At 35.4% G+C, this 68006-nt stretch overlaps 7 protein-coding genes and 3 long non-coding RNA genes across 17 annotated transcripts; 2 read left to right on the forward strand and 8 right to left on the reverse strand.

Moving 5' to 3' along the window:
• Positions 1 to 19895: 19895 nt before the first annotated feature.
• Positions 19896 to 21931, reverse strand: LOC113316414 (ankyrin repeat-containing protein At5g02620-like). Its single transcript, XM_026564599.1, has 3 exons — positions 21295 to 21931; positions 20585 to 21210; positions 19896 to 20498 (listed from the first exon to the last, which is right to left on the reverse strand). Exons 1-3 carry the CDS (start codon positions 21929 to 21931, stop codon positions 19896 to 19898), a joined length of 1866 nt encoding a protein of 621 aa, XP_026420384.1.
• A 2048-nt stretch (positions 21932 to 23979) lies between these two features.
• LOC113316415 lies at positions 23980 to 24984 on the reverse strand. The gene has a single exon (XM_026564600.1). The coding sequence runs from the start codon at positions 24982 to 24984 to the stop codon at positions 23980 to 23982; it is 1005 nt and encodes a 334-aa protein (XP_026420385.1).
• Positions 24985 to 31939: 6955 nt separating this feature from the next.
• Positions 31940 to 36778, forward strand: LOC113318389. Of its 3 annotated transcripts, none has more exons than XR_003344492.1 (8): positions 31940 to 32097; positions 32444 to 32537; positions 32798 to 33090; positions 33282 to 33353; positions 33458 to 33521; positions 35072 to 35237; positions 35853 to 35982; positions 36464 to 36778. It is a non-coding gene; the product is annotated as an uncharacterized LOC113318389 (long non-coding RNA). The 3 variants fall into 3 exon arrangements; XR_003344493.1 differs by having other exon boundaries at positions 33285 to 33353; XR_003344494.1 differs by lacking the exon at positions 32444 to 32537 and having other exon boundaries at positions 31954 to 32097.
• Positions 36779 to 37058: 280 nt separating this feature from the next.
• On the reverse strand, positions 37059 to 40706 carry LOC113319735. Its single transcript, XM_026567983.1, has 4 exons — positions 40645 to 40706; positions 38674 to 39751; positions 38118 to 38486; positions 37059 to 38028 (listed from the first exon to the last, which is right to left on the reverse strand). Exons 2-3 carry the CDS (start codon positions 39114 to 39116, stop codon positions 38186 to 38188), a joined length of 744 nt encoding a protein of 247 aa, XP_026423768.1. The 5' UTR covers positions 39117 to 39751; positions 40645 to 40706; the 3' UTR covers positions 37059 to 38028; positions 38118 to 38185.
• Positions 40707 to 41928: 1222 nt separating this feature from the next.
• LOC113319736 lies at positions 41929 to 43653 on the reverse strand. The gene is made up of 2 exons (XR_003345776.1): positions 43454 to 43653; positions 41929 to 42641 (listed from the first exon to the last, which is right to left on the reverse strand). It is a non-coding gene; the product is annotated as an uncharacterized LOC113319736 (long non-coding RNA).
• Positions 43654 to 43816: 163 nt separating this feature from the next.
• Positions 43817 to 49436, forward strand: LOC113318043. 6 transcript variants are annotated; one of them, XR_003344253.1, is made up of 11 exons: positions 43817 to 44069; positions 44441 to 44506; positions 44731 to 44847; positions 44933 to 45740; positions 45906 to 46025; positions 46242 to 46747; positions 46877 to 47093; positions 47777 to 48359; positions 48586 to 48657; positions 48734 to 48910; positions 49033 to 49436. XR_003344253.1 is itself a non-coding variant. In XM_026566164.1 (8 exons), exons 4-8 carry the CDS (start codon positions 45675 to 45677, stop codon positions 48119 to 48121), a joined length of 1254 nt encoding a protein of 417 aa, XP_026421949.1. In that variant the 5' UTR covers positions 43817 to 44069; positions 44441 to 44506; positions 44731 to 44847; positions 44933 to 45674; the 3' UTR covers positions 48122 to 48732. The 6 variants fall into 6 exon arrangements, 2 of the variants coding, with proteins under 2 accessions (XP_026421949.1, XP_026421950.1); XR_003344250.1 differs by lacking the exons at positions 48734 to 48910; positions 49033 to 49436 and having other exon boundaries at positions 47777 to 48397; positions 48480 to 48732; XR_003344251.1 differs by lacking the exons at positions 48734 to 48910; positions 49033 to 49436 and having other exon boundaries at positions 48480 to 48732.
• Positions 49437 to 49466: 30 nt separating this feature from the next.
• On the reverse strand, positions 49467 to 51519 carry LOC113316416. Its single transcript, XM_026564601.1, has 7 exons — positions 51452 to 51519; positions 51176 to 51257; positions 50988 to 51071; positions 50558 to 50880; positions 50248 to 50337; positions 50093 to 50149; positions 49467 to 49923 (listed from the first exon to the last, which is right to left on the reverse strand). The coding sequence occupies exons 1-7, from the start codon at positions 51517 to 51519 to the stop codon at positions 49851 to 49853; spliced, it is 777 nt and encodes a 258-aa protein (XP_026420386.1). The 3' UTR covers positions 49467 to 49850.
• On the reverse strand, positions 51304 to 52840 carry LOC113318044. The gene is made up of 3 exons (XM_026566166.1): positions 52436 to 52840; positions 52102 to 52326; positions 51304 to 51945 (listed from the first exon to the last, which is right to left on the reverse strand). The coding sequence occupies exons 1-3, from the start codon at positions 52541 to 52543 to the stop codon at positions 51556 to 51558; spliced, it is 723 nt and encodes a 240-aa protein (XP_026421951.1). The 5' UTR covers positions 52544 to 52840; the 3' UTR covers positions 51304 to 51555.
• Positions 52841 to 52982: 142 nt separating this feature from the next.
• Positions 52983 to 55230, reverse strand: LOC113315255. Its single transcript, XR_003342879.1, has 3 exons — positions 55135 to 55230; positions 54994 to 55043; positions 52983 to 53997 (listed from the first exon to the last, which is right to left on the reverse strand). It is a non-coding gene; the product is annotated as an uncharacterized LOC113315255 (long non-coding RNA).
• A 469-nt stretch (positions 55231 to 55699) lies between these two features.
• On the reverse strand, positions 55700 to 56375 carry LOC113317869. The gene is made up of 2 exons (XM_026565993.1): positions 56047 to 56375; positions 55700 to 55940 (listed from the first exon to the last, which is right to left on the reverse strand). Exons 1-2 carry the CDS (start codon positions 56224 to 56226, stop codon positions 55749 to 55751), a joined length of 372 nt encoding a protein of 123 aa, XP_026421778.1. The 5' UTR covers positions 56227 to 56375; the 3' UTR covers positions 55700 to 55748.
• Positions 56376 to 68006: the final 11631 nt, after the last annotated feature.

Raw genomic sequence — 68006 nt, forward strand, 5'->3', positions numbered from 1 at the left:
ATTAATTATTTGTTATTTTGTTAGATGTCGCATGCTTAGTTCTAAATGCTTTAGATGCGTCATGCTTTTAACTTACAAATAATATTTTACGAAATCTATTTTTGGCAAAGAACTAGAGTCACAACTTCTTTTGTTTGAGCTATATTGTCTAGAGTTAATGACTGAACCATAACAATATGAAAAGTAGTGGAATCCCGCGTCTCTTCATCTTGTGACAAATTGTGTGTATATATTTTTCCTTATTTTCTTTATTAAGTCTTAAAACAAATTCTCAACAAATCTGAGTGAACGAATCATCTTACTACAACATCATTGAAAAATACCATCAATTTTTGGCGCCGCCGACGCGGATTTGTTTATAATTTGTTTTTAGGTTTTCTTTTATTATTTTTGTTCTTTTTTACGTTTTGGTATTTCTTATTTTTTTCAGATTTGGAGCAAGCTAAAGAAAAAGAAAAAGTGTTGAAAAAAAAGCTAAGCAAAGAAGGAAAAAAAGAGGGATTCAAAGAAGTGAAGAAGAAGATTTTGTATATAGTTAATTTTTTTATTTTATTTTTAGAAACTGTATATAGGATTTTTTTTGTAATTTTATTTTATTTTGGACTTTAATTTGGACATTTTTATTTTTGGACATTGGACATTATTTTTTTAAAACCCTACGGAAGGGTTTAAATAAACTGCACAGAGAAGGACGGTGATTACGATATCGCCTCGGCCCCTCGGGTTCGTACAACATGGAGTGTGGCCCGAGTCGACTTCAACGGTTCATCCCCCGTCTGGAACGGGAGGTAAGAATTCTAAACACCCGCGAATCTCCTGTCAGCGGGTTTACTGGATGATTTTGTATGCATATATGTTGAGGAATCGAATACGGCTGTTTTAATTTCCTAGTAAAGGGCAAGGCCTGGCCATACAAGATAAGGGTTCGGATTTCATCACCGTTCTCTTCTTGCCCGCCTTAGGAAAACGAAACCAAACGCGAACCTAAGCCTAAAATTTGACTAGAACGAGACCTATAGGGTAACGAGCTTATAGGAAAGTCATTCGAGAAATATTGGTTACTCTTTTAAGCATACTTCGAAGTTCATGATGGTTTCTGTGAGTTGAATGCGTGACTGCGCCGCCTTGTAATGCGGTGAGGCCTTGGGTATCAAAGCTCCACGCAGCTTCCCTCGCCTCTATTCACTTTTGACTCGGATTGATTCCAGAGGGGTTTGCTCAATTGTAACGAATTCCTTTCGAAGGATAGAAGCTGGTCTAGAAACAATCTAAGTGGAACCATCATGCTTTTTGTTTGCTAGATAAAATAGGCTTGTTGTGGTCGAGTCAGCCTTCTTTGTGTTTGTTTAGAATTCCCTTGCAGTTAGGATGTCGAACTGGTATTATAATAGCCAATACAATGAGTATCCGACTGGGAAGCTTGGACATTATCCTTTTTATGACCATAGTGTAAATAGTGATTGGGAACGCGAAACTTTTGAAGGTTATGGGTTATACCATGGTGAGCCCAATTACTATCCACATGCGCACCGGTCATACGAGCAAGAAGACTATAGCACTAGTTCCTCGTCTTTGGAGGATGCAATGAAACTATTGAAAAGTAGTCCTTTTTATGATCCTTATGATAATTCCTCTTTACTAGAGTCAACACGTAAATTAGCTGAGTCAACACGTAAGTTAGTAGAAATGAATAACTTAGTTTTTGACGAAAGAGAACTTTCTATAGAGGAATCCCTCAAGTTGATGGCTGAGACGAACGAAAGACTTGCTCGAAATAATCTTACTTTCCAATATAGTATTTCCAATAATACCCTTAAAAATGAGGATAGTTATTTGCATAATCAAGATGACGAGGTTAGAATTGGTAACACTACTTGTTTTGATGAGGTTCGATCATTTTCATGTTATTATAATGATGATTATGATGAGGATAGTATCGATGAAGAACATGAAATATGTAGGCATAGTGATCAGGAGTTTGTTACACCGATTGAGCTTTATAATGATAGTACTGTTTCTAGTACAAATCCAAATAATTTTACTAATTATTCACCTATTCAAAAGGACGAGGATTTGACTAGAGATACCCCCGTTTTAGATGATGTAGTATTTCCTGTCTACGAAGCCGATGATAGTTTTGAGGAACGAGTTTATTCTGAGAATATTGTTTTAGAGTCTAGAAATTTAGAAACGTTAGACTTAGAAAAAGAAAATGAACTCGTAGAAATGAGTGAGGATGAACCCGACTTAAAAGAATCAATTGACCATTTTCGGGAATCCGATGACCTAGAAATTAGGGAAGTTATGACTAGTCTTTCTAGAGACACATAAAACTCTAAGTTTGGGGGTGATTATCATTCTCCGTGTGCTTTAACTCTTAAAAAGTTCCCTCATGTAGGACTTGACATTTGTGCCTCAACCATCTTACAAGATTATCTTCGTATATTTTTTCCTGAACCTAATGATGTCCAAAGAGAAGCTCAGTTGTTAGAAACCCATCCTCTGGTTGATGTGGTTGACCCAGGCTATGATACCAAGATTGACTTTGTTTTCCCACCAAATAATTTTCTTCCAATTGTGGGAACATTTGATTTTAAGATGTGTCAGTTATTAAGTTTTGAGACTAAACCTAATTACTTTAGGAGAATAGGGTCAACACATTTGCTTAAGGAAGACCAACTCTTTCATTGTGGTCAGTTTTGTGAGTCAAGTCTAATTGACTTTAAGGATCCGCAGTTGTTCAGGTTATTGTTATGTGCTTCTAAGTTCCTACTTGAGTATTTCCAGACTCTACAACCTGATCTTAAGAATCCTTCTTTTGAGGAAGTCCTGCCTATGAAAACATTTTATTTAGACCCTTTTATAGAGCCTGAACCTGAGCCACAACTAGAGATAGTTGTCTTAAAAAAAAGTCAAATAAGGGTATGTTCGGTATCTTCTTGGTCTGTTGCAGTTTCCTCTTCTTGTGGTTAACACTTTTTGATCCAGATGACCCTCAATTATTCCGGCTACTTCCATATGATTCTATGAGGTGACTAATTCCTTCCGATGTCTGGCTGAAGACTTTAAACTTAGCACTTCTTGGGAGGTAACCCATGCTCATGCAACATGGTAATATCTTTCCTTAATTCTTTTTATTCAAGTGGTAACAGTTTCTCCTTGTTCATGCTTTTAATTTTATCTTTAGAACATCGAGGACAATGTTAGATTTAAGTTTGGGGGTGGGGAAGAACTTTTTAGTTGCACTTTTGAAACTTCTAGCGTCACATGGTATCCGGTTATCTAAGTTTACATACTGTTTCTCACCGAAAAGATAGAAATTGGAATGTTAGGGATAACAACCTTTTGAGACATTAGAGAAAAAGACATTGAGATCCTTGAAATTCAGGAGAGAACTTGTTCCTTTTAGAGGGTAACCGTGATGGACCTAACCATACATGATGGAAAGGCAGGTAGGTCAGGAAATGCCAGAAAGACAAAGCAACCTCACAATGTAATCATAGTTACTGGATTACGACTCTCTCTCAGTAGAAACTTATCATCATCAACAGACAGAGCGACATCAAAATCTATGAAGAAAGTTGAAGACGTTTAAGGTTTAGAAGCAACAATAGAAAAGAATAATTCAAAAATCAAAGTTGAAGACTTAGTTACAAGAAGTTGTAAGAGCAAATGATATAAGTTGTTGGAATTCATGATACCAAGACATCTTAAGTTGCGAAGATCCAAGTTTTTAAAGTCCTTCTCTCATGGCCTTGTAAATTTTTGTCTTGTAATTTTTTGTACTCAAAAAAAAATGATAAATGAAAAAAAAATGATAACTGAAAAATGAAAAATGAAACATCATTACGTTCTTTTTGTTCAATAAAGAAATAGGGAAGAAAAAATTTATAAGTCAAGCAAGAAATCGAAGAGAAGAGTTAATTGTCAAGGTTCTATGAGGTTCGAGAGTTTCTCATCAATAGTTGAAGACCGAAGAAGGCGTTGTTTCTACTGAGCACTGTGAGAGAGTAGAAGAAAGATGCATTTTGGTTGCTTTGTTAGTCTGCTTTCAATCTGGCACAAGATCTTTCTAGCACTGGTTTAACTCATCACACGTAATTAGTCCAGCTGTGTAGCAGATGTCCCTCTCATTTTTATCTCTCTCCTAATCTTATCCAGCTGTAAAGCAGCGGACGCATGTTACAATGTTTATCTAGATGTGTAGCGGATATCTCTTTATCTAGCAGTGGTGTGGATGTGTCTCCCCTTTTCTTCAGTCAGCTTTAGAGCTGACACCTTTAATTTCTCTGGCATTCTAGTTACTTGGAGATAGGTTAAGAATATGTATGTCCTCATAGCTCTTTAGATACTTGTTACCAATTAGAAGTCATGGTTTTTGTGGGTACACCTCTGTTAAACCCACCCGAGACTAACTCGGTTTTATTTTTATTTTTTTTGTTTTACTCGAGGACTAGCAAATAATAAGTTTGGGGGTATTAGTATTTGATAAACACATTTTTGTGTCTAAGTTGTCCTCAATTATCTCCATGTTAGTACTCGATTTTGTACTTATTATGGTGTTTTTGTGTATGTGTAGGTGTTTTCGGAGAAATAAACATGTGTGGAAATTCGGCTCGAAAAGTTGCCCGGGGCACCCCGAAAGATACGTGTTATCCGCACCCTATCACTGGATAAGGGGCAATCATCACCATCTTCTTCACTGTTTAAAGAATACATTTTGGCGGGAAAATAGTTTCAGATTGCGTAACTTCCTGTGTTGATTTCTGGGCTGATTTGTTGGGATCTTTTCGCTGGAATTGATTGGGAATATCCTGTTTCATTAAAACAGGAATGGTATGCAAGAAGATTTCACGTGATAAATACTTGATATTCTGGAATTGATTATGGGAGATACCTGAACTGTGAGAGAAGATTTTACTCTCTGGAATATATTCTATTGATTGAAAGAGATTTCTTTGCCAACTCAGAAACGTGTGGAAGTGTAGAACATAGAAGAAGGAGTTCTTGTTGGTTTTGGAAGTTTAAAAGGTAAGAAGATATTCCCGATAATATTTTCCTTAATGCCGAGTAATGAAAAATATTTGTAGTTATGGAAGAGATTTCTTGTGCATGAGAGGCTATATAAGGTGCTGAGGAGTTTTAGACGAGGGGATGGAGAGTTAGGGGAAGAAACAGAGCGTATAATAGAAAGGTGCAGAGAGTTTTTCTGTTTTATAATATTTTCACCTCTTGTAAGCACTTTTGAGCAATGAAAAATTATTCTGAGTGTGTTTTTACCATGTGGAGCTAAACTCCATCACTGGGACGACGGAAGAAGCAACTTTTCATGATTGTGGTAAATGAATGAATTCTTTTATTGACTATTTGCATTGATTTAATTGCTTTATGATTTCTATTAAATATTTGTTATTTTGTTAGATGCCGCATGCTTAGTTCTAAATGCTTTAGATGCGTCATGCTTTTAACTTACAAATAATATTTTACGAAATCTATTTTTGGCAAAGAACTAGAGTCACAACTTCTTTTGTTTGAGCTATATTGTCTAGAGTTAATGACTGAACCATAACAATATGAAAAGTAGTGGAATCCCGCGTCTCAGCGTCTCTTCATCTTGTGACAAATTGTGTATATATTTTTCCTTATTTTCTTTATTAAGTCTTAAAACAAATTCTCAACAAATCTGAGTGAACGAATCATCTTACTACAACATCATTGAAAAATACCACCAATGCCCAAGATTGTGTAAGTAGTTCTTCAATGGAGCGTCGTCCCCAAAATAAAACAACCGAGATCAATCTCTTACACAATCACTCTTTCACGGTGAGAGGATGTGAAACTTCTACACTTCATTCTGCTCAGAAACTCTTTAGAAAAACCAAGGATGATCACACACTTGTTTTTCTTTCTTACAAAAATTCTTTTTTTTTTTTTGAAAACCCAAGAGACATAAAAGAGAAGCTCTCTCACTTCTTCATCTTAAAATTCTGATTTTTATTTTTCATAGCCAAGAATGGAATTAAATGAAAATACATTATTAATATGTTAATTAATATCATTAACTCATTCAAGAAAAAAACGGTTTTTGTAATTAACTCAAAATTAATTTATTCTTTAAGAAAGAGAATAATTTTCAATATTAAAACCATTAAAATAAGACATTAATTTATTTAAAATTAATAATATTATTAAACATATACTCCCAATAATCCCACACTTATTTTTCCAAAACATTGAGCAAGAACATACAGAGTTGTGCATAAGCAAAGGTGTCTCGCGACTTGAACCTTTACACAGTTTTAATAGGCTCTCTTGATATCTGACCATAGAGTGAACACGAGTCTTGAACTCTAGGAGATAAAAAGATTACTTAACACACACGACTATACTAGCGTAAAGTCTAAAGCCATCATATTACGACTATGTGATTGTATCCCAGTTTAATGAATGATTTAGAGAACTGCTCATATTCTCATAGAAAGCAGCCGCACTTTCACATTCACATAGGTGAGCTTATCAAGAGTACTCCTGAAAGTACTCCAACTCTAAATAGAGTTATAAACATCATTAAGAGTTTAAAAATTAAAAACTAAAAATGAAACTCAACCTTACTCGCTTCAGGATATCATGCCGCGGGATGAATTCTTCAAAAGCATGATTCTCGCATCTTCATATTATTCAAGACTTGGTGTCCCATTTGAACCTACATTTTGGGATCTGACTCCATAAGTAAGGGTTACCCTTTTGAACCTACTTTTGATCTTGAGTTATAGGTTGGTAACCACATCATAAATAACTCAATCTCAATGATGCTATCATCTATGACTTCGTCTAGTCTCTTTGAACCTATTTCTAGGTTGGGTATCCATCACAGATGACTCAATCTCAATGGGCATCAACCTCATCCCTAAGATGTATTCACATCTTCTTATCAATCCTTTCGTCAAAGGACTAATGAAAACTCTTTTCAGACACTATATAATCCATTCTCATAATATCAACTCTTATAGTTGTCGTTAAGTTTTCAATTCTTGCAATAGCTGCGGTACTATCACATTTAATATGTATGTTCCTCTATCTATTAGAGGATCGAATCGCTCCATCCCTTATAGGATTCAACCGAAAGGATGTCCAATCAGCTTCTCAGTATCCTTAAAGGATTGTGGTAACCATTTAGATAGTGTATTTCTAGGCGTAAGATGTGTTTGAAACACCTCATAACCTTCTCAATATTTTACCAATTTTCCATACTAGGATTGGTAAATATGAATATAAAACTCCCACTATAAAAAAATACTTATATATATATATATTCAATTACGTAGAAAAGAAGCATACTGAGCTACCATACACATGTCTAGTGCAATCACACACAATCTCAAAAGCATTGGCACTGAACCAAATGAGTGAAAACTAATTTATAGTCAGACTATATACATTTTTATCTCTTTTAAAATTCTATTTTCATTGAAATGAAATAGATTCAAAGAAAGAAAAAATTCATTTCAAAAATATACACCATCTTCACTCAAGTCTTTCATGTCAAATAACAAATTAAGCATGTTCTCAATTTCATTTTCATCCTATAAGTTAGAATAAAAATTCAACAAATTACTTATGCATACAAAACAAAGAGTATTGTGCATTTAACTTTCATCAATTCTGAAATCGTTCGAATGAATCAAGTAAACAATTCTTTTTTTTTTTAAGATTGTTTTAAAGTTGTTTTCAGAATATAAATGATAACTTATATCTAACTTATATGCTTTCTTTTATTGTAGAAACTACATAGTTTTCTATTCTTGGTTTACATAAACTCTCATCTTTAAGTTACATATTTCTACTATGATTATAACAAACCATACATCGTAGAAACAACATCAATAAAACAAGCATGTAAGTTATTTAGCGACATGAATGCAAGAGTCAACAATTTTCTGTTTGCTTGTCTAAAAACAATAGGCTCATAAAAACTTTTTCCAAAGATTTAATAGTTTGAAGAACAAAATTACTCTCTATAAGAAGTTATTTTCCAGCAACAAAATATTCATGACTAAAATTTAATCTCACTATATATGCTTTTATAGGTTCATTCTTAAGGAATTACTAGTCACCTTCATTTTTCAAGTTCCTCTAATTTAAATCAAAGTTAGTAAAACATAGGGTATGGAACCCCCACCAATTTTTAACTCAAAGAAGAATTTCAAAACAATATTAAAAGACTCCAAAAATTGGGAAAAAACTAATGAACTAATGAGTTAAACCCAAGACACTTTTTACAATATAGAGAATAAAAATTCAAACAATTTTCGTAAAGTCAATATCGCCTAATTCACGACTCGAATGATCATATTTGCTATCAAGACAAGCTACTAGAAGCATCAAGCAAGTATTTATAAAATTCTCCAACATTTTATTTCATTCAATATCATTGCAAGTTGCGTAAGATTACAACATGTTATTCAAAAAATTCACCAAGTTTAGAGGAAAACATAACATGCTCATACTCATCACTAACTTATCAACTTCATTAAATCATGATAAGGTATCATGTCCCAAGCATTCAAAGTTCATTTCATGTGTTGATAAAATTCCAATATTTATATTCAAACATTTTATCCATAACATATAATTTGTAGTAGTGCAATGATCAAATTCAACGAATTTCTTATCTCACTCTTGTTTATAACAAGATATGAATATCTTGTTATTAACAATATGAACATCTTGGAAACTAAATACATCTTTAACAAGATTGTTCTACCAAAGTAACTTTTAGGCCATACCAATACCGAAAGTCTTAGTGATGTAAGTATATCTCAATGCCACTTTCTTTCAAAACGATTTGGTTCAACTTTTGAACCATACCCTATCAAAACAAATATGGTGTAAAACACCAATATATATCAACCTCTCACCGTATCCATAGTTCACATTAACTAAGATTGAAAAGCGTTGTTAATAACATTTGATATCCTTGCAATGTCGTGCAAGAATAATAAATATTATGTTTATTTCTTGGTGAGAGTTGATATTCACATTTGTTTTGACTAGGTTTCTATTTATTTTGGTTTTGGGTTCGTATAAAATTCCATCTCATAAGTTCAAAACTTATTTGAGTCACATGTTTATTGTCATATACAATAATTCTCAATATCTTGTTTCCCTAAAATTTATTCTAAGATTGAACAATCAACTTATTCAATTTAGAATGCCATTATTTGATCACCGCAATAACTACAACAAATAGTTCATCAAACATACCTCAATTGTTTTTAAAGCTCAAGTGGTTATAAACCATGGTCCATTCTTTGCGCACCAACAAAGAAATCAGCAACTCTATTTCTCATCACATTGATCAATCTCCCGCATTTTTTATTTCATTGGAAAATAAAAACATGCTCAAGTAAGTGAATTTTCAGCTGTCACAATCACGTACGTGCGAGCATTTGAAACTAAAAAATAAGTAAGGTATGCACTTACATAATTACTTGAAAATAAACTAATATAGTACTCCAAGTTTCTCTTAATTGTCAAACAAAGATTCAAAGTTATATAGTTATAACATCATATATTTATAACTCTCTATCAAGCATTTTATCAAACAAATGTGGTGTACTAGTTTGATTGCTAGCAATAATCTTCCTTTTCATTACCAAAACAAGAGTACGAATTACTAGAATCAAAACATGATCGTTAAAGTAATTTCTTACATATTTAATCTCTAATCTCAAGTATCATGTCTCATATTTTGGACAAACATACACAACGATTCTGAAATTACCACAAAGATCATATAAACGAATTCAACAAGGACTAAATTTCTGCTCGTCAGAAATTATCAGATACATTGTACAATTTTTTAAAATACTTTAAAAATACTTTTCGGGTTCCAAAAATTCTGAAATTTTACAGGGATGATCCTCATGATGTCTAATATATTCAATTAAAATTTGAAGATCCGAATCATTTTCGTTCAATACATGCACATAAAACTCTATAACATGTCAAAAAACATTCGTGTATGTTCATCGATATTTTTCTTTGCTAAACATTCATGAATAGATATCAACCATTTTACAATCCTAGTCCATAACATAAAATTAACTTTAGGTATCAGGTTACCTAAAATCTCAATCGTCATTTACAATCGTCAAAGAAAAATTATACTGATTATAATTCTATAAAACGAAATAAAACAATGATACTTATCGCGTTTAAACAATTGTTTTTTTTTATATCCATGGTAGAATACAACGTCTTAAAATTGTTGGAACAATTTCCGAATTATGCTTGCACAAAAATAAAATCAAACACGAAATAAATTGTTATGGCTGAGTCGCGGACTAGGTCGCTTTTTTTAAGACGTTTCGCGGCTCTGCCCAAGATTATGCAAGCAGTTCTTCAATGGCGCGTCGTCCCCAGGATAAAACAGCCGAGATCAATCTCTTACACAATCACTCTTGCACGATGAGAGGATGTAAAACTCCTACACTTCATTCTTGCTCAGAAACTCTTTAGAAAAACCAAGGATGATCACACACTTGTTTTTCTTTCTCACAAAAATTCATTTCTTTTGAAAACCCAAGAGACATAAAAGAGAAGCTCTCTCACTTCTTCATCTAAAAATTTTGATTTTTATTTTTCATAGCCAAGATTGGAATTAAATGAAAATACATTATTAAGATGTTAATTAACATCATTAACTCGTTCAAGAAATAAATTGTTTTTGACATTAACTCAAAATCAATTTATTCTTTAAGAAAGAGAATAATTTTCAATATTAAAACCATCAAAATAAGACATTAATTTATTGGAAATTAATAATGTTTTTAAAGCATATATTCCCAACACTTCTCATTATGCTTTGTAACAAATTAATCATGTATGTCCAATAGGCTTTATACTTGGTTGGTTAGCACTACCACACCAAATACCTGTATATTTGTCAAAGAACCAAGTTCTACCTGTATTGTATAGGCAAAATATGCTCTTCGTTGACATTGAGCAACAAGGAGCTTGGTTCGATCTTATCTTGCTCTATTTTCTTAAGCAAGTGTATATGAAATTAATCATCAATATTCTCGCATGATTTTTCCATTGACTTGTAAGCATTCTCATAATCCACTTGGGATGTCATTGTTATCTGGAATCATTAAACTTTGGAGCGTCCTCCAGTTTGATTCATTGACATATTCAGAGACAATCTTATGAGATGATTTCTGATGATATAAATAAGTTGTGCCTTACTCACTTACTTCCTTTCTAGGTGAGGATTAATCGAACCAAGTGGTCTCTCCAACTTTCTTTATCGAGCCACTACCTCAACCACACTTCCACTAAGTGTAGTTGCAACACCTTAGTATATGGTCTATATCCCTTATTGGGGATTCGTAACTTTGCGCAGGTAGGTTTGCAGATGGTATGTGTGATCTCATCACTTTAGTGACATCAGTGTACATTCTGAAAATCAATTATTCTTTCCACATTTACATTTGTGGAGTACATGAATCAATATGAGACATAGTGGGAACACACCATGACAATTCCTGTCGTTCCCTTAGAAAATACTTTTTCTTATCTCCCCCTAATGACGGGAAGACTGTCTCATTAAAGTGATAACCCGCAAATCTAGCGGTAAGAGATCTCCTTCCAAAAGGTTTAAAATGCGGATAATTGTTGGGAACTCATTCCAACATAACTACTTAAAAGTTTTGAAGACCCATCATAGTACGATGTGGAGTAGTAATAGCACATATATAGTGCAACCAAAAATGCGAAAGAATACGAATGCCAGGCTTTAATCTAGTTACCAACTAGTACACAGAAAAGGTTGACTAATATTGGGTTCTAAAACGAATTAAGTAAAGATGCGTGTAATATTTCATATCCCCAAAGCAATAAAAAGTAGGTTGGTACGCATAACCTATCCCTTAGACACCATATGTAACCTTTGATGGTAGCCTCTGCAAGACCATTGCGTATAATATGCTTTATATTGATCCTATTAAGCATGCAATATTCATAAAGTCCTTTTGATGTAAATTCTCTAGCATTAACAAGGGTGGTGAGACTTTGCACTTTGCATTGTGTAATATGTGTTAGGAATTCTACAAAAATTAAACGCATCGTTTTTTGTGAGCAATAATTGATTCAATGCCTCGAGTCATCCACCAGAGCCATAAATCACTTGAATGGTCTGCATTCTGCATGGATATATGTTCACTAACAACAATTTATTTCTTTGAAGAATGAGTTATTCACCATTTGCATTTGAGTAAAACATGATGGTCTCAATCATGTTTTACTGAAGAAAGACTTTGTAAGATGAGTGACGTGCTTTCTTACTATAAAGGCAGCGCAAATCTAGTAACTTTATAAATCACTGATTGTGATATATATCTTAACTTCGCATTCTATTAGTTCATCGTATTGTACACTCAAATGAAATAATACTCGTGTTAGTACTTTCAAAACGGAACATCGTGTCACAACCAATGTGCCTTATGGTTATGTCGAAGTCTTTATGAATCAATCTCAATCAGTTCATTGTAGGGGTTAATATGGATTCACGCAGGAACACCCTTCCATAATTTATAGATGCAATTAACTCCATTCTCATTGTAAGTTTCCAAAAAGGTACGTAATAGTTCACGCAAGAATGCCCTTTGCACTTAACATGGTGTGATTAGCATTTAGTACATACAGAGCTTATGCGACTTTTAGTCTTTGTTCCATCTTGACAACAAAATTTTAAGAAGTGCTTTGCTCGATGATCCAATCATCGTAGTTACATTATAAGGAATTAGTTCGACAACTAGTGTATATTCCTTAAATTAGTGAAAGAAAAACAACTATCAGTTAGACATTTGGGTCCTGAGAGTTTTAATAAGTGGTGTGGCCTTATTACGTAACAAAAATGGGATTCAACTCAAGTACTATAGATTGAATATATATTACGTTTCACCCAATATATCTCAAGTTCTTTAGAGAATTTATGCCTTGTGTTTTCATTCCATAAGTACAGACATTGGATCTAGTTCAACTGAATAAGATAGTCAATTGGGTAGGCAAAGTTCTTGTTGCCATTAAATTTGATGTGAAAATTGGTTGCTAATATGATACACATATTACATTATATATATCAACACCTATGACCAGGTGTATTTCCAACTCTTTCATTTATGATGGAAACTAGAATTACATTTTAGCTGATCCCATGTTCGGTTGATTGATGTTATCACTATCAGAGACAAATTACATCTTTGTCTCATGATATATGTCCCTTTTCACATGCTTCAATTAGTCAGTACGCCTATTCCTCATTACTTCGGGGTTCTCTCAATTATATTTTATTTTCTCTACAATTAGCTTGATTTGAGAAACTTCAAGAGAATCTCACTTTGCATGTTAACCACTTACTTTAGGTTGAATAGCTTACTAAAGATAGTGGACTCTTGTTTGCATATTTTAACATATACTGGTTCGTTAATATATGAAGGAAGTAGAAAAATGGTAAAAAATAAATAAATCTATCTCATATCACTTTTTGTGAGTCCGTCCATAAAAGTTGAGATTCATGTCCTTCTAACTACAACATAACTTTGTTGAAGCTAAAAAGTCTAATTCAATAGTCTAACCAGCGGATTACATCCCACTGGACATCCATGCTCAAGAAAAAAATATCATGAATATTTGAATTTTCTTCAAAGCATTTCGTTTCTCTTCAGGCGAAAATTGAAGACAATATGTTTACTTAGAAACATATTAGTGTATGTCTTCACCTTTTAGACAGTACATCGTCAATGGTAGAAGATTTTATATGAGATATACTCATTTTCCACAAGGAAATGATTTCCACTCTAGATAGACAATAACAGTGCTCAAGTACTTCTGAGACAAAAATGTCATTTCTGAGTCGAGTTGGGTCTAACCATAAATGACCTTAATAAAAGACATTAATATATGACTAATTTCAATACCATCATTCAAGGACCAAATTTCTTTATGATCAAAATGATTTTTTATTTTTTCTTTTAGAAACCAAATTTCTGATGGTTGTAAAAATGAATCATTGATCAGAAACCCCATTAAAGATTGACGATACTTATTCAATCACCAACAATAACGTCATAAAATAATCATAATACGGACGTTACCAAAATTAAAAAGAACAGAATTTATGAGAAAATATAACAACACATAATAATTATAGTAATTAAATATCATAAAATCATAACGTATACAGGATTAAATGGGATAATATAACAACACAAATTAATTATAGTAAATAAATATCATAGAATCATAACGTATACATGATTAAATGAGAAATATAACAACACACATTCATTATAGTAAATAATATCACAAAAATCTAATCTAGGATTTTGACTTTACACAAAAACAGCTTCGAACAAATCAATTAAAATATTCCATGACATATAAGTACAAACGAATCATCCCTCATATTAACAGTACAAATATCAATCAAATTTGTAAATAAAGGATACGAAGATAACATGAATACGACATATACATGACTAGAAAATCTAACCTCACACATTGAAACACAGAAATACGATTTTCACATGCTAATAATTTTAAAAAAAAAATGTTGGAACAATGAATCTTTATTATTATTTTTATCAGATAAACCAAACAAATAGTCTACAACTCTAGGCTTTAAAATACAAAAGCATAATTGTTGGTTGCAAAGGAAAAAATAAATGATTTTATAATGTTTATATGATAATCCAAAAAAAAAGATCATTTTGCATTTGTGGCAAACAGCATAGGACAAAAATCATGTCACAATAATCTCGATAAACAGAAAGAACCATCTGACCATACATAATATCTTTCAAGAGCAATACATATTTCTATATTATTTTATCAAGCTAACAACTAATCACTTACAGCGAACAATCATATATCACTCCAAAGATCTAAATAATAGATATAGAATCAATATAATACATATATTTATGTAATATTTTATTTAGCAATCATGGATCAGAAAACCACCCAATCCATCATAACATGAAACAGACATGAATACTCATTTAGAGGAAAAAAAAAGCTTTATATTTGGGGATTTTGTGTTTTCCCCTCGAAAAAGATACCTATTTGGCATTACTCCCTTTTTAAATATTTAATTGGCAAAACCCCATTTCTGTTGTAACTGCCATGAGTGCTCAGTTATGTTGACGCATGTGAGATGCGCGAGTGCAATTTCCACTGGTCAAACCTATAGGACCCTTGGACACGTGCGTTTCAAAATAAAAAGAAAGAAAAGTAAAAACCATCTCTTCTTCTTCTTCTCTATCTAATACAACACTGCCATTAGAGAGCCACAATACGGGTACAAAATTCGAAGTTTATTGCTTTCAAAATTTCTTCAAATGGGTATGAAGAATAAAGATCGACGGATGCAAAACTGAACTTAGATTCAAAATCGGATTAAAATCTCTTGATGGAAGCCGATATCTGTCCAAGAACTGATCTGGAGATTTTTTTCGTTTTTCAGAAAGCACCATGATTGGGTTTAGGGTTTGAGCAGTGGCATCATGGTGATGGCAGGTTCATATTTGTTTCTATAGGTTGGTGTTGGTGTCGGAAAATGTTTGGATTTGGGTTTATATCAAAATCAATGGAAGTACCCATATTTAACACAATAATTAACTCATAATTTCCCCAAATCATAAAACTAATGGTGGGTTTGGATGGAGAATTTTAAAGATGAGATTTATGGGTTCATGGGATTTGGTGGAATTACGTTTCCCTCGCTACATTTGGTTGCCCAAATCCTCGGAATTGCGTTTCCAACGAGATTCACTTTTCCAACAAATCCTCCATATGGAGTCCGACCCCTCCCTCTTAAGATTTGCTGGGAAACTTATCAGGGGATTTATGGACCCACTTTTTTTTACTCCAAAACTCATATATATACGATTTGGGGAATTTTTTTTGTAGCCCAATTTGATTATTTTTTATATAAACCCACCAAAATTATATATATTGGTAACCCATAATTAGTTAAATATGACTTTGATTTACCTTAATAACCCTTTATCTATTTTTTTACTAATTACGATTGTTATTAATATAAATAATAATTCCAATAATCACTCTTTTTTTTCCCTTGTTTAATGCAACATTTAGGGTTGTTATAACTGTAACTAATGGGTCGAGATCGTCTGTGCCACTGCTTGTGTGTGCCCTATGTGTCATACCAATAGAAACACGCCACATCATTCCTCTCATTAACCATGACTAACTAAATAGATTTTCTATTTATACAACACTAATCGATTAGGAAAGATAATTAATTAGTTAAAGAAGATATTACAAATCCAAGAGAAAATACCGTGTTTCTATTGGTGTGGCACATAGGGCACACCCAAACAGTGGCATATAGGGCACACCCAAGAGAAATCCCTAAAAACGCTCTTTGTTAGCACATTTATTTGACTAATCACTAAAATCACTCATTTTTATTAGACTCATTTGACCGTGAAAATTCTGATTCCACCAGTTTATTACTGCAAGCTAGCTGTAGGAATTAGTTGGGTTTTGTGAAATGCACAATTATCACTAATCATTGAAAACTCTTGATAATCTTAGTTTTCACATTACAATGAAAATCACAATTTTCATTTTTGTTTGAATTAGTGAAAATTAAAGTTATTATCGGTTCGTTGGAAATTTCAATTTTTCACTAATTAGTGATAATTACAATTTTTCATTTGATAAAATTATGTTTTGCGGGAATCGCAATTATCACCTGTCATTGAAAATCCTAATTTTTACAATTTAGTGATAATTACAATTTTAACCTGTATGAATCGGTGAAAATCCATTTATTGTCATTGAAAAATTCAAGTTCTCATTATTAATTTAGTGATAGTTGCCGTTTTCATTTGTTGGAATCGGTTGTATTTTTGAAAGTTACACTTCTCACAAGAAGAAAAAGAAGAAAAAATATGAGTGTTATACCAAAAATAAAAAAATAAGTAGAGAAGTGTTTGAATAATACAAAAGAAAATCAAGGACAACCGCCTTAAGAAAACAAACAAAAAAAAAAAAAAAAATCAAGGAGAAGTGTTTGAAACCATACAACGAACATGGCCATTATTGAGCTCATGATTAACTGTAGTGTGGTGTAACCAGCGAGAGACCTCAAGCTAATATTCAATCACAAGCAAAGTTTACATTTGATATTTGTACGCATCTTTCAAATACATACGTAAAACACCTTCTTCTATATATCTTGTTGTAGCCAATCTCTTGTAGCAATATCTTGTGCACTTTTAGAAAATCATTCAAAATCGAAATTTCACAGAGCAGAAGATAAAGAGGAGCATATACTTTCATGAACCTGCAAATTATGTTGACATATATATGGAATATCCCTTTTTTTAACGCATTCAATTATAACCCCTGTTGACATATACATGGAATATTCCTTTTTTGACGCATCCAACTAAAACCCTAAAATGTAGCTATTAAATGCTAGTTTAAATGGGATAATTAACCATAATTGACCACAGATTCTCCCGCCCACAACGTCCATAACTAATATGTCGACATATTAGTTGCACTATTAATTTTTTTTAATAATCTTTAATTTGTAAAGGTTAGTTTAGTCTCGTATGAAATATTGAAATCTAAGTTCAATATAAAACTAATAATCTCAACCGTTCATTTTGTTTTTTGGGCTACAAATATATAGAATCTTAATGATGGGTTTCTAAAAGAGAGAGGAACTAAACATGGATTCCTCGGAAATTTCCACTATACAATTTTAAGATTTTTAGGGCAATGCCAAACAATACATGGACTTCGACACAAGAAAAATTTATGAATCTTAGGAATCTCAACTGAGTTACCAAACATACGAGGGATTTACATGCATCCCAAAATTTGTAATCCCGTGGGATCACAAATTCCTGGAAATTGTGAATTCTGCAACCAAACCCACCATAAGTCATCTGGAGTTCAAGCAATTGCAACCCCCAATCATGAAATTGCTTTAATTTCACGATTTATATTGATTCAAGTTATCTCAATCAACACTTGTTTGTTTATCATTAATACTTAGATTTAGCCAACTGCAAAATATTTTTTCTGTAACCGTAATGTTAATTAATGGATTAGTGCCCTGTCACGTAATTTGGAGTTAACAGTGAAGGTTTTAAAAGAAGACCCTGTTGAAGTTTTGAGAAGAACAGACTAGGGCCCGTGTTTAGTTCCTTAAAGATCGATATCTAACCGTTCATTTGCAAATTATTTATTTACTATTACACACATGTGCAGGGCACGTGCATATTTAACTCGATTATCACAGTGTTATAACAGAAAGAGGGTTTTGCCAATTAAGAATTTAAAAAAGGTATCTTTTTTGAGGGGAATACAAAATCGTTATATAAAGGAAAAAGAGATGGCAGGATATTATGCAAAGGCGATCATAGATTAAGTATTATGTATATCGATCAAACATGGCAGACAAAGGACACATAAAAAGAAAATGTATACCAATCGCAGATCTCTAGATTGCATGTGACAATAAAAAATGAAAGGGAAAAAAAATTCTTTCGATAGGGTTAGGGCTGCACATGGGCGGGTATGGGCAGGTATAAGCTAAAACCAACCTCGCACCCATAGACTGCGGGTTTTTATTTTTTATAACCAACCCCGCACCCACAAACAGCGGGCGGATGTTAATACCCGCCCACTACGGGTTGAGCGGGTATGGGTTTAAGTGGATTTAACCCGCTTTATATTCAATGATCATCTAGTTAACTAAATTTTCTCTCACCTTGCTGCCGATGGCTCTGTTATTGAAAGCCATGTCCAGTAACGTGTGTTGTCCCCCCATGCGATATTGAAACTCCTTGGAAACAACATGAAGCAGTTGCGGCCAGAACTATCAATCCAGCGTTTCTGTGTATAGATTTATAGGTTATACATACAAGATCATTCCAGTACCGAAATAAATAATAAAATTTAGTTTGGACTTGCCTCTTTGTTTTGATTTGAGAAGATCCCAGACCTCCTACGTGCAAGAAGCTCTAGGTACATGTACGGATTCCGTGATATGAGGCTCAGCGGTGAGGTAGAAGATCCATTAGCTGAAATCCCAATGTAAAATATGGAGGGAAATAGTTAGGCAAGTAATAATTTTCTGAAGTCAGTCATATAGAGAGAGAAACGAGAAAAACCTATTAGGAGGGGGGTCAGGCGTTGCATCTGTTTGTCAGAAGGATGATACTCCAGCCTGCTGCAATTTTGAATCTCCAAATTCTTAGGGTTTCATAATGGATCGGACGGCTAGGATTAATTTTATCTAAAGGTATATATTTTGCGGGTTTTTCGGGCGGGTATGGGCGGGTATGAGCTAAAACCAACCTCGCACCCACGGACAGCGGGTATTTTTTTTCATAACCAACCCCGCACCCACAACGGACGGGTATGAACTAAAAACCCACGGATTTAGCGGGTACGGGTGGGTATGGGTATCGTGGGCGGGTCTTGTGCAGCCCTAGATAGGGTAGAGCTCGTGATGATAAAGTTTTGTAATATAATAATAAGAAAAAGTAAAGAGGCAGAGAAGAGAAAGATTTCTATTGATTAGCCTGTTATATAGGTAAAATATCATTTATATAAATGTAAAGAGAAACCCTTAGATTTCTAGTGGGCCGCATTACCCATGGGCCGTAGGCCCTACAACATCCCACTTTTACTTATTTTTTTACAACTAAAAAATAAAAAATGTCCCACTAAGAAAGAAAAATTTCCCCATACGGATCTCTTGGTACAACCACCAAGTATCATCGGACCAACTCAACCATTAGACACTTGCATATTCATTTTTGTTTTTTACAATTACAAGTTCATTTAGTTTTTTTGAAAAATTTGACAAGGAAATACAAGACAATTACGGTGCCAGCAGAAGCTACAGGGATGATAAAAGTGAGCGAGTGGCCAAAGAAAAGGTAATTTCCGATTATGAAAGCCATCAACATTAGTACAATGGCACTGAACATTAGAACATGTGTTACTAGAGCCCGGAGTACCACTGATTTGGCATTTCTATGAGGAATGAGTTTGTTAAAGTAGTGGATGAGTAGAACAATAATAGAAAGGAGCAAGGCAGTGCTGTTGCAACCCACAAAAGCTTTAAAAGCTGGTATGCCATTTAAAGTGGCCAAGCCTAGGCCTGATGAGGGTCCGCCAGTACTTATGTAGCCTCCAGGTAGTGCTAAACCAGTTGTGTACGTAACTGCAGATACAAGTGTAGTCACTAACATCTGGCTTTCAGTTAGTTCTTTTGCACATTCTATAGCTATCTTGTACTTATTCCGTGTTATGGCTCCAAAACTTTCATCTTCTTTATCTATTCTGATTTGGCTTCTCCCATACCATAGCAATCCTCCGTCAAACAGGTACCTATACCCCGCTTGTATAAACTCCCGATGTGGCATATCTGCCTTGTCCTGAAATCAAATAACCCACCAGTAAACACTCCGTACTTAAAAATACAAAAATGTACTATTTCATAGAGAGAGATCGAGAGAGGTACCAGGTCACGAAGAAGAATATCCAAAGCTGTTAAATTATCACCGTTAACGGCCATCTTGTCCACTCTCTTGTCCCTGCTGAGAATTCGCAAACATTCAACACATTTAGACCTAAGAACCAGATGCAGAGGTGTATTTCCTTGGTTATCCTCGTCGTTTATAATATTCTCAGCCAAGTTTGATTTCCCTAAGATATACTTTATCACGTTCACGCTTCCGTTTTCAGCAGCAATGTGAAGAAAGTTTCGCCCATTGTTATCAAGTTCTTCCCAGCATTCTTGGCAGCATTTGGTCACCTCCTCAATTACTTGTATGTTTTCACATTTGAATTTCATGTAAGCAAAGGGCTGGAAACCAAGAGGGCCAACCTTCGTATAGTGCACAGGACCAAGAGTGTCAACCTTAATTAGGTAAGCAATATTTCTAGGCAAACGACTACTTGCTGCAATGTGAAGAGCTGTCTTGCCATCATGGTCCTTCGCCCATGCAATAGAAGGGTCAGCTTCTAGTAATTGAACAGCAACCTTTGGCTTGGAAAAATAGGCAGCATAGTGGAGTGCACTGTTTCCATTTTCGTCTCGTTGATATATAATACTTGGTATTTTCTCGAGTAATAATTTTGTTATTTCTGCATAAGACCTATGTCAAACACAATGATGATAAATGATTTATGGAAAAATTAAGAACTAATTTATCTGACTTGTATACATACCTGAGTACCCTTTAGCTACAGCTACGTGCAGTGCTGTCCTGCCGTTAGGACCGTTATGAGTTGATGAGGATGGACAAATTTTTAAGATTTTAACTACAAACTCATACAACCCTGCTTCGGCAGCAAGGTAAAGTGGGGTTTCACCGGCATTGTTCGGAAAATATTCAACCAATGGATCTGCTTCAATCAACAAACTTCCTAGTAAAAACTTATGGTTACGAAAAGCTTCATGCAACGCTGTATTCTTCTTTTTGTTCGTCATCCTCAATAGCTCATGCACCATAGTGCCTCGATGATTATTATTAGTAGTAGTAGAAGTATTATTACTATGAGCATTTATATGATGCATAAGAGCTTTGACTATATCCGATAATCCTAGCCTTGCAGCAATATGCAGCACAGTATCTCCATTTACGTTTTGCTGCATTATTAATAGCTCAGGCTGTGAACATCTCTTGCAAATTTCCGCTACAAACATCTTTCTCTTGAATTGTGCTGCAACATGTAGAACAGTATTCTTGCGAGTAGCTGTAGTTTGAGTTGTAATATACGCATTTACATCATTCCTTGTAGCTAATAATGTTTCCAGTTTATAAATGTTCCCTGAAGTTATAGCTTCATACAAGCGCGGATCCATGTTTCCCAAAGAAATTTAAGATGGGTATAGAAGATTAATCGAAGTATGTGTATGCTATGAGTGATGCAAATTGATTAGAGCAGATTTATACTATTATGAAGTGGCTTAAGTTATCAAGCCCCTGTTGAACTGCTAGAGACAGTGAACGCGTTTACTCGGAACCAAGAATAAAGCTGAAAATTATACAGTCAAGAAAGCAAGACCAAAAGCTGAAAGTTATGTAGTCAAGTCAAGAAAGATTATAGTTGATGCACAGAATATAGCAAAGAGACTAATTCTACATGGCCATCTCTCGTGCCCGTGGAACTTTAGTATCCACCCAAATTGATGTAAATGACTATTCTTCAGAACCCAAATCTTACGTGAGTGATGATGGGAAGAGGGAAAGATTCAAATAAAAGACTGACCACAAGTGTATGCCATCAAAAGGAAAAAGAAAAACAAAAGTACAAAAAAGAAAAAGAGAAAGTTTGGAGACTACTAGGTCAACCCCCCAACAACACTTGGCATCCTTGCATTGATTGCTCGTTCAACTTTTGAATGTCTCTGTCATAACGAGGCAAACTTTGAAATTTATAATCATTCACAGTATATAGCTTTAACTGGATAGTATTTCAAAGAAAGTCTTTTGGTTATAAGACATTGGCAAAAACGACTAAGCACAACCTTGGGTTGAAGTTTGAACAACTTATCAAGAAGTTGGGGTCGTAGTCGTAGATCCTATTCCTTCCTATTTTCAATCACTACAGGTAGGGTTTTAGGCTTCAAGGATGCTATAAGGGTATACCAATTTTCTTCGGGGGATACCAAGGTCAATATACGACAAAACATCCCCAAACACATGATTGGTACAACACCAAGGAATTTGGTACCCCTATTAACAACAGTAAACCGAGATGCTGATCCTTTGGGTTGGGGTTGTGGGGGACCTTGCATAGATCAATTGGTAAACCGAGATGCTGCATGGTCTTTTGGTCTAATAAGATCCTATTTTGTGTCCGTTTTTGAAGAAGATTTTTGTTAAAGGGAAAGAAAAAATGGATCCGAGGAAAGTGAAAATCGTAGTGGACTCGCTAACTCAGACCTAATCAACATATTTTCTTAACTCGGACCAAATTATCTTTAATGACATTTTAGCTCCGCCGACAATTTCTTTCGCCACTATGGACTCAACCACCGACATCGATGATTACCCAGATCCATTAGTTTTTCTTCGTCAAACTCTGCAATTACAGAGAGAGAAAAACTTAGATAAGTAAAACCATTATCATCAAAAAGTTTGTCCAATCAGTTTTGCATAATCGACGAAGAACCATACTTGAACTCGAAGGATTAGTCGAATCCCCATCAGATGAATCACCACCACACCATAGATTCATTCTCCTTGTTACTCCTTCCGTTCTAATGAAATTTCTACTCCTCAGATTCCCATACGTTGAATCATGGTTATTCAACCATTATGTTATGTCGGAGTTTTAGGCATGTCATGATCTCTTGGTTAATTAGTTATCTAAAGCAAGAAGGCAACATGTCTGTGAGAGAACGTAGAAAACATAACTTAGATTTATATATTTAACTCTCTGGTAAGAACTTAGGGTTAAAATCAGTATTGTATCTGATGCCTCTTTTTGGGGCATTTTAGCTTTTTTATTCTCATATTAGGTTCATTATGATTTGTTTTTCAATTTGATTAACAAAAATCAAGCGACAAAATTTTTAATGCACCTACAAAGATTATCTTGATGGAAATCGCGAGTTTCAGCGATGTTGGTGGCCGTGGGTTGTGGAGTTGATTGAGAAATCGACGTAAGGTCAATAGGGATAGTTTAGTCTAAATCAGAAAATTATGTTGATTAGGTCCGAGTTAGCGAGTCGGCTATGATTTTCCGCTCTCCTCGGATCCATTTTTACTCTCCCTCTAACAAAAATCTTGAAGAATTGGTGTGATATCCATCCAACCCTAAACTTCATGACTACGTATAAAATGAGCTTTCTAAAAGAAACTTTTTTTTTTTGCTAGAAAAAATGAATTATATTAACTGAGAAAGTTACATAGTAGAATTTAGGAATTCAGGGATGTACCCCATCCATTCCCCAGAGGTTCTAGACCTTCTGCAGAACTTTGCAGCTTTGTCTGCCAACATAGTATTGTTTCTTTTTAGAAATTCAAATCTAACTAGACTAAAACAAGAAATGATTGATTTACAGTCATCTATGACTGTTTTATTTTCCCAGTGCGATTGGCTATTACTAGAACTAAAAGAGTCTATAACTGCTTTAGCATCACTGACAAAGCATACTTTATCTAGGCCTTTGTCTTTTGCCCAATTCACTGCTTCCAACAAGGCCAGACTTTCAGCTTCTTCAGCTTTCCTCACATTCCCGGCTTTGAGCTTGCATCCGATAAATGAGCCTGCAAGGTCAGTCAAGACCAAACCAATACCAGATAGGTTAGTATCTTTATCATAGGAAGCATCACTGAAAACTACATGACAATCAATAGGCAAAGAGCTAGTAACTTGATCAATTGTTTTATCCACAACAAGAACTGATCTAGTATTAACATGAATATCAGAGTTGTGCAGATATAGTTTAGTATCATTAACAAGCTTAAGAAAGAGTCTAGCAGTTAAATGATGATTAAGATTTTTCCCCTGAAAAACATGGTAACATCTATCTTTCCAAATGCTCCAAGCAATAGAAAAGACATCACCTGCATTCTTATTTATTGCAACATCTGTAAGCCATTTAATGACCCAGTCTTTCAGATTAATATTCAAAGAACTATCTTGTTCAATAGCATCTGCAAAAGGTGTTATAGACCAAACAACCTTAGAGAAATCACAGTGAAGAATAATATGTTCAGGTAATTCATGAGAACCAGAATTACACATGCTACACAGTGTGTCATGACCATTACTGAATCTAGCAAGAACAGTTTTGGCAGGTAAAATGTATTCATAGCATTTCCAAACAAAGATCTGAACCTTAGATAATATAGGCAGGCTCCACAGGCTTTTATAAACAGGGTTAACACTCTGAGGATTATTCATGAAGACATTTTGGCCAGAAATAACTTGGTAGGCAGACTTAACAGAGTTTTCAATCTTGGTGAAGAAATAACTTTCTAAAAGAAACTTGGGGATTACTTTTCTAGGGTTTTCAATCTTGGTATGAGCTAGCCTTGTTAGCTCAATCTCTGAAGCTCACTCCTTTGTGAGTTTTCAATTTTTATTCTAATTTGCTCTTTTTGTCAAATATTTTTTTCTAAAATTTTGCGGTATCAACCGTTGGCGATGGTTTCTTACGACTTTGTAAGAGTGGATGACTAACCTCATATCACTTGAGTTTGGAGAACTATGATTGCAAGAATTTGGGTTCTTTATCAGACGGATTGCAACGACTCACTCAACTTACACATTTGCAAATTGAAGGTTGCTGGAATTTGAAATTTTTGCCAGATGAAGGACTAGAACGACTCACTGCTCTAAGAAATTTGAGGATCATAGATTGCCATCCGGATCTACATAGACAATGCAGGAATGAGGAAGGACACTACTGGGAAAAGATTTCACACATTCACGAACTTCAAATTGGTTGACCCCAGGTGTATTTAATATTGTTATAAGTACCGATCAAAAAAAAAAATTGTTATAAGTAGCATTTTTTGAACTTAGCTCATGCGTATATCATACAATATTCACATTATTATCCTTAATTATGTTTTACTTTGGATTCAAATGTGGGGTAGCTTGTTAGTTTACAATTTCAATCAGAAAAATGATACATCGATGTAGTTTGATTATATCAAGAAACTTTCAGCTTATTCCTATTGCAGTTAATGTATATGTTTATTAAGGTTTTGTTACCTTGTGAAAGTAATAATATACTAAAAACATATTTAATTGTTTTTAGTTTCCAAGTAATAATAAACACAAACGTAAATTCAATCATCAACAACAAGAGACGAAACATACTACTCCCTCCCTACCTATTATATAGGCGGAATTTTGATTTTTTTTTCTCCCACTAGATAGGCGGAGTCCTATTTCCAAGATGAATTTTCTCCCAAATACCCTTATTTATTGTGCATGAAAAATTGTAATGAGAATAGGACAAAGGGTAAAATAAAAAATGATATGAAATGTTATGAATCCAAAACAATTTTTCTTAATCTAAGAGAATTGTCCCCTCCGCCTATATAAGTGGTACCGAGGGAGTAATATTTATTTTAATTTTCAAACACCGACAGCAACCACAATATAAGTTCCAAATGTCATAAAAACAGGCACAAGAAAACAACAAGAAATGCTTTTTAAATTGAAATTTAAAAACACAGATAAACTGTAATACAACTGTTCTTTTATCTTATTTGTAAATGTTACCTTAAGTTAAAGATGCATATACAAGATATAGATGATCTACGATTGAAGTTTGTATACGAGTGATGCAAATTGATTAGAGCATATTTATGCTACTACATACCGAGGCGTAAGTGGCTTAAATTTTCAGTTAGTATTGACTGTTCTTGTAGACTTCGGGAACCAAGAATAAGAGCTGAATAATGCAGACTGCATTCAAGAAACATTAATGCACCAAAGAGACTAATTTTGCTATCTCTCGTGGGCGTTGATTTTCCACCCAATTTGTATTGAAGGACGATTATTCAGAACCCAAATCTTAAGAAGTCTACTCTCAACCCAATCATTATGGCACTGACAGTCTAACACGGTAACACAGTGATAGTCGAAAGAGGGAGGAAGATTCCAACCAACAAATAAAAGGACCACAAGGAGAGTGTACAATGAAATTAAAAAGAAAAAGAGAAAGAATACTACAAAAAGGTCTAGGTACTATTGACTGTTCTTGTGGACTTTGGGAACCAACAATAAAAGCTGAATAATGCGGACGCATTCAAGAAACACTAATGCACATTAAATTCAGATAACTCCAACATATGATAACTCCCATGGCAAACCCATTTTTTCCGATGAAATGGATGTTTACCCACGCCCAGATAGAGTTGTGTCAAATGGTAGTTTGGTAGATGGTCTGTTTGTTGATACGAGAATTCTTAAGGGCATCGGAAGAAAATTGTTGCAAAAGGCAAGATATATAGGGAACTACCTGAAACCATGATTGAAATGTGCGTTTCTTCTAAAATTGTGACCGATTTGAAAATGCTTCCAAAAGAGTGATCATGACCGGTCAACGGACATGTATGTCCTAATCTATTACGGAAATACCGAATTTTATCCTATCCGTATGTGTGATATGTGGATATCGGATTTTTTTATTATTACTTTTTGGTTTTTATAATATTATGGTAAGTTTATTTTTGATTGAGGCCCCACCATTTTTTTACTGATGCCACGTGGATGTGTAGTAAGGATCAAGGTTTGAAAAACGGCCGTTTTTTCCGAAAAAACGTCCGTTATAACGCTCACGCCCATATACCGTGCCCGTGAGGCTCACCAACACGCTTACCTAAATAACACCGATAAATAGGAAAAAATGGCGTTATTTAGACCCGTTATAACCGTTTTCACACCTGTGATTACCGTTTTTCTAAAATTAATATTTCAATTTTTTTCTTCTAAATAACATTTTAACACACGTTTTTTACACCGTATTTTCCGTTTTCATACCGGTTAAACCCGTTTTTAAGGAAAAAAAAGTTGAGTTGGAGAAATTCTTATTCAATTTTTAATTTCAAACTTACAACTAAAATTTTATAAATAATCATTAAACACTTCAAATTTTATAAACTTACAATAAGTAACCTAGTGACAGTAGTGCTTGAAATTTTAAACTTAGACAAACCAACTTGTACCGGCATTTTTTTTCGACTTATTCAAGTATTTTCTGTTTTCTCGACGATTCTCAGTTGATTCCTCCTCCTCTTCCTCCGCCTCATATTGGTTCACGTAATGCATTTGGCTGTCGTAGTTAACAGTATCGTCATCTTCATAACCATAGTCTTCTTCCTCATTATCATTACGATTATCTACTTCATTATTGATATTAATATTGGAATTATACTCTTCATTAATTCCTCGGGTATCTTCTTCTGGACGATCTTCAGTGTAATGAGAATTGTATATGGGATTTTCATTTTCATGACCTTGTGTATTGTCTCCAAATGTTAGGTTACCAAAGTCATAAACAAAGTTACTCACTGGCAACCTTTGATATGAGATTTCAACTTCTGGATCATGCCATTCGTATGGTGGAGGGAGAGGCTCTGGATTATTAGCTGCTTCCTCTTCCAATTCATTTAACCAATGTTCTTCCTGAGGTAAAACTGGTGTTTCATCATCCCCTGCTATCCAATCAAGCATATTTTCATCTGTCAGCAGGCTATGAACATCGTGGACATCGATGTTATGTCGCTTTGCTTTACCTTGAACTCTTTGCTGCTCCAATCTTAAATTGTACTGAACATATACCAAATCGTTTATTATTGACGAAACTAAACGGTTGCGTAGTTTGGTGTGAATTCTTTCAAACACACTCCAATTCCTCTCGGATCCAGACGATGTGTTTGTCTGGCTTACTATCTTTACCGCGATCCTCTGGAGTGATGGAAACTGAGCACCGTATGACAACCACCAGCTTACAGGATCACCTTGCAGAGCAGCCAATCTTGCTGATGGTGATGCAAATTGGCCTTGCATCATTTGCATTCTTCCCGCCTAAAAATATCAAAAACTGTGAATAGAAATTCATATAATTACGAAATTAATTGTTAATAAAAATTCACACCTCTAGCATGCATGTCGCTTGTTCTTGAGGGCTACTAATCATTTTTTATATAACTTCACTGAGACAAATTTGGGGCTGAGAAATTTCATTGTTGATGAGATTGGATGCTGGGTTGTAGATATAATATGGATTCAGAAAATGCGCTGCAGCATGAAGAGGAGAACTCAACTGATCTTTCCATCGTCGGTTAATCGCACCTACAATAGAATTATTTCGAGTTTTACCCAAACCCCTTTCTATAATTTCCACACATGTAGCAAGTGCATGAAACAAATAACCCATGGTAGGTTTATCTGAATCCAAGAAACGGATCATTTTCAATAAAGGACCAACCATCATGCATGCATTTTGGCATGTGTGCCAAAACATCTCATTCAAAATAATGGTTTTCACATCTTTAGCCGTACGAGTTTTTCCTTCTGGCGAGTTCACAAATTCTTGGTCTACAAAAAGACTCTCGATTGCATTACCTTGTTAAGCCAGGGCGCAATAGATTGCGTCCCCCAGAATGTTGTCTGAATCTAGCAAGAACCCAACCATGATTATAAATAAATTTACTGATTTTTCTAGCTTCTGAAATCAATGATACTTTTGATTGCGATAAAATTTGTCGCAAACCTTGTTAAGCCAGGGCGCAATAGATTGCGCCCCCCAGAATGTTGTCTGAATCTAGCAAGAACCCAACCATAATTATAAATAAATTTACTGATTTTTCTAGCTTCTGAAATCACACCTTTAACAAAGGGGAACTTTTCAGTATCTTCCAACATCAAATCCAACACATGAGTTGCACAAGGTACCCAAAAAAATGTACCATACTCTATGGCCAATCTCATACCTATTAAAACAAAATGAGAAATGAATTAATAATATATAAAAATAAACAACTGTAATTAAATTAAGTTGTAATAGTTACCTGCGGCTTTGAATTGGGATCCTTGATCAGTTACTATTTGAACAATATTTGTCGGACCTATATCTTCTATAACCGGTCTGAACAAACTCATCAAATACTCTGCTGTCAACCGATTATGCTCGATGTCAATGCTTTTCAAAAATGCTGTCCCATGGCCACTGTAAACTAAGAAGTTTACAATCGTATGGTTATTTTTGTTTTTTCAACCATCTGACATGAGTGTACACCCATACTCTCTCCAATAATTTCGTTGGACCGACACCACATCCTTCTGAATCCTTTGTTTTTCCTGCCTTAATAATGGGTTCGACAACTTATAGGAAGACGGAGCTCTGTATGATTTTCCGAAATTTGCAACTGCATTGAATGCCTCGTGGTACTGAGTTGAGTTGGCCACATTGAAGGGAATATCATTAGCATAGAAAAACGTCCAACAGAAGAATCAACTTTTTCCCGGCATGTTTTACTTCTCCCAAAATTCGCCATGCTAGGTTGAGAATCCCTATTAGTATTATATTGTCCTCCCATATCTACAGACATCCTAGGTGCTTTGTGTGGTGTACGCATTGAAGAACTAGGTATGTCCATAGAGGCCTGTGGACGCTGTGATGTACCTTCTCCGGCATTAGTATTCTTACTTTTTCGTCCAAAAAGGTTCTTCAACTTCGATAACCCGCCCATTTTATTTTGTGTTACCGGCGCTTGTTCTTCTTCATCTATATCATGCACAGGGTTCCACGGTTCATTTTCATACATATCTTGAATTTTTGTATCTTCATATTCAGTTTCTGGTACTCGTTGCCGTTTTGCTTTGTTTCTGTCTTGCACCCATACTTTTGCTAAATTTTTAATCTCAGGTGGCACATGCATGCAGGGAGTAATTGTATCTCTTTGTTGTGGAAAATGCATTTTGAAACGCGAAATTCCCGCAGATACTTCTTTTTCACAAAAATTACACTTCAACTTTTTACCATCACTCATTACAGTACAATATGCATGAAAAACACCTCGTTTTGCAGATGTTGATCCTTCCATTATATTCTGTAAGTAGGAAATTTCACATAGCAATAATTGACATATATAAATACAAGTTAAGTGGACATATTCCATCAATATAAAAATGGTTAGAGTAGCATTATAATTAGAAATCACAAGTTGCGTTAGTCATTTACTCAACTTGAATATTAAAAGTTGAAATTAAGGATCATGTAGCCTCTCATTTTTTCATGATTGAGAACAGGAATACAAACATACCATACATCAATTCATCATGCCATTTTTTTTATAAAGAAACAATGATTTTTTACGTGCCAACTGATTCAAGTTGATGGACTATTTAATTATGAATATTAACATTTATTAAAACATTTCTTAAATAAATGATAATAAAATGAACAAAAAATCTATATTTCTTAAATACTGTACAACCTCCAAATGCAAAAGAAAAAGATAAATCGACTCCCTGACTTCCTTCTCTCACTCTCTTTTTCTCTAGCTAGTCTCTGACTCTCTTCCTGTTGCATTCCTTGTTGGTTAGTCTTGTAGCAAGTAGCTAAGAGCCTAGGAGTATTATTTGACAACAAAGTTTTGACTGCTTTTGAATCCGAATATGCATTATTGAAATATTGGGGAATGCATTGAACTATTCGAGTGACAACTTGAACATATCAAGTGGATAGTGATAGTATGCGTGTCTAAATATTGTCGGTAGACGATAACTACAATGCATTGTTATAAGTCATAGACTTAGGGTTGTGAATTTTACTAGATATCCATAAATTTGTATGTTAAAAACCCATAAACAAATAAATAAAAAATCAAATAAATAAATTAAACCAAAAAAAATGAAAAAACGTAGTAACAACGTTATTTAGACCTGTTGTAACCGTTTTCACAGCTGTAATTACCGTTACATAGGAAATTCAGATCAAAAATTATTTATTTTTCTTATTTAACCGTTATCACACCCGTTATTTTAAAAAAAACGTCAAAAAAACGCGTTTTATTCCTATATAACGCGTTTTTGACCCAAAACGTGCTCACACCCGTCAAAACACGTTATAACGGTCACGCCTAGTACCTGTGACCTGGGCCGTGACCCGTTTTTCGAACCTTGGTAAGGATATGTAGACATCCAGAATCTAGGCATAATATGATGTTTGATAAGTGTAGACAACCATGTTTCTTTCTCCTACACATCGAACATTAATCATAATTAACAAAGAGATTAATCATAATAAAAAAAAGATTAATCATAATTACAGAAAGATTATACTACAAAAATAAATGATTATACAAGAATTATATGGGATTAAAGAAAAATTATTAGGCTAATAGTGACATTAATTTAATCTGGGTTTCACTTCTATATCTTCGACTTCAACTCTCCCAAAGAGCTACCCCTTTTTCTTCCACAAAACACCCCACACACCATCGGAATCCTTTTTTCCTAAAGTGAAGCTCATCAATAAGATCTACATATCAGGTATGGGAAATCCCATTTTTCAGAAATCAAAATAATGTTTGATTTTGTAAATCATAGAAATTTGATTTCTAATTTTTTTAGATTTTGAACTCCATGTAGATCGAAATATGTTCTGATCGGAAATTAGGGTTCTCCATATAGATTGACAATAAGTCATTTTAGGTTATGATATAGTTGATTGTGGTATTTTGTCGATATTGATTTTTCTTTAACAAATGATGATAATGAAAAATTGGATAGAAATTTTCATTTTGATTTCATGAAATAGGTTCAAATAGGGGTTAATAGGAAGTTTCTTAGTGGGTTGGATACGGATTCTGATTGCGCTACTGTTTGATTTTGGTAGTGCGGTTTTTAAAGACGATTCAAGCAGAAGAGTTAGATTAATATCATTGTGGATCAGCGTGTTAGACAGTCTCCTGAAATGCCAGTCTCAATGTGTAAGCATTATTCTGCAGTAGTGAGAAAATGAATTTGGGTTATCTTCAGTTCACAATGAAATTTTGTTGAAGTAGTTATTCAACACCCTTTTTGTTGCACCCTTTTCTGTAATTACCATCGAAGTAATTATTGAAGCCATATTTACTTCAAAGTGGAGGCCCTTATTGGGGTACTAGTCGTCTCATAATTTGGAGTGGTACATGGAAAAAAGAACATTGCGCTAAAAATGGCTTTCTGATCTCATTAGTTTATGTTTCAGGTTAAGTGGTGCTAAAAATGGGTCTTTGTTTCGAAACTCCAGCTCTATTTGTTTTTCACAGAACGCAGTATATTTTCGATTCTCAAGGAAGGAAGAAGACCATTTGTGGGAAAGTTTCTGTTGCAAATCCCACCCCAAGTTTGATTTTGATTTTTGAAGTTATTTAATTTTGGGTTTTCTGTTATTTGACTATTTCTAGTATGATTCCACACAAGACCAAGCGAGGCTGCTGTAGTTTTTAACCGAGGCTTATGAGGGTATTCCAACACCATGGTTATCCCTGATGCTCTCAAGTAAGATCTGGTTCCTGTTTTTCTTATGAATTTAGGGTTTTATTTGATGGGTTACAGATGTGTCTCTGAATCGTTTTTCTGTTTCTAGATGAGAATTAAAATTTCACTGCATATCATTTTTTGGTTCAATTTTATTTTTCCGGTGAAGGATTTATTTTGATAACTCATTCTGTTATCTGTTGTGTGTGTAGTAGATGCATGAATAGAGCTTGGCCTGGTCTTGGAGAAGCTCTAAAAGGTAGCATTGAGAATAAGATTCATGGGTAAATTCTCTAACTCCACTAATCTATTGCTCGATTTCATATTTAAGGAAACGTGCACTGAAAATGGGATTCTGGTTAACTTGTTGTATGTTTATTTTGGGCAGGATGGCAACGGAACAAGGATCGTTGATGGAAATTGTATCCAGAAAATATAGTGATAACTTCAAAGTTAAGAGTTTTCCTTATATTTTTTTTGTGATAATGCTTTGTAGCTTGATCAGCTCAGTCGATTTATCCATAAGTTGTTTTGTTAATCTTAGTAGGTTTAGTGTGCGATCTATTTTCTAACCGAACACAGGGCTCTTTGGGTTAATCTCACTATGTCAAGTTTTCGATAACATTGTCTCAGTAGGTTACGTGTTCGATAGATTTTCTTATAGTGTTGTTGTTTGTTCTTTTGGTTTATGAGCATTGCTTTGTTGGTTTCTCTGAACTGGTGATTCAAGTATCTTTTTTAGTATCAATTTGTTCAGTAGTTTGATCCGGCTTTTCAATTTTTGGCTTACTAAACTTTTCTTAAAACTACTGTAAGAGTGTACTATGCTAGTGTGCATGCTCATTTAGGAAGAACTGGAAGCAAAAGAGTTGACTTGGAGTTTGTTTCTTAGACAGTTGTTTGTTTTCTATATTGTTGTCTTCCTTAGCTAGTCATTTCCATATCTTTTCTAGATTGTGTAGTCATTTGATTCTACTGCATCTCTGTTTTTCCCTTTCTAAGTACTCGAATAGAAAATGTTGATTGTATCTATTAAGAAATGAAACTTTCATGCGTGTTGGAATGTACCTTCCCAAATAGCATGGACAACCTGACAACTCATACATGGTTGTTTAGCTTTGTATTCAAAGCTTACCGACAACAACTCATGGACAATTCATTGTTCTTTAGAACTGTATTCAGAGCTTACTGATGATAATGTTTTAAACAGGCAGTTCATTGTTTAGAACTGTTAATGGTGACGACTCATAGATTTTTTGTGAATATTTGATTTGATTTGTGTTACTGAATTAAGAGTTATGGAGTTGAGCAAGAGTACACCCTCCGCAGAAGTATGTTTACACAAGGTTGATGTCTACATCTTAGATTTTGTTTTATGGGAGTTATTGACTAATTGAATGCTATTTGAGGGCAGCTTATGATGCTGCACCTAAGGTGAGGCAGTGCCCTTCTCTATGTATGTCCTGTATTTTTACATTCGCTTGTGCAGATTTGCAAAAGTAACTGGATGCTGATCTTGTTGGCAAAATGGAAATTGTATCCCTGGATTTGTTCACTTGTTTGCTTTCTTCATTTACAAGCTTACCGAATAGCAACATAGACATGTAATATTTCGTATGATGGGTTTTTCTTGTGAAGGTCGGGTCGTATATGTTTCCTTTCCTGTGGTTTTGCATATAGGTTCATCACCGTACTTTAATCACTTTTATTGAGGTTATTCAAGTTAAAGGATAAAGAGCACCATTCTTTTTCCTGTTCTGATTTTAGATTTGTATGTCAGTTTATGTTTTCAGTTTTTAGGGCTCTCTTTGTTGTTCTTATTTATTTTAACAAATAAATATGAATGGGTGGAAATCTGATTCTCAAGTGTTTCAAGAAATGGTTACCATTTGGTATATTGAAATTGGAATTAACGGAGAATAAATTTTAATTCCTTTCTTCCTATTCAGGTTTTTAGTTTGTTCACATCTTGTAGAATAAAACTAATGCAATAACTGTACAGGGCTTGAACCACTACTGCTGATGGATTTAATGTTGGTGGTCTGGTGTGCTGGTGGTGCTGTTAGGCGAGTGAGGTTGCCGCTGTTGTTAGTGGTGGCGCTTGGGGTGTTGATGTTGTGACTTGGCAGTTGTATTTGTATTGTTGGACTGCATTTGACTTGGCAATAGTGAGCTCCTCCTCCTTTCTCCCTTACCCCCTTTCACTTACTTATCATGTTTTGTGCTTGATTTCACTACAATTGGACTCATTTGCACTTTTTGTGCCATAAACGAATGGTCTGAAATAGGCTGTACATGGGACTGTACATAGATGGAAAATTGTTTTGTTGTCGAATTGAAATACACTAGCAAGTCTTGTTTCGCATGTTACCATCACCTCAGACTTCCCCCTTGTGCATTTGTAAGTTTCGGTAGTTTTATGAGTAGTTCTAACCATGTTCCCTTTTCTTATTTTATCGCATTTTGATTTGTAGAAATACATACCATGGTCAGGATGTGGGAGTTCGCGAAAAATTCACTTTTTTTTTCCTGTCGTCAAAATCTAATTGTGTTTACAGCCTTCTCTGCTAGCTACAAGACTGGTTTAGATGTCATTTAATTGTGTTAATGTAATATGCCTATCTTGATTTTAGCTATATCATGAGAACCAAATTTTTTGGGTAGTTGTATTTTCTGAGTCTTTGTTATTTTTCGTGAAGCATTTCCAGTCAATTGTAGATGAGTTGAGTTATTTTCGTGAGATGACATAAACTGATGTAAATTGTATTGCTCTTTTATGGCAGGAGTGGGAGAGACTATACCTGCACGAAGACCTGATATATTTCCAGTCCAACTTAACGGAAGCAACGGTTTCACCACCATTGTCAGCAGATCCTCCAGAAGAAAAAGAAAAGGAGGAAGATGATCTTGAAGGTGAATTTTTCTTAATCGATGTTTCCTTATTGTCCTTAGTGTGCTAGTTTTCAGTGGCCTTATAACTTTGTATAACTTACACCTAATTTTAGTCATACAATATATGGACCCTTGTAGTTTGAATCATTAATATGGTTTTAGTTGTAACAAACCACTTTTCTAAGTTTCCCTCGTCATAATATCTATTTTTCGTTGCTGGGTCATAAGATTGATGATGTTATTAAAGCATATGATTGCTCCCCAGCTAAGCTATCTCCCATCCACAATCTTAATCTAATTCAGTGTTGGGTGCTTTTATCTAGTAGCTTAACCATATTTTTATTAGTTAGGTTCAATTTTTGTGATGTTGATCTTGAATTTAAATAAGGAGATGGTGAGAGCTATCTATTGTCATGAAGTTATTTGTTGTGCTATTATTCAAATGCCATCATACAGTTTGAAGTTCATTTTGGTTAACTGTGAAACTTTATTTTTGATGCAGCTGCAATGATGTCTTGGTTGATGGTAAGATCACTGTTGCTGCTGGATAAGGAAATTTTGGAAAGGGTTGTCCTTCTGCAGTTGTGCTCTCAAGCAAGCCAGTGCCAAGGTCATAATGACTGAAATTGTTGTTGAAATTTTTAGTATCACTTCTCTATAAGAACCTTGAACTTATTAATTGGCAGCTGAATCCTTTTTTTTATGAGTTTGGACTAAATTTTATGAATGCAATTCAATGTAATGGAGCTGTCATTTTGTATCAAATGAATCCGGTTTTATATGGAATTTGAATTTGGAATTGTTCATTTGAATTTTAGTAATTTAATTTGAATTTCAGTGTAATTTGAATTTGAATCAGAATTATTTTAGTTCAGTCAGAATGGCCGGATTCAGCCAGCCAGATCTGACATTTTTTTATGTTAAAATAAATCAAATCTACGATGTAATCCAGGTGTCGTGTATAGAGACACCTTGAAAGTATCGTAATTTAGGGGCAATATGAAAGTGTCGTTCCAGAAAAAGACACTGAATCTACGGCACTTTCAGCGGCAATCTGAAAGTGTCTTTTAACTCGCTGAAACAACACTACCTGACTATCTTAAAACGGCTTTTTTCCACTAGTGATTCATCGTAGGTACACAACAACCGCCCACGCGGTCCTTCAACTGGTCTACTTTATTTGAGACCCTTTCTTCTAGCATCCTTTAGTGGTGGTGGATGACAATGCTTCCTGATTCCTGTTGGCATCACTCCATGTTGGCCGTCTGCTTTATTGAATGGGCATATGTTGCTTCATACTTCTTTACAGTGAAGCACTCGTCAACGTAGCTAACAAGAACGAAAACAGTGTTTGTATCTATCTAACCTGTAAAGAAATACAAAATAAACATAAAAGAAGAAACATGACTTAACTTTCAATCTCGTCTGGTCTTTTTTCAACAAGAACGGCCATTGCGTGGAGACAAGGTATCCTTGCTACTTGCCATTCTCCACAGCAGCACATTCGTCGTTTCAAATCAACTTTAAAAGGAGATACAAGCGGTTTCTCCTCCACGGACCATACATCTCGGGTTAGAGCTGAGTGGACAACGTACCCTCCTCCCCCTACATTCCGTCTTTGTTTCTTTACCGCATTCCACACTCTAGGAACTAAAGGAGGCCAAGAGGAAAGTCGACGAGATCTCTTTTCAAACAAGTCAGATAGCAGAGCTTCATACCTCACTACCCACTTGTGTATGGGCAAACACATCAACTCTTTTAACCACTGGTTCAATGTTGCACCTAGGATGTTTGACACGTGCCGGCAATTGGCAGCACCGTCAAACTGATGTCTAGCCCATCCTTCGTCATATACGTTCAACCGCTCCACTACCAATGGACTTTTTTTTTGAGGTCATCCATTGCACTTGAAAAACCTTGGGAATTATAAGCTTTTACTGCTGCACGTACCAGTTCGTAATGGTAAAACTCATGTCCAAAATCCAGTCTTCATTACCGTTAACAATTGATCAGTGCAAAGTCTTCGAGTATATTTCACGAAATTCTCCTCAACAGCCAGATTGCAGCCTGTAAGGAAAACATTCAAGTTCCTTAGATAAATTTAAAACATGATTGCTACTATAGTAATCAATACATAGGAGGATACGATGTCTCACCTTTTGAATAGCGGTCAAATCTCGAAAAAATGTAATTCGCCTATCCAATTTATTCAGAAAAGGTGCAATTATAGAAAGAAATTCATTCCATGTATTAAAACATGTACTCCTGCAGATGTAAACGGAAATAGGAAACATCCCATTATCTGCATCGACTGAAGTAGCCGACAGAACGGCACCACCAAACTTTCCTGGAGTGGCGAGCTCTCTAATGCTATAACGGGTCTGCACTCATTCTTGAAACCTTCAAGTGATGCTCTGTAAGCTATGCACAAACCTTCAAACTGGTTAGTCTTTGCGCTGCTGCTCAGATATACAATGCTTCCCGGGTTGTTGTCTTCAATCTGCTTGCATAGCTCAGGTAATAACCTGAATTCAAACAATCACAACTGCCCATTAACACAAACTAATAATCCAAAGCACAACCAATAACCAACCCAACGCTAAGCCTAATTTGTTGTTAAACCAACATAAAGTCTAATAACAACATATGGATATCTTTGCGCCAAACTTAACACACACACACACACTCATAAATACAAGTCCGTCAAAGTACCTGAAGCTTTCTTCAAAAGATCCATGAATGCCTTCAAGGCATCTAATCCTTGCACGGCGTGCAATCAAGTATTTTACCTTGATATTATGATCACTCGTAATCTTATTCCTAATTGTTGAAGCCTTAGTTCCGTTGCGGCGATCAATATAGGTCCTTATATTCCTTTCTACCCATTCAGCTTTAACATCATCACTATCCTTTTCCTCGACACCTGAAGCACCATTTACATTTGAACTGCATCCCGCGATTCCATCTTCATAGAATAGCCTTCTAGGTTTCATGGATGGGATTTCCCCTGATTCGTCTTCGGCGTCGCTTGGGATACTCTCGCCCTCTGAACTATAAGGGTAATAAATGTATACCTCATTCTCGGTATCACAATGGTCCACCTCAGCGGACTTGAGCCTTTGCTCTCTACAAAAATCATAATCATCGAGATCCATCAGATATGGGCTACCAATAGGACTTGGATAGTCTTCATAATACCCATTTGCCCACACTGACGGGTTATCTCCATAATTGATACGTTCTTCATACTCTGGGTTGGTGGGAATATCTGGTACTGGTTCTTCAACTTTGGAAACACACGATGAAATACATGGACTTGCATTGTTCTGGTTTGTCTAATGTTCTTTAACTTTTCCCTTCTTCCTTTGAGAAATGGTAATAGTATCATCACTGTTACTGTTCAAATTTGAAGAACTGATCACACTCTGAAGGCGAATCATACAAGCACACATTATTTTCGGCGCTATAATAACCAGAACTTCCAGAAAATGCAGCATTCTGTTGAGTAGCCTTCACCCTATACTTATCTTTAATCTTCGGCCTAATAGTATCATTACCGTTACTGCTGTTGAAACTGAAAGAACTGATCACCCTCGTTGGCGAATCATAGCACAAATTCTGGTGGACGCTGGAAAAACAAGGAGATCCAGAGAACGCGGCATTCTGGTGAGTATCCTTCAGACTCTCCTTATCTTTTCTCTTCAACCTTTGAGAAATTTGAGAAAGGGATTCATCAGATGATTCAGAACCACTGCTGTACACATGAATCACATCAGGCTCGGGTGTGGCGCTGCAAAGAAAAAGAAACAGATTAAAGGGGCACACCACATCCAGTTGTTGAGAATTGGGGCATGAGAATCTTTGATTCTCTTCCAAGATGTTGGGGACCAAGGGAACAAAATAAAAGCAGTTGTTGGAGGATGCAGAACAGAACAAATAACTACTTTCCTGAGAAAAAAAAATCTAAGTACAATAAAAAAAATCTATGTACAATAAAAAACATGTCAACCCCCCATGTGCTAAAGAAATATGGATGGATTAAAGTGGTCCTTGATTTCGCATTTCTAAAAGAAAACTTGCTGAGTAAAGTCAAAAATTCATCTTTTATTGATTTTAGTTTTTTAAACACACAACACTGAAAAATCAAGAGATCCGACCAAAAAACATAGACGACAACATGAACAACCAGATGTTGGGTTTAAGGTTGTTTGCTACAATGAACTCGCCGGTGTTTTGAAAATTAAATTAAAACGAGCCCCACTTTTACATCATCCAACAGACCACTTAACAAACAAAGTCAATAATTCGTTTTTTGTTTCTTTTGGGTTGAAAATAAAAAATAAAAAATTGGTGCTGGTATTTACACATATCACACTGAATCATGAGATCCAACAAAAAGAAAACACATGTTCAATCATGTAATCATGGGATCATCATTCCAAAAAATCAAAATAATAAATACTACTAGTATCATCTAGATCTGAATATTCATCTTGCCATCAACACCAACTACTAACTGATAACAATCAATGCAATAACTCTTAGCATACCACCTTAAACCCAACGTGTAACACTGAATCTAGTAAATGCAATATTTGTACAACCTGAAATTAAAGCATTCATACTCAAACAACTTAATAACTAGCAGAGTATAAAAGTGCAAAATTCTCTGAATGCACTTACTAGTTTGCTGATTTCCTTTTCGTCATTAATGTAATCAACTAAATCCTCTATAGATCTGCAATAATGGACCAGAAAAGCCCTCTAACCTCTCTCTATCCTCTTTTCTGAGTTCAATACAGTGAGATGAGATGAGTGAAGCTAAAATGAAATGAGTGTAGTAATTGCTTCATATCTAGACATCCAAACCAGATCTACCCACCCGCCACATTTAATGTCACACATTTGTCGACCGTTCATCCTCAACTACTTATTACACGTGCTTACATCTGGTCTACTACAAAAACCAACAGTACGATTCTTGACCAGCCAGCTCGGTTTGACCGGTCAATTTTACTTTTTCAATTACTTTGGAAAAAAAAAAATAATGACCATTTTTCTTCTATGCAACAGGTGGTTCATGTCACCACAAGCCTTAGTAATAATAAATTTTGTGGGGAGTCTGTAAATCATTGGCTTGGCTTTACCAGAGTTTGTTGCATCTGCAAACCATTCACAGTAGTCGTGGATGGGTCAAGGAATTTCTGAGATTCATTCATCCAAAACAAAAACAAAAACAAAAATTGGGATTCTATTATTAAAGTACCCCCAATCCCCATCTCCAAGTCATTAAAGCCCTAACTAGAGTTAGACCGAGATAACCTTGTGACTCATCCATACCGAGTTAACTCGTGGAATGAGTTAACTGTGTAACGGTCTTAAACACGTGCCGTCATACTAAAGATGCATCTTTAAACGGTCTTATTCTGCATCTTTAAACGGATCCAACCCCTATATAAGAGGGAGGAACCATAATATCTGCACCATCAAATTTTTCCCACTACTAATCAATTCGATGCAAAAAACCTACTCTAGGTGAAAGCATTTTCCATGTAATAGTGTAAGAGCATTTCTTCGATCCTCCACAACTGGAAAATGTTCTTGAAGTGTACTATTCCTACCTGCATCTACTTCAAATGGTTTGAATATGCTTGTAACCCATGTAAATCAAAATCACTCATGTTACAGTCACCCAATAGCTATTATGCATGTGGAGAAGATGATCATTGGATAAAACATTGTCCACTGCAAAATCAAGCTTGCTTCAAATCATCCTACAAATCCATTCTCATCCTGGATTTATACAACAATCAACACAATAAGAACATAGCTTACCTTATCTGCAGTGAATGCAAGGCATTTAGATGGGATTCAAATGCCATTTTCATTGGCTCAAAAGACAAAGTTAGAAATTCAAGAGCCCAAGTGGCTTCTTTATGTAAGGAAATAGAAAACAATCTTCAAATATAATATGCAAGATCTGTCTTAAATAAACAACTACCAGATGAACATCAATAACTTGGTTCTAAGTTAAACAACATAATCATCATCTACAGGTTACAGCTGATTCATTAACTACAAATGCCCTAGTACTTGAGCCACCTCCCAAATTATCACCATCACTAGCTTTAGTGACTAGACTTCATTCAATAAGTCCTAAAACAACTTCTTAGAAGTAGAGATACCTTGTTGTTTATCAGCCTTAGCTTTAGCTTGAAGTTTGGGGCTTCTTCTAACAACTCTAAGTCTGGGGCTTCTTCTAACATGAGAAATAATCCTTTTTTTGGGTACAATATATTGCCAAGTAACCATATAGAACCCCTTCCACTTGGTACATCATTATCCCAAAACTTCGAGAAATCCTCGTCAGTTCGAAGAACGCTAAAAGGCTGCCAAGGGTCTTCAACCCATATTAGATCAATACCTTCACTTACTTGTAGACCTATCCTCCTACGAACCTCTTTCTCAAACCATTCCAAATCAATTGCACCTCTTACAAGGTGATAGAAATATACATGATTCAATGGATCCTGAACAATGTGGACATCAATGTGTCTAAAAGGAGATCTATCTTGGACAATGTAACATACAAAAACAAGAAAAAATATCAACATTCTTGTTGTTCACAAAAAGAAAAAAAAGAAACCCACCCAAAAGATAATGTATGGTGTATGTTGGACCTGCATAAACAAGCATTCAAAACCAAAAATCGAAATAAAACTATTACTTAAATTTACAAATCAAACAAACTGAGCAAATAAATTTTTCATCGGGATTATGAAAATTAATTTTTAATGGGAAATTTTATTCTTTGAAGACCAAAAAACAGTCTGATAGAATCATGGAAGGGGCGGAGCCAAGGGTTTAACCATGGCTCTAGACCCACCCCCAAAAAAATCCTGTTGATCATGTAGAAATCTCTGAAATTTAAGCCATATTATATATTTAGTCCACCTTATCCTTGGTATTTAGTCCACTAGGTCCTACATTTTTTAAATAATTGTTTTAGCCCAACATTAAAAAAACCATCAGAGCAAGTCTTATGGTGGAAGAGTTCCATCTTCCATCTTCCACACCACCTCAGCATTTGGAATCGTGGATGGAAGTGCAAGTGTAGTGTTGGAATAGTGAAAAAGCTATTCTTAATAGCACCAAAAAAAACATTATTAAAAAAACGCTATTCTTATTGGCGTTTCCATGGATTCCACGAACCTTTCCACGCAACGGTGGAACCTTGCTTGGATTTTTTGTGGAAGACCCCAACTTGGAAGCCATTACACTTGACATTCCATGGTTTTTCCACACTTGGAATAAGTTGGATTCCACCATAAGACTTGCTCTCATATAAAAGTATATGCAGTTACTTTATGCAGCACAAAAAAGAGAAAATGATTTAGATGGAAATACAATAATCATCACCAAAAAGAAAAAAACGAAGCAATCATGGTAGGGATTATGCAGATTTGAAAGAATATAGATAAGGGATTTTAACCTAGACACAGCCTCTTTCCCTGAGCTTTCCTTGATCTCTACAGAATCATTCTGCGATTCCTTTTCATTCATCTCTATCTTCGATTTCAGAAATGAAGATCTAAAAAATATCACAGAAACCTTCGGCCATTCTTTTGGAGAGAGAAATGAAGAGAATATAACGATGATTCTGGGTATCTCTCCAGCCTTTCACTTTAGGTCTTTTAGTTTCCCTCAGTAAACATGAACCGTTGATTATAAACCGACGGTATAGATTTAACAAAGCCTTTTAGGGTAACCAAAATGTCCCAAGGGTGAAATGGCCATTCTGCTCATTTCCACTACTCATTTAACAAAAAAATTGACCTGGGTCAACATAGACCCATTTCATCACCACCGGTTCCCGAGGATAGAGAGAGCGACAGAGAGAAAAATCAAAACCCTTGATATCGAAAAATCCAGAGGTTTTCACCACAAGAGATTTTTAATGGCACCAGCCAAGGGAAAAAAACTTGCATCAAAACAATCAAAAGATTCAACACCAATTGATTTCAGCCAGATTAGGAATAATAGAGTTGTAAAAAGAGAAGAAGAAATTCAGCCAAAGAGAAGGAAACTGGCAGCACCGCCTCTTCTTGGTAAGAAATGAGATCTGATAATGTGTTACTTTGTTAATGATTTAATTTATGATCTCTTTTGTTAGATCCAAATGAAATGTATTCGATTAGATGCAATAGAAATTTTTTTTGAAGCAATTAACCATGAATTTTGTTTATTGGTACAATTAGTGTGAAGTCCACATAATTTCGAGATTTTAGCCCACTTTCTAGTACCATAAACACACTAAAATAGCTTCAAATTTAAATCCTGGTTCCGCCAGACTATATGCATTTCAGCCCTTTTTGTTTTGTAAAAGTTATTAGTGTAAATTGCAATATCAAACCCTTTTTGTTTTGAATCCTTATCTGTTTGTGTACACGTGCATAAATTATCCTTTTTGTTTCTGCAGAAACTTCAACTTCCATGGTGGTTGTGTCGGAACCAATTCCGGGTACTATTGTCCCATATCATTCAGGTAACCAAAATTGATTTTACCTAATTTAAACGGCTGGACAGATGTTTACATCCAAAAGTACTGATTTCCTAGAATTTTATTTCGTCGTTGGGCACATTGAGTTTTGGTTATTGTTGGAGATATTTAGATTAAGTGTGTTGATTGTATAAACCTGTGATGTTTGATGTGAAAAAGATCTTGGTCATTTATGTTCGAGTGCCCTAATTATCCTTTTGATTTTTCAGATGAACCAATTTCTATGGTTATACCTAAACCAGAAAGTTCAAAATATATTGTCAACTTCAACTCTATGGTTATATCGAAACCAGAAGAGTCAACAGATATTGTCAACTTCAAAGATGGTAAGAAAAACTAAATTTTACCTAATTTAAAAGGTTCAATAGTTGTTTATGTCCAGAAGTATAACATTTTGTCTTGGTTTTGCAGAACCACAAAAAAAAACTACAGATGTGGCTACCATGGACTTATCAACATAAGTAAAAGATTAGAGCCGGATTCGGCGAAAAGAAAAAAACGCGATGAGGAGATACTTTTGGGCTCAACAGAAAAGAAGTTACTCTGGTTCAAGGACGAACAGTTGGAGGTTTTAGAAACAACGCCTTTCTAGAATATGTCGAAACCTTTTATATACAAAGAGCTTTCGACAACTTTTTATGATTGGAAAAAGAGTGTACAAACAATTGAATCAATAATAAGAACTTACAAGAATCCTGTAGAAGGTAACTCTGATGAAGAAGTCGGCGAAAAGGATCATTGTTTTGTCTTTGGAGACGGTGACAATAAATTTACTTTGAGAAGCACCGCAAATCATTTAGCCGTCCACTTCGGGATTAGGAGACCCAGATCAGGGGCAGCTATAAAATAAGGAACAGTAAAAATGGCTGGAGAAATAGATGTGCTGGCTTATTTTAAGGGTAGTAATCAGATTAAAAAAACTGATATTGAGGCTATCTTTGAGAATATACTCGAGTTAGAGACAGTAGATGTGCATGAAATTAGAAGGAAGGGGGTCCTACTAGCGAAGCTACTTACACTGTATCTTTGAGTCACTGTCTTTTTCACAACAGGAACTGGAAATTCGCTGCCAAAGGACGTTTCTGGAAAATATTTTGTAACTTTGTTCAGGATGAACAGTACTGATTGGCCACAGCTAATTCACTAGAATCTAATGTCGAGCATTAGAAATCAAAAGGCCGGTCCTCTGTCTGTACATGGATGTGTGATACATCTACTGGTAAGTGTGACAGTTTCTTCTAATTTGCATAAAAATTAACGTGAAAATATGCATGAAAATATCCGGGTGCATTAGTATATGCAGGTATATTCATGTGTGATATATATTACTGTGTGCATAAGATGAAAGGGGAAAAAATGTTTAACTCAAGCTATTTTTATGCAGTACTTGTTCGCATCACACTCGAACTACTTCAACCAAGAAAACAAAAAATTCCCAAGGATGGCAAGATGGACATTAAAGGAACTTACTCTTAAAGTAGATATGAAGATAGCAGTGTCCATGGTAAAAAAAAACAAGTCATCATTTATAAATTATTACTTAAGTTTTTAGTTATTTCCAAAAATGATCGACCTAAATTTTAAAAAGTAAAATTGATTGGCCAAGATTTTGCAGGAGAATTAGTAACTGTGTATATGCTCCTGCCAGTCTATTATACTCACTGCACCGAGTTTTTGCAAGTCTGTTTATCTATCTTATTTTTCAATTTTAAATTTTCAGCTATCTAAATCACTGATAGAAGAAGGTTGGTCAGAGGAAGAGAGAAGATTGACTCTTGAGTCTGTCATTCCTGACACCGGTGATATGAGCCCAGACAGAACGATTAAGTTGTTGAAGAATCAATTGATAATATCTCAACAATTGTTGGCGAAGAGAGAAGAAGCATATTCTGATTTGCAATCTAAAGAGTCTTTTGATTACGATTTTGTTGAATTCGTCCGCTCGAGAAAGCAGGGGCTAGAGAGTCTAAAATCTCGTGGACACCGCATTCCAGAAGATAAATACAGGAGTGATCTATATGAAATTTTCAATCGCATGAAAGATACATTTACTACCTCGTTAGAAGAGGATTCTGATACTGAAAATCAAGATTCTGAAGAAGATGCTACTAAGAAGAAGCCGCGTGGTCGCAAACTTCCCAGCCTGGATGGGAATAAACTGCTTCACAAAATGAATGAAAAAGACAAAATGAGGATTTCCAGTTTCTGGAAACATGCTACTACAATGTTAAAATCACACACTAAGTTTTTTCATATCGACATTGCTTAAACACTATATGCACATTCTTTGGAATTAAAAAGTGTCTTGTTTATCCACTGAACTAACATGATAATGGTTTTATTAAAAACCTGCAGGGAAGTTGTTTTTCACTATAATGTCAATGCTGTTCTAGAGGCCAAGGTTTCAGTTATCGTTCTGGGTTCAACACTGAAAGAACTGCTATTTGATGACCTTGTCGACGCTCAAGCCATTCAGTTCTACACTTTGAGGAGGAGAATAAGAGTTGCATCAGACCGTCAGAACAAAGCTCCAAAGTACAGGAATTGTGTGTACTTTGATCCTTATGCATGGGTTAGTTTTTCGATGTTCTCTTTTTCCGTTTTATGAGTTTCTGTTTAAGTTAATCATGTTAGACTTTTTTGTGTTTTGCGCCACAAATCCCATATGCTCAAAGTAATCCTTTTCTTAGGTTAAGTTTATCATGATTTATTATAATCTTTTTTATGGTATGTTTATTGCTTAATCCTACTCTAAAGACTACTTAAGGTTAATGCTAGATAAGGTTGAGTCTAAGCATGACATGTCCTTTAGCTTGACATGCCATATGAGGCGTCCAGTGTAGCCATGCGGTGTCATCCAACTCATGATGGAAAGTTTGGTTGACATGTGGCAAGCATGACTAAGACTCTCTTATAGCCTCACAAGTTATCTTTAAAAGCAAATCAGTTTTCATCCATCATCAAGTAGTGTGAGGAAATAGAAATTGATAATAACTTAAGAAGTCATGAATGTTTAGATGTCTTGAGTGTTTCTATTTCCTTGTTCTGAATCTATTTTAGTGTGCATGTAATGTCATTACTATATATGGTGCTGGTTTCAGTGAGTTGTTGAGTATGCTAATACTAGTTTCTTGTCTAATTTCAGCATGTAGTGTGCTTATAAGTTGTTTAGTGGTAAAGCATAAAGGTTAAAGAGCTGAAATTTCAACAAATCCATGATTTCTGAATGATGTGGACCATTTGGTTAAAATGCAGTATGCTGTCCGGAATGGCATTCAAAGTGGAATAGATGATCATGTTAGTAAACCTCTCCAAAACATACGTGTACGTGAAATGGAGATGCTGGACTACCTTCTCATCCCAATGAATATAAGTGATGACCCACTTAAATCAGGATATCACTGGACCCTACTAGTGTTGGATGTTCAACGCAGAGAGTGGCATTTCCTCAACTCATTGGTCTTAGAAATTGAAGATACCTATCTTTTAGATGCAAGGAAAATGGCAGCGGCTGTCACACCTGAAATAAACAAACGATTAACGGAACCAATTGTTTGCACCGATGTGATCCAGACTTATGAAAAGGTATGCAAAAGATAACGGAAAATCTATTGAAATGGATTCAAAAAAAGCTGGTGAAATTTGCTGCGAAATGAGGCACAAGATGGCAGCAAAAATGTTGAGACCATGTGAATATGCCAGTGTGTGGAGTGCTCCTAACGATGATCATCTTTAAAACTGAATGCAGTAGAACAATTTATTGTTATCTCAGAGGGATCTAAGTATCTTTGTTTTGTTGAATTATGGCACAGCTTTTGGTAAAAAAGCATACTTTCAGGTAGGGATTTTTCTTCATGTCAAAAAGCATACTTTCAGGTATTCCGGTCACTGGCCGACAGTCATTTTTCTTCCTTTGCAAAAGCATTGTGTACAAGCCTTGTTTCACCCGCCTTTGCAGGTTGTTTGGGATTATACACAACCTTTTTGCACAACAACAGTATTGAGTCTTGTCAATCGACTTAAGATTTGACTATGTCAATGCGACTTATCTCGTCGATTTACAGATAGATTGAGAACAAGATACGGTGCAAGACCTGACGCGCATTATTTGGTTATTTTGTTTAAGAAAAAGAAAGGTATAAGAATCGAACCCTGGACCTAAAGCTGTAGCTAATTTTTATTTAAATAAAAATTGCAAATTCATGGTAGTAGGTTAAATGCTCTATTATTGTTTGCTCGGTACTCGAGGACCTACTCTTCAAAGAATATTTGGACATTGCGGTAGTCCATTTCTACATTTTAAGGAGAAAACTGGGAACTTTGAATGATCGACAACACAAAGGAGACCACAAGTACCTAAACTGTGCTTACATGGATCCTTTTGCATGGGTAAATTTCTCTGAGAAAAGTAATACTAACTATATTTTGAGTTGCACTTAAAACCTAAACAAGAAAAGTACATAATTAAGATGCTGCGAAAAAATATTAATATACATACACTTTGCTTGCAGGAAACAGTGATAAAAGAATACCCTGACAAGGAGGCTTTGGTGAACAAATTCATAGAAAAAACGGCTGATAATTTGGATAGTCTTCTGATACCCATAAACAACCTTGGCAAACACTGGACCCTCTTGGTGTTCGATTTTAATACTGAAGAATGGAACTACTACGACTAACTGACTGCAAATGCACGCAAGTGAATCAAAGATGCAAATAAAATGGCATCGACAATGATAGAGGAATTAAACAAGAAGAGACTGGACTTGGGGAAAAAGCAAATAGCCAACACTGATGTGAAGCCAATAAAGTGTCCACACTGGCTAACAATACACTGAAATCATGCTGCAGACTAGGGAATATGGAGGTGACTACACTGGCTAACGATACACCGAAATATTTTAAACATTACTATCACAACCACTATTATTGTTCTATTGCAACTTTCTTTCCTACTATGCACAACTACTTTCAAACTCGCAAACATAATAATTTAAGAATAAAAAGGGAACAATATCTAGTACCTCTATAAACAAAATTTCTTCATTGTGGTTCTGAAAATACAAACACAAACGATGAACCACCCCCACCCATTTCAGTCCACTTTAGAAGCAGAACTGTACAGAGAGCATAAAAGATGGATCGAAGCTGGGGTTAGGTGTATCTTTTCTGCAATTAGTTATGAAATTGTGGTTGCCAACAACCATCCACGAGGTCTGGGATCAAGTCTTCGTATTCAATCTATCACCGGGATCAAAAAAAAAAGTTATGAAATTGTGTGAGCCTGTTGATCCCATTAGCAGACGAACCACTTACACCCGTTCTAAGACTAATGCACATTATGTTCATTCAACTCCAACAATGCAGTTGTGACAGCTTCAGTTGTATCCCCTTGAAATCTACTGTAAACACAGAAATAGAATATTAATAATAAAATTGATAACATTTTTAATCCATTCTATGGAGGATTTCCAATTATCAGAGGTCGATAGCCCATTTAAGTTGGAAACCACAAAGATTGGAAAAAAGTACTGGAAATAAAATAATCAAATAGCTCAAAAAATTATTTACCGAGCAAGTGGGTATACAGGGTTATCCCGGTGATAGAAAACAGTTGCGTCATCACGGCTGATGCAAGTAAAAAACATGTCAGGTACGAAAATAGATGGGAAGGCATAATTTTTTATCAACACTCAGATAAGGAAAGCAGTTTATCAATATACTACCTAGTTTTCCTGTATCCAAATAGAGCACCTCTGTTGAAAGATCCCGATACATGTTTGCTTGACAGAGCAAACACCCACCTATTCAATTTCCTGCATTTGCAATCCAAGCATTAATATAACCCGATAAAATACCAGATGTTGCGGGGTTTATAATGCTATGTGAAGTACTGGTTCAGCAAGCATTCATGGCAATTAATCAAGGTAGAGCATCAATCAACCAGTTTTGGCTATCAGATAACTATGCAATGTGTAACTCAGGGAATTATTCTCAAGTAATCGTGCATTAATTGCAATGGTAAAGGTTAGTTACCTATCGGGTTGTTGAGCTTCTACGAACTCGACTCTCCAGGACCTGTCGTACCAGTTTCCCTCCAAATAGTCCGCTATCCTCCTGATTTCTACATGGGATCCATCTTTACTAACATTTTGTTTCGGTCTAATGGAATCATAAATAAGAATCACCTGCTCCACTATGTCGATACTTATAGCGACCCAGTGGTGTTTGTCGACAAGATGCACCACACCATATACCATAGAGACGGTTTCCCAAGTCTTAGCCCCGCCTTTCGGCCTAATCCCATTCCTATATTCTGCCACCTCCTTTGTCTTCTTCTTTCCCCCCTTAATAAGAGGCTAAGGAAAAAAAAATCCAAAGTTAGTTACCAGTTACAACAATGCTTTACCATAAAAATTACAAATAATCTACAACCCGAGATGTGTTCTTTTGGCACATAACATACTTCAAAGTAATTGTCAATTGTTGTCCAATCGCCATCTACGCCCAGGGTTGACTCGCGCAAGAGGCGCAACATGACGGTGATATGCTGCATGACAATCCAAAACACATAAGTTTAACCATCTCACAATACTTAAAACGAGATATTAAAACTCTTATATTAATGTTGAAATTCAATGCAAATTAACTTACATCCGTCCCCGGAGGCTCCCTAGCACGTAGTAATTTTTTACAATCCTCACAACCAAATAAGGATCCATTTGCACCGTCATCCCTATACCAAACAATAACAACACGATAGTCTAGAGCTACTTTCTAAATAAACAAGGACACCCAATAATATAAAGGATAAGGATATACCAGGGACACTCACCCTTGGTCTATGAAATTATTCACACCCGTTATTTCAGTCGTCCTTACTCAATTTAAAGTGAGTAAACAGAATTCCATACTCGATCTCATAGATACATATAGAATTCCGTGGAAAGCCGTATTCGATGAAAGTCGTATGTACGGCTTGGAGGGAGATCTTTCATATCTTAAGAGATCAGATTGAAAGTTATGAAAATAATTCACCAGGGCTTTGCGTTCTTCGCGCCTCTCACACCGAGACCTTGAACATCGGTTGCACCATTTGTTGAAGTGCTACACCCATTATCCACATACACGGCCTTTCTCTTACCATTCTCCGCATCAACGTCAGCCAAAACAATACTGCTCAACTCCTCTATACTCCTAACCTTCCCAAGATTTGACTCGTCAGCCGCAACAACGTCAGTGGCAATATCAAATCTCTTCTTCAGAATCCCAACAGCAGGGATTTTAGGAGTAGTCAATCCGCAAGTAGTAAATGGTGACTTCACTAGGGGCCCTGGCATCTTTTTTCTCACATCTTTAGAAAGATTCTCATTGTCCCGACGTTGACTATTTTTCTTACACTTGATATCGTTAAGCACATTGGCCTACATATACAGAGGGCCGGAGACAATGAAATGGAATTTTAATTAGAGACGAACAAATCGTAGAAAAATACACCCGGATTAACAAGCCATACTATCCATACCCAAATGACTGGAGGATTATATTTGTCCCACAAAAAGGATGCAAGAAATACTTACAAGCGAAACATCTGTGCTATCTGGGCTTATTATTTCTGCCTCGCTGTTTCCAACTACATAATCTTCTACACCAATATCAGCTTCACAAATATCATCTAGTGATTCACCACCAAAATCATCAATAACATTATCATCATTATCTAGGTCAGGGAATCGACTACAATAGTCCTCAAAAGTCTCATGTTCTGTGTTACGGGGATTTGTTTCCAATTCCTTTGCAGGACCCTGTTAACATGAAGTTTTGAAATGGTTTTTAAACAGTTAGATCTATGTGGGTTCGTCAATTTTCATAACAAATTAACATGAATTCTGAAATCAAACCAAATCCACCCACATTAGGTCTCCTCGACAGGAGCGATTCCTCTTGCATTTTGAGCATCGCCTGCATCATGTTCCCCATCATTTCACTTTGCTGAATTTCCCGAATTTCTCTCTGTTCCATTTCTCAGTATGTTTTGCCTCCAAATCAACAACCTCATCTTCAGTCTGTCATTGCTTTCCTAACTTAATGTCGGCCTCGAGATCCTCCAGCTGTTGATAACTGAGGGGTCCCTTGGATACCCCCAGAGTTACTAACAGTTCTGAATCATTGCGGTACTGCATCATTGCTTCACTCACGTCCGAAAGAATCACCGAAAGACATAGCTGACGATGCTGAAACTTTTCCGTTCACAACACGTCTAGAATATGAGGGCGTCATCCTTCAATTCTAATCTTTTTTCCCATATCGCCAAGCACACCGGGAACATCATACGAAACCAAACCTAAAATACTAACAAAACTATTATAACCACAATCAGGAGTTACTGGATATGCAAAAAACATAAAGCCTAAACATATGAATTTTTGAAACAGAAATCAATTCATATTACCACCAACACTTGTGGCATTCCTTTTGGATTGATAGAAGGTTTAAATGCATTGTCACGTTTTTGTTGAGTGGCCTCGTGCACCCTTCCGGCCCATGGGTACTTGTTGAACTCTGAAAGGTTCAAGTCCCAAAGATCTTCTTCTATACCATGGATGTCTTGGTGCCCCAACAAGAACATTTGTACCACATACACTAATTACACCTTCACCCTATCATTAGATTCGCAGTGAACCGTTTCACTCTCTTCACAATTCCAGAGATGACGCCACATTTTATCCGATACGATTTTAATTGCTCCGACAACCTTTGCCCGGTCCTTGAAGACTGTATTGAAAAAAAGAAAGTCATACAAGTGCCCTCCGGTGATTCTGTTATCAGCTGAAAAATACTTATGCTTTAGCCATGACGTCTTTAATGGAGAGTCAAAACCAAAATGTCCATCCCTCAAATCCCGGAATCTAATTCCAGATATTAGAGAAAATTCCGCTTTTCCAAAGAACAATTCTTTATCCTTAACTCTAAAAATGATCTCATTATTCAAATATTTTCCAGGTTCGACTTTGATCTGCCGAATCATCAGAAAACAAAATATGGCTTTAGACCAACTTTGATCTCGTGGAATGTCTGTTAAGTGCCCTATTGCAGTTGTCTTGAATAGGGCCATCTCTTCTTCAGACAACTTGTGAACCCAAGCTGGAGTATGTGCTTGTGTTGCTGGTTCGTCCCCGGTGCTTTGAAGGGTAGAAAAAACTAATGCGAAACACAATATAAAGTCGAAAGAAACGTTGAACAAGTTACTAATAATTATTAGATGAGTTCTCAAAACTGCAATATTGAAAAAAATTATCTGAGCGCAATAAAACTGCCTTGTTGGTATGTCATATATACTTGTGCTCTGCAGGACCTGCAGATTTCGACTCAAAATATATGGGTTTTACTTCGAGGTCCATCAATTTCTCATTCTCACTCAGATTCCCATCATGGCGCCCCTTCTTGGGCGGTCTACCAGAACCCATTGATTGTACCTACAAATTTTGGGTTAGTTACTAACTTACGAATGCTTACTTACAGAGGATTAGCTACAGTTGGGTTTCTTTCACATGAAAATATAAGCATATGAGGACAGTTGGAAAGACCTTGTTACTTTTCGATAGATGTTCATATTTAAGACAAACCTAACGATATCGAAGTATAATGAACAGGTCATGAAGCAGATATTTGGAAGAGCTCAATCGTTTATGATGGGTGATTTAACAATGGAAAAGATGAGTTGTTAATCTCCACAAGGAGGATTACTGAGTCCGAGCCATATTTTTCCACCCAACACACATCGAGAGAACTCTGTATTGAGATTTATATATACCTTAAATAACAAACTTTTTAAAAAAAAGTACTTAGGCTTTTGGATACTATCTCAAAGCATAACAAATTGGCGAACATAAGTTCCAAAAATATCAGAACACAACAATCTATAGTCATCATTTGTATGCTTTTGCATACTACATTTATACGTCTAGATATAATTTTAAGCATTAGTAAATATCATCTCAAGCCTCTAGAACTAGTAGTTCTTCCTAGTTTAGGCTCTTGATGACTTAAAATACATTGTATCTTATAGGTATCTATATTACCATGAAGTCAGCTATTTAGACTCAATTTTAAACAAAACCCATCAAATTAATTGATAAAAAAGCTTCAATTTTAGTGTACATCCATCTGTAAGTTCCTTCTCCACCAGACTTAAAAAACAAATATAAACCCTTTTCGTCCATTAAAACCGAAAACTAACAGAAAACATAAACCCCAAATTGTATGTTTCATGTCAGTAAACTCAAACATGACATTAAACAAAACTCAAACTGAAATCATGTCATAAAAGAGAAATCAAACACATACCCAAGCTTTAAGACATCATGATTCAACTAAAAAACATATACAATTGCAAAATCGAGATTGATTTGTCTATTTAGTAATTTAACTAGAGATAAATGACAAACAAGGAACCAGCTTAGAGTTTATACCTTTCAATCGAATCTTCAAGTATCTTCAAGTATTTGCACTGATTCTTCTCCTGCGATCATCATCAAAGCTAAGATTAGAATTTAAATTTCTAGGGTTTAAAATTCAATTCTGAGAACAAACTAAAAGGACGGTTTTGATACCTTCGATTCTGAGAACAGACAAAAATTCAATTCTGAGTTAAGTGGATCGAAAGACTGAGAAGGGAGTTGATAGAATTTCTGAGTTTTGAAATTTTCTCCGACTATTTTCTCTTGCCAGAGTGAAGGAGAGTACAGTAAATCTTCTCCTGAAAGTATCGAAATAGTGTGTTTGAGAGTTCTCCTGAGTTAAGTGGATCGAAAGACTGAGAAGGGAGTTGATAAAATTTCTGAATTTTGAAATTTTCTCTGACTATTTTAGCTGGCCAGAGTAAAGGAGAGTAGAGTGAACCTTCTCCTGAAAGTATCCCAATAATGTGGTACTGATTGGTCGTATATTGGTGTGTATCCAATTAGTGGAGTACTAATCCGTATATTGGTGTGTATTGAATTAGTGGAATATACGGATTAGTATTTATCTTAATCCCCGGAAATATGTGGACATCAAGGGTCAAAGAGTAGATTAGCCATTAGGGAAAGTCAGTCACACTTTTACAAGATATTGGGGATCACTCACACTTTTGGAAGAAAGTCACATTTCAGTCACAGTTTCGTGTATTTCCTCAACGGATATCAAGGACATCTTAGGTTTTTTTGGTGATGCTGATGACCTGGTGTCAAGATTGATCTGCTTGAACCTCTGTGTATGTGGTATCAAGTGGCCATCTTCCTGCATGTTTTTGTTGGATTTTGAATCCCGTGTCATTGTATCTTAAGTAGTACAGTTCTTTTATGATTTCCGCACCGAAGAAATCTCCCGTGTCAACATGCAACCAACGTATTTTTAGTCCATCATAGTGTTGGAATATCTGGGTTATAAACATGCACAAAGTTATGCCAATCAATTATAAACAAAATCCATGTAATAGTTTATCAACGTAACACAACAGATGATTGAGATAATTTGTCAAATACCTGGTGCGCATCACTTCTCTTTTCAATTCCCAGCAAACCAAAGTATCCACGATTCACAGAACACACAAGAGAAAATAGCAGAAAATGGTAAGAATCAAAACAACTTATCTGGAATTTGTATTGAGACGAGGTAATCCTCTTTCCTGAAAGCTTTAACTTCCCGTCAATGGTGGGCAACATTTATGGAGTAAGCTTAGCCAAGATACAACAATACCATTGATGTTAACTTGCACTAGAGTAACATCAAAACAATCGAACGTAAATCAGCAACAAACTCTCGAATTAAGACTCTATCTGAAGATTTTGATTTCAATGAAAACAAAGAAGCTTTTCTCGTGTTTTTCCTATGTCTGTAAGTGAAAGAACGTTGGGTTCTTATAATACAAGTGACGGTTCACCAACAGTTGCGACCCGAACAGAACGGTCACATTGGTTGGAACCAAACACAACTTTTATTCATGTTGGAACCAAACACAACTAAAGTGACGGTTCACCAACAGTTGCGGAAGCCATGTCAAAGAGCAGAAGGGTACCTGTTAGGTTCTAGTAATGGTCTGGTACTTTTTTATTCGTTATATTCAGATGGTCATAGAAGGTATCATGTTTGTAATCCACTTACTCAGAGATGGGTTTCACTTCCTTCTCCACCACCGTTTCCGGCTAGTAAAAATGATATTTGGGGTATATTTTGTGAGAATTCATCGTCGTCATTGGCAACTTGTTATAAAGTTGTACGTATCTCAAAAAATGATAGTTTTTCGAAGAAATTTAATGTTGATATATTTTCTTCTGATCTGGGTGAATGGAAAAGTTTTCAAGTTTCGAGTGATGAATATGTTGGGTGGGATGAGGATGTGAATATTGTTATCCTCAATGGTGTTTTGTTTTGGATTCAAAGGCGGGATAAATTGTTAGTTTACAATCTCAATCAAAATATGGCAGTGAAGGACATCGATGTAGTTTGATTAGTTTGCCAAATGAGGAATTCGTTGATGATGCAGAATATCGTAACTCTGATTGTTGCCTTGGGGAGTCACAAGGGTGGGTCTGTTGCGCTAGAACTAAATTGGCAAGTGGGAAACTTACAGTGAGTGTTTGGGTGCTCGATGAGGTCAACTGGCAACTATTGCATAAGGATATTTCACTAGACAATATCTTAGCTGAACTGCGTTCTCGGACAGGTGATCAATCTGCAACAGTCCAAGTTTTAGGTTTCAGTCCGGAAGACGGTAACGTTGTTTTGCTCGGTTGGAAGCACTGGGTTTGGGCGATGAATATCCAAACCAGAAGCGTTGAAGAGCTCTGCCTGGATAACAGACATGTATATGAGAGCTTGGATAACAGATATGAATATGATGCAAGTAGGAGGACGTTCCCTTTTGTGCTGACGCCAATGCCAACAGTACTTCCACTGCCCTCTTGGAAAATGGCCTTTGCATTTTAAACTGCTGAGGAACTTATTCCATCTCTTTTTTAGCTATTTTTAGTCTTCTTATTTTCGAACTACATGATGAACTGTATACCTTAGATGTACTAGATTTCCTTTCGAATTCAAGGATAGCAAGATGATTTTTGTTTTGTTTGGCTCTGTGTTCTTAATTGGTGTGTTGGGGAAGTAACTCTCAGATTTTAATAGAAATACAGTAGTCTTTTCCTGTTATCATTGAATTATTTCGTATGTTGGAGGGTATTCTATGACCCCTCATATGGTAGCTCGAATTCCTTTAGTATGTATGTCTGAATACCAATGTTTATATACAATGTGGGTCCACTATTGCTCTTCTATTCGTATGTTGAATGTCTATTCTAGGAATTACTAGCTAGTCCAGGAATGAGGGAATTGGTTACTTGCTAGTCCACTCCCAGAATTTATTTATCCTTTGGTCCAAAAACATGTTTTTGGACCAGAAACTTTATCCCCTAATCCATCCACGTGTGGTTTACACAAGACCAATTTTCAAATATTCCCAACATACCCTTCTGCAACTTAAAGTGAAGAACAGAAAATCAAATCAGTTTCTTTCCTCTTTTTTTCTTCTCAGATCGGTTTCTCTCAATTTCTGGTACTGTTTTTCAATCATCTTCATCTGAGCTTCGAATTAGGTTCTTCTGAGTTTCGAATTAAGTCATCTGAGCTTCGAACCAAGGTATTTATCCTTTCAATCATCCTCTTCTGCTGCTGTTCTAGAAATCTTGATGAATAATTAGGTTTATTCTGATCCGATTTCTATCAGGATAATTGTATATGATGTACATTGTTATGTTTTTATGATTTCGTTTTATGATTTCTGTTTTATGATGATTTACAATGTCAATTCAGTTTCGAAGTAATTTCCGTTCGTTTTTTAAGTAATTTTCGTGATTTTTGTGTGTTTCAATTAGGTATTTGAGCTTCAAATTAGGTTTATCTCAGATTCGAACAAGGTATGATTTCTTTTTATGATTTCTGTTCTGTTTTTGTAATTTGATTTTTTGTATTTTCTACGTTTTTCTGTTGCTGTTCTGTTTAGTTTTCATTAGACAGATCTTGTAGGATGTATTACCAATACGTACTGCATATAGCGTTCTCTTTTTTCATTCTGCAGTAGATGCCAATACATATTAATTTGAGTCAGTACATGTCAATACGTCCTGCATATAGCATGCTCTTTTTTCATCCTGCAGTAGATGCCAATACATATCAATATGAGTCAGTACATGTCAATACAAAGACTCTTTTTGTTTCATCTCAGTACATGTCATTTTTTACAGGGTTAACATGTCTGACGTTGCTCCCAAACCAGTCTTCTCCATCTATTCTCATGTATACCATAAGCAATATCATTTTTCATATGAGGTTACATCGTTTTCAACTTTAGAGGATTTGAAATTTTGCATCTGTAATATGTGGAGCTGGTTGACTCCATCGACTATTCTGGTTAACTATTTCCAGAATCAAGCGATAGTTCATATTCTTGCCGATGTAACACTCCAGGGCATCTCTGCATTACATTCTTCAAAGAAATCAGCTTTCTTTGATTTGCACGTGGATGTAATTTCAAATGGCGCATCTAGGCGTATGGAAGTTGACAGTAATGCAGACTTAGTTGTCATTGCAAAGAATAGTTATTTGAAAGAAGGTAAAGAAGCCCCAAGAGTGTTTTTTTTCAGATGGTTGGGATAAGATTTTTGATGATACATATCAATTATTCTATGGTGGTGTTGATGTCGTACGTATAGCATGCCAAAAATACTGCATGAGAACTGGATATGAGGTAATTAAGAAGAAGAATGACCTTGAGAGATTCACCACCGTATGTAGTGTGAAAGGTTGTTCATGGAAGCTTCACGCAACTGCCATTGGTAGTTCTATTGATGTTTTTAAGATAAAGGAATATGTGGGAAGGCACACCTTTGGCGGTGGTTATATGTTGAAGAATCCAAGAGTTACAAAAAAACTCATGAACAGTCTGATTCATGAGATGGTCAGGTACAACCCTCGCATAACACCAACAGAGATCATATATTATCTTAAAGTTGGTGGTGGCATTGAAATCCAGTATCACCACGCATATCATGCAATTGAGTTGTCGCATAAACAGATTTTTGGTAATGATGTGAAGTCGTACACTGATCTTGCTTGGTGGGTGAATGTTGTTAGGGAAACAAACCCTAGGTCATTTATTGATTTCGATTTCAATGATGCTACAAAAAGATTCAATAGAATTTTTGTTTGCTTTGGAGCTTGTATAGAGGGATATAAACTATGTCGTCCCATGTTTTTTTGTGACTGTACATTTCTCACTGGAACTTTTAAAGGAGGTCTCATGGAAGCAACATGTCTTAATGGCAATCAAGGTAACTGGTTCTTTTTTTTTTTGATATGTAGTGTCTGGTAGTTAGATCACTCATATTGACCTTACTTCAGTATCTGACAATGAGTATTGATCATACTACATACTACATATTGACCTTACTGAGTATGAGATAAACCATACTGCATGTGAAAATGTAGTGTCAATCAGTTGCTTAACATGTTATTATGTAGTGTCAGGTTTTCACATATCAACAAAGAGGTAAACCAACTGCATGTCAATATGTAGTGTCAATATTAGTTGCTTAACATAACTAGTAATTCCTTTTTGCAGGATTTTATCCGCTTGCGTTTGCTTTAGTACCTGGTGAAGACAATATCAGCTGGGAATGGTTTTTCAAGAAACTGAAGGAGGCTTTGAATGATGATCGCCCAATCACTTTTATGACTGACCGAGGTGAAGGGTTGGTTAAATATATTCCCAAAGAGTTCCCTGATTCTCATCAAAGATATTGTTACTTCCATTTGAACAAAAACTTACCTATCGCAAAGTCTGACGAAAAGTATAAGGAAGTGACTGATGCTTTCCGAAAGGCGACATATGCTCTTTCTCCTGCAACATACGAGGAAGGTCTTCAAGAAATGGTTAATTTGGGAAGGCCTTGGGTTGCTGACTACTGCCGCAACATTCCAAAAGAAAAGTGGTCCAGTGCTTTCTTCAAGGGATGTAGTTATGGTTACACTTCATCTAGCGTTGCTGAATCGTTCAATAGCTGGATTAACAAAGAGAAGAAATTACATGCGTGTGCGTTCGTTGACTCGATAAGGTTTGTATCAGTTTCCTTAGTCACAGTACAAACTTATATTAGTTTTCTTTTTGTAACAGTATTAGCATATATGTTCTGTTAATCTACGTATATTTTTAGTATAACAGACTTGCTATCCCCTTGTCGTGTAGGATACGTATGATGGAAATGATGTCAGAACGTCGTGAAGAGAGTCTCTTGATGGACCCAGAACTGCTAACCCCTACGTATCAAGCCTTGCTTGAACTTCACATCCAAATTGGCCGTCCCTGGAAAGTTAGCCAGTCAGATGCTAATCGTTATGAAGTGCATTCTCCAAGGTTAGCGTTTACCCCTAATCTCTATCATCTGAATGTTATTTATTTTTTTTATTTTTTTTTAAGTAACATGTTTCTGTGAGAACATATAAATATGTACTGTGTATATTAGGTGTACTGAAAAATAACACATGAATATGTACTGTGCAGATCTCATATGGTAGATCTAGAGAGAAAAACTTGTACTTGCCAACGATGGCGCGTTTATGGTTTTTCATGATCGCACGCTACTGCAACTATTACTAGATATGGAGGAAGGATTCTTGATTACGTTGAAGATTATTTGAAAGTTACCACTTTTCGTTAGCTATATTCAATAACTATTAGACCCGTTCATAACCACGACAGGTATGTGTCTTTAATCAGTACATTTTCATATTTTGCATAACGATATGTAATGGTAGATACCACTTACACATGTAATAGCAATTGAAATTGTCAACATAAACCTACTTACATATGGATGTTACATACTGATATGTAATGGTAGATACCATTACATTTTTTTATATTTGTTTTTCAGGAACAATATACCGTGTACATATTCATATGTAGTTGTGGTTCATTCCATTTATATGATACTGTTGTTTTCTCACAGGCCCGATGAGTATCACGTAGATGATATCGTTCTCCCAGCAGAAGTAATTAGGTCTCCACCAGGCAGGAAAAAGAGGAAACGTATTAAGTCTGCATATGAGACTAGTAGAAAATCTGTCAAGTGTTCAAACTGTAATTTGAAGACTCATCACAACAAGGCAACATGCAATCTTATCCGACAGTATGAACTTTCTGAAGAATGATTTTGTGTCAGGTATGTATTTCAGTCAGATACATATTAATGTCTTAATTAAGTAAGTTTGATACAATACAATGTACTTTTAAGCAAGTAGTGTTCTGATTTCTCTTTTTCTTTTATCACAGGCTTGAACGTGCAGCAGAATGTTATATCGATGATGTTGCCAGATTCCTTTTCCACAATTCTTTCCTCTAGCCCTTGTTCTATTCTACCGTTTTTCTTTTTGATTTTGTCAGTACCAACTGAATTTGGTTAATAAGTATTTCATTTACAGTACATACATTACAAGTGTACTGAAAATACTGTTTTTGTTGCTTCTTAGAACATCTTTTGGTTTTTGAAACATTATAAGTCTATCAAAATGTAGTTATTGTAGTTATTTTCTAATAATGAAATATGTTGTTAAGTCTATCAAAATGTCAGTATCTATCACCAGTAGTGAAGTATTTACATACTGAAATTACATGTCAGTATTGTAGTGTTAGTATCTACCACTACATACTGATATGTAGTGGTTGTAGTGTAACCATACTAGATGTTTGTAACAAGAAAACAATTAAATATGTACTGGTTTGTGGTTTAACCATCTTCCACTAATATTATTTAGAACATCTTTTGGTTTTCCAGCTGATTCACCATCTTCACGGGGGTCGAGGGGGCAGCGCCCCCTCGTATCAACAACACAAAATCATGTTTAAGTAACACAATTGAAATATCACTACATTAAAGTTAAACCCAAATTCAAATTAAAAATCACTACATATTAGATATATGTTTTTGAACATTCTTGAACTCATGAAATGAAATAAAACCAAGAATAAAAAGAAAACAAAATAGGTAAATAGTGATATGTACTGTCAGATTACTTTTAGCAAGTAAGACTATTTTTGTGTCATCTGCCAACTGATTTCTGGTGGAGATGCTTTCAGCAATTTGCATGCTAACGGGACCCTTTTGTTACGAATCTTCGCTTGCACTTCTTCATCATCTCCCAAAGGCACTCCCACATATTTTCTTCTTGACATCATCTTCATAAAATGCATCACAAACAGTAGACAGTCTGGCGATCCCCCTTGTTGAGGTGCTTCACATTCATTCACTATTACATTCTTCATTGTTACTTTTTCCTTCTCCAGCAAGTACACGTTGATAGGTACGTACATGTAATCTGCCATTTTGCAGGTGTGTGGATAACAAATACCTCCCCATTCAGCCTTAGAAGAATTGTAGTGGTTGAACACCATTTTTTCGCAGTCATACTCAAGTAGCGTCCAATGAAGATTGTGGTGGCACATTGGTACAAGAATCTTCTTGATACTTTCATCCATCGCCAATATTGGTTTGTAAACAGAATCATGTGCTGCTCCTTTGAGGTTATCCGGGAACTCGATATTGTACTGAAAACATGGATGTACTTGAAATAGTTTATATCTAATTTTGTTTTATGCAATATTGATATGTAGTGTACCTACCCCTACATACTTTTTTAATATTTGAATATGTGTTGTAGTAAATATGCAGTGTAAGATAACAACTTACCCAAGCGGACGGATCCAGATGCAACACAGGCAAGTATTTCCTGTATACTTCGTGCATCGGTTGCTCATTCTGAAATTTGGTGTTAAGCTTGTATTGTGCGTAGTTGAGAATATCTTGTTCTAATAAATCGTTCTGCACCAAGTCATCAACTGTAGTTCCACTTACACAAAGACCACCTTCTCCCACTCTCCAAGCAATTGAGCTAGAAAATAAACGACGTAAAGGTTAGTATTCTTTGTGTAACAATACATACTGATATGTCTTTCTCAGTATTTTTTATACAAATATGTATGTATATCAAAAGTACATACACAAACTAATAGTACATATCAATATAAAAGTGTCAATTGAGAACTCACCTAAGATTTTTTGCATTATTAATGTATGTGGAAAGAGTACTCTTTTGTTCATCGTTCATGTCATTATAGAATGGTGATTTAGTCAGTTTCCGGAAATACTTGCGCAATTTAAGCTTTCTCTTTTTGTTTAGTGGTAGTGCTTCTGCAGCTTTCGGTCCTTTATATGATGGTGAGAACTTACTTCCACTCTCATATATATCATCTACCTTCTTTGCAGGATGGGAACGAGTAACAGGTCTGGTGGGTGTTGTTACCTGCTGCTTTTCGGGCTTTGTAGCACGCTTTTTGTTCACTTTTACCATTTTTTGTTTCTGGCTTGGGCTAAACTGTTCCTACATTTTTAATCAACATAAAAAAAAATGTAAATATCTATATTGCATAAAACATAGTTACATCACCTAATCATTTTTGAAAGCATGTAGTGGTATATGATTGTATGGTATAGTGATTTATAGTGCTACCATACTGATATACATATCAGTATGTAGTGATTTGTAGTGTAATATTAACTACACAAAATGAGATTTTTAGTACATATCATTCACCTGTGATGGAACCTCCAAAACATCTTTCGAGGGGACATCCAGAACATCTTGTGATGAAACATCCAAAGGATCTTGTGATGCAACCTCCAAATGACTTTTTGAACTGGTTGTAGGTATGTATTCTTGTTGCTTACCTGTAACTTCACCTGCATCTTTCGGTTCAATGGGTTCTTGTTGCTCAGTTGTTTCTTGTGGAATTTGTAAAGGCCGCAAATATCTTCCAAACAGATTATCAAATTGTTCTCGTAAGTTAATACCAAAAAGACCATCGTTGTTATCTGGAAGGAGGTCTGCAAACTCTTCGACATAAACACCAATGCCAGAGTTTGTCATTTCTATAAAATCTGGCATAGACAGCTTTTCAATGTGTTCCAAACTCGACATCATAGTAAACAAAGGTACATCCAGCAAATGAAACTCTTCCGCCGCCAATCCGGCGTTATACTCTGGAAATTTCTGCGAATTAACTACAACTGAAGACTTCGTTTCTAGTATAGTTGTAAGCAACTCCTTTGCTGCTTCCTTCCTAACTTCAAGTTGATCAACCTGCAAAAATCAATTGAAACTGTCAACAAAAACCTACTTAGCTTGAGTTTTTGCTATGTCTACCACCACAAGAATGTACTGTTACATATAAATATGTTCCACTACAAGAATGTACTGTTACATATCAATATGTAATGGTAGATACCACTACATATTGATAAGTAACAGATAGATATTGATATGTAACAGATAGATAGTGGTATACAAGAATGTACTGTTACATATCAATATGTAATGGTAGATACCATTACATATTGATATGTCACAGATAGATATTAATATGCTACTTACCTGTGTGTTTTCTTTTCCCTTTTTCTCTTGTATCTCTTTGACTTTTTGCTCCAAATTAGATTTAGCCCAATTTTTAACCTCAGAACGCAGAACTTCAACATCATGGAACTTCAATACTGAAGTTGTTGACAATTCAACCTCAGAGGTGGCATTATCATGAGTTTGATCTTTCGGTGTTGACAAACCAACTTCAGGAATGTTGACATTAGCATCTGTTTGATCTTCCGGAGAACCTTGTATTTCGTTCTCAACTATTTGGTCCACATTCAACTCTTCATTGGGGTTTCTTGGAGTAGGTGTAAATCCCAAGCTAACATAATCTTCCTGTCTGGCTTCTCTCTGCAAAGGGAAAGCTTTCCGGTAAATATCATGCAACATGAACTCAAGTTTTGAAGCGTCAACCGGTTCGCCCTCTTGCTGCATTGTGTTGAATTCACTCCATTTGGCAGATATTGTATTCCTCAAATCATCGTATTTAATCTTCCAATCTTCTCCCCCCAATACTGAGTCCTCTTCTTCTTTCTCTTCTTCCTTCTCTTGTTCCTCTTCTTCTTTCTCTTCTTCCGATTCGGAATTGTCATCTAAACAAAAAGCATCATCATTTACTTCCTGTTGAATCCTTCTTGAAATACGATTAAGGATTTGTCTTTCTTCGTGTGTTATCTCATCTTTGAAATCAACATGGAACTGGTACAAATCAAATAAATGTAAAAAAGAAACTACATATTAGATATTACAAAAAAAAAAAACATGTCGTAGTTCTTTGTCTATTAGATACACAGGGAGAACTACATATTGATATGCTAATAACTACATATCAATATGTATCACCACAAATTGATATACTAATAACTAATACATATTGATATGCTAATATGTAGTAGCATATTGATATGCTAATAACTAATACATATTGATATGCTAATAATTACATATCAATATGTCGAACTACGTGTACTTATCAATATATATTTTTATTATGACAAAATATGTACGACAAGTTTACCTGATACTCAGAAAGATCAATATCCTTTAGTAACTCAGCACATATCTTTGTATGATTCCACCTAGCCACTCTTGGCACATACATTCCTGCAGGTTCTGTCACTATATCCTCGGGCGCTACCAAATGGGTATGCTCCGCAAACCATGGCTGCAAAATATTGATATGCAGTATTAGATATACTATCAAAATGTAGAAAACACATAAAACAAAAACATTTTGAAGTAGAATAAACAAATAAATAAATTCTTACCAACAAATAAATAGCACAACCATTTGTGCGTTCTACGGATTCCACGTTTTCATTCATCTCTTTCTCTAAATGAGAATGGATGAGGTCAGGCCATGAAATATTCTTAGCCTTCTCAAGATCAAGAACGAAACCAATATATTTTTCAGTCAAAGCGTTTGCATCACTTGTAGCGAAAAATAATGAAGTGCACATATACAAGCAGATAAGCCTAACAAGATCTTCGGCATCTTCCTCGTCTTCTTCAGAATCTTCATTTGATTGATCACCCACGCTTTGCAGAGACTCTTCGTCAGACTTCTTCTTTTTCAGATTAATTGGTGTTCGTTTAAGGATATTCAAGATTTCCTTCACAATCATTGGCCTAGTCACTTTATCACCAGCTTTCATATCAGTTGGAAAAGTCCTTTTGAAAAATTCAGTTTCACGCCATCCACTTTTTTTATTGACTTGTGTAAGCCTATAATCAAGATATTCCCTATTTGGAATTCTCGGCATCCCATAAATAAGTGCCGTTTCTTCTTGTGTGGATACTAGCTCATTCGGTTGGCCATGCCTTTTAAAGACAAATGTAAGCTTGTTTGGATCTTGACCCCTAACGTAACAGCGTAACATTTTCGTCATTGCATTTTCAATCTTCAACCAATGTTCCAACTCAAATCTTGTGTACCAGAACATTAGGAACAGGTTACCGAATGATGCTTCAGAAATCATCTTCATCTGCAACTCACTCAACTCAAGGTTTTCAGTGGACTTCGCAATAGCCTTCTTAGTGGTCCTAATAGTCTTCGCAAGCCCCCACAAGTCCCCGAAATCGCCACGGTATAAACTTTGTGGTTTTCCATCTCCTTTCTTACACTTATTAGCACCTACACAATAACAAGAACCAAAAACTATTACAGTACATATCAATATGGTATATCAAATATGTAGTTACATCATCAATATATAGTTGTAATATCTACCAAGTCTTGAAACTACATATTATTAACAGTTCATACGAGAATATAAGTATCTACCTCTACATATTTATATGTAATATGTTATCAGAGTATAAGTATTTACCTCTACATATTGATATATAATAGTAGATACCACTACGTATTATTTTAACTACATATCGATTTTGTAATAGTACGTATGGCATATGTATCTGCTTTGATACAGTAAAAATGTAAAAACACTTAATACCAAAAACAAGCGCAACAATGCATCATTACATACTCATAAACATATGTTATTAAGGATACATATTATTCATATGCTTTGTTCTTATATGTAGTTGTACTACATACCTTCTACATTTGCTTCCCCCCTTTTGTTTTTGGTGAAGGAGTAGCAGCTCTCAAGGAAACTGCTTTCTTCCCCTTCTCTTCCCCTACACCATATCAAATATGTAGTTAATGTATATACCATGAACATGAAACAACTACATATCAAATACCACAACATACTGGTAATTTTATAACTACATACTGATAACTACATATGAACCACAATTTACGAGGGTCGAGGGGGCAGCTCCCCCTCGTTATTAAGAATTATCTTCAGTTTTAACATTACAAACCTTCTTTCAGGAGCGCTTTTGCTTTCCCCCTTTTTTCTTTTCCCTTTCCTTTTGGAGAAGGAGTAGCAGCTCTCAGGACAAGTGCTTTGTTCCCCTTTGCTGGTGGTGAAGGAGTAGCAGCCTTTGTCGTTTTTTTTTCCTTTTGCTT

Source organism: Papaver somniferum, chromosome 10 (genome assembly GCF_003573695.1).
Source record: "Papaver somniferum cultivar HN1 chromosome 10, ASM357369v1, whole genome shotgun sequence".
NCBI classification, from domain to species: Eukaryota; Viridiplantae; Streptophyta; class Magnoliopsida; order Ranunculales; family Papaveraceae; genus Papaver; species Papaver somniferum.

Bases quoted from the DNA above. Each gene is read 5' to 3' on its own strand.
- LOC113316414 (XM_026564599.1), bottom strand. From the start codon at position 21,931: ATGGATCCGCGCTTGTATGAAGCTATAACTTCAGGGAACATTTATAAA. The intron at 21,211-21,294 runs GTATGTATACAA...GGTCTTATGCAG, and splicing joins TGTAGCTAAAGGGTACTCAG to AAATAACAAAATTATTACTC. The intron at 20,499-20,584 runs GTACCTCTCTCG...ATTTGATTTCAG, and splicing joins ATATTCTTCTTCGTGACCTG to GACAAGGCAGATATGCCACA.
- LOC113316415 (XM_026564600.1), bottom strand. From the start codon at position 24,984: ATGAATAATCCTCAGAGTGTTAACCCTGTTTATAAAAGCCTGTGGAGC.
- LOC113319735 (XM_026567983.1), bottom strand. From the start codon at position 39,116: ATGGATCTCGATGATTATGATTTTTGTAGAGAGCAAAGGCTCAAGTCC. The intron at 38,487-38,673 runs GTACTTTGACGG...GTTTGAATTCAG, and splicing joins TCTTTTGAAGAAAGCTTCAG to GTTATTACCTGAGCTATGCA.
- LOC113318043 (XM_026566164.1), top strand. From the start codon at position 45,675: ATGTCGAGCATTAGAAATCAAAAGGCCGGTCCTCTGTCTGTACATGGA. The intron at 46,748-46,876 runs GTTAAAATCACA...AAAAACCTGCAG, and splicing joins TGGAAACATGCTACTACAAT to GGAAGTTGTTTTTCACTATA. The intron at 47,094-47,776 runs GTTAGTTTTTCG...GTTAAAATGCAG, and splicing joins ACTTTGATCCTTATGCATGG to TATGCTGTCCGGAATGGCAT.
- LOC113316416 (XM_026564601.1), bottom strand. From the start codon at position 51,519: ATGAAAGATCTCCCTCCAAGCCGTACATACGACTTTCATCGAATACGG. The intron at 51,072-51,175 runs GTAAGTTAATTT...ATTGTCATGCAG, and splicing joins GGGAGCCTCCGGGGACGGAT to CATATCACCGTCATGTTGCG. The intron at 50,881-50,987 runs GTATGTTATGTG...TTTTTTCCTTAG, and splicing joins CAATTGACAATTACTTTGAA to CCTCTTATTAAGGGGGGAAA.
- LOC113318044 (XM_026566166.1), bottom strand. From the start codon at position 52,543: ATGGAACAGAGAGAAATTCGGGAAATTCAGCAAAGTGAAATGATGGGG. The intron at 52,327-52,435 runs GTGGGTGGATTT...TCATGTTAACAG, and splicing joins TCCTGTCGAGGAGACCTAAT to GGTCCTGCAAAGGAATTGGA. The intron at 51,946-52,101 runs GTAAGTATTTCT...CTGTATATGTAG, and splicing joins ATAGCACAGATGTTTCGCTT to GCCAATGTGCTTAACGATAT.
- LOC113317869 (XM_026565993.1), bottom strand. From the start codon at position 56,226: ATGTTGCCCACCATTGACGGGAAGTTAAAGCTTTCAGGAAAGAGGATT. The intron at 55,941-56,046 runs GTATTTGACAAA...TTTATAACCCAG, and splicing joins AGAGAAGTGATGCGCACCAG to ATATTCCAACACTATGATGG.